The following is a 72,089-nucleotide window of genomic DNA, read 5'->3' on the forward strand; positions in this document are numbered from 1 at the left end:
GGTCAGTCATTAAACAACACTTAGCCATTTATTTATTTTTAAGGAGACATGATATATATATTCACAATTGATAAGACTATAAGAGTATGACCAGCTTAAAAGAAGAAGAAAAGAAAAAAAATAAGATTAGTACGAACTCAACAAAAAAAAAAAAAAAGTATTGCAAATATATTTGTAAAGTCATTGGCAAAAAAAGGAATATATGTAAAAGGTTTTAAATAATAAATAAGGAGAGAGAAACAAAATTTCTATTAATTAAGTGAATGAGGTGTAAGTCAATTAGCATTTAGTGTGCATTTAGATACTGCTTATTTTGCTGAAAATTAAAAACTGAAAATTGAAAACAATAAAAAAAATAATAAAAAGTTACTATTCACTCGTAGGTTACTGTTCATTTGCCTACTTGCACTGTTCATGTCTCATGAATAGTGCAAGAGGCGCCGGTCCTTTAAAAAAAAAAAGGCCAAAAAAGCAGACGCATCTGACACAAACGCAAACCCAAACCAAACAGACACTTAATGCTATTTTTTTAACCATTAGGTCAATTACAAATCTGCAGTCTACAAATGGTGTAACTTGAACCCATTTCTATATATATATATATATATATAAAATAACAACCACATTGGTGGAGCTATTCTTTTAGTTATTTGGCATCACAAAAAGTTATTTTATCTAATTTATCTACTCACTTTACAAAAAATCTAGTATTAATGGATCTATTTTAACTTTCAACACAATAAAATAATATAAATATTATAATAAAATAATATAAACATCACAATAAAATAATGTAGATTATGAACACAACATTTTCACAAAAATTTTACAATAAAATCTATATGATAAGTTGTTAATAGTAAATAAAAAAATGATAATCTCACTAATAAGTTTAGATGAGAACTACGAATAACTTACTATCTAAATTTTTTATGAAATTGTTATGAATATATTGTGTCAATAACATATTTTTTCTTAAAAAAATAGCTCACAAATTAAAAAGTTTAAAAATATAATTAAATGTCACAATATTTTCATAACATCTTTTTTTAGTCAAGTATAATATAATATTATTTTATTTTGTTTTGACATATTTGACACCTCAACTTTACCTTCTATATTTTTTTCTGACAAAACTACATTATTGGTCCCTGAAGTTTGCCCTGTGTGGGCAATTGGTCCCTTAAGTTTAAAATGGGCACAATTAGTCCCTTAAGTTTTAAAACTGAGTTGTATTAGTCCTTTTACTAACTGCTGTTAACGGAGTTACTTATGTGGCTAACGGAATAATGACTTGGCATTTTTTTTAATGATGTGGCATGTTTTTAATTAAAAAATTAAAAAAAAAAAAAATAGGTTCCACGTTAGATGAAATTAAAATCCAACCTCCTCTAACTCCTCAATCCAAAGCCACATCAGCAACCATGGAAGCCGACCAAAGTACCACCACGAGCATCAGCACAAGCACAAGCAGCAGCGACTCTTGCCCACCCATGAATCTCTTGTTCGTGGAAATGAGTGTGGGCTACGATCAACATGGTTACGTACTCCATGCCCATTTGGTCTTTTCTCTATTAGTCTGCTAGTTTTTGATGAAGAACACCCATTTGTTAGATTTTAATATTGAATCATAGGATTGGTGAGTTTTTATGTGGAAAAATAATTATCAAGATGAATTTTGTGATGCCCTTTTGACTCTTTCTCAATTACTATCCCAGTTATTGATGAACACCCAGTTGCCAAATTTTCATATTGAATGGTAGGAGGAGTTCCGTTAGCCATGAACACCCAGTTGATTTTAAATATCAACTTTTTTTAAAAAAAATTTATGGAAAAATAAATATCGGATTTGTTTTTAATCAGGTCAATATGATTTCAATTTCATCTCACGTGGAAACTGTTTTTCTTTTTTTTTTTTTAAATTAAAAACATGCCACATGTTAAAAAAATGCCACCTCGTTAAAAAAATGCGAAGTTATTATTCCATTAGCTACATAAGTAACATCGTTAACAGCAGTTAGTAAAATTATTAATACAACTCAATTTTAAAGAACCAATTGCATACACATGACAAACTTCAAGAACCAGTAGTATAGTTTCGCCTTTTTTTTCTTCACTTTTTATCTCATCCACCCGTTTCTTCCCCATTCCCATCAAATACCTTTTCTTTTCCTCCACTCACCATCTTGTCTCTTCTTCACCTAAAAGACAGTTTTTCTTCTTTAACCCAAAAGACAAGTCGAGAGAGAGATATTACACACACACACACACACACAAAATGAGAGAAGAAGAAGAAGAAGGTCGCAGCAGTGGGTTTATGTTGGAATTGAAAATTGCACATTTGATTTAGAATTTTGCAGTCTGTTTGGTTGGTTAGAATTTGGAGGAAAGGAAAAGAAAGAAGAACCAGTATGGGATTCTTCTTTTGGGCTTCTTGCAATTGACGAAGTGGGAGCATAGAGTGTAGAGAAATTCTTCCCCAGCTCCATGACGGTTTTTTTTTTTTTTAACAGAGATCTGGTTTTAGAGTGATTTTTTTTTGGAAAGAGAAAAGGAGGGAATATTGGTGGGACCTTGATCCATCGAAATGTCTTTTTTGGTTATACCAATCTGCAACAGATGAACAATATGCGTGTATGGGCCCACAGTATGGGATTGGAAAGACAAGAGTGGGGACGGGAGTTCGCTGTGTGTGTGTGTGTGTGTGTTTCAGTTTGTGGAGTTCCTATGCGCAATGAAAATTATAGCCATAGATGAAAACAATAACATAGTATTGTGGAAAATTTACAATGGGTACCTTGTAGCAAAAAACACCAAAACCGCCTCTATATTTGCTAATCCAACATGGTAGATAACAAAACACGCTGCTACAGTGACATCTAAAGATAGACTTGTTGATTACCAAGCTCAAGATGCAAAAATAAACTTGGTTATTTTATACACTCGCTCTCTCCTCTGTGAATGACCTCTTAAGTCTCTTTTTTTTTGGGATAAAAGGTTAGAAAAGAAAAAGTTGGAACTTAACAAACAAGTTTATCTCCATGGCTTATATCGGTCTTCATCATATATAAGAGAAGCATGTATTGTACTAATATTGAAGTGATCATTTGTTTGTAGTAGCAGTAGTAGAAGTTCATAGGTATTGATGGCTTACATTCCTCCACACAAGCGTCACTCATACGAAGCTGGTAGTAGTGATAGGCATAATAGATCCTCACCAATCCCACAATCTCTTGTTCCACAATTCAGGAGAAATCTTAATTTGAGGTTGCCACCCAAACCCTTTTCACAAAGAAGTGGAAAGATCGTTTGTAATTATGCAGAGCAGGCTATTTACACTTGGTTTCCTGTTGGTTTAGATCACAATCACCAGTTTCCAACTTCTGTACATGTTGTCCCGGTTCCCTTGCAGCTTTTGGAGAGAACAACAGGAACAAATCCACTAGTTTTGTCCAACAACAACAACAACAATCATCCAGGTAAATGTTACTGTTTTTTGGCTCAGATATATTGTTTGTAACTAATTATTAATAATGGGTTTGCTGGTTTTGGCTAGTTGAACAAATGAGGAGTCCATGGGTGTATATAGCAGAAAATGTTGTGTCAAACTTGCTTTCTTCTTTCGAGAATGTCAGGAATGAAAAATTGGACTTGGAAGATGTCAAGCCAAAGTTGGTTGCTAGATTTGGGAAAATTCTTTTTCATGAGTAAGTCATGCTTCTATTCTACTACTCTATGAGTCATTGTTTTTGGTTAATAGTTTGTTTGTTTGTTTGTTTGTTTGGGGGACACCCTACGAAAATCTAATTCAGTATAATGAAAAAATGTGAAATTATGAGGTTGGCACGAAGAAGTGAGTGAGATAAATCCAAAAGCATGAGTATTAGGATGACACTTATTTGTTAGGTACTTTACTAACTCAAACCTAAGCAAGGTTGTCAACAGTCAATTCATCCTTTTCTTCTGACCAAGAAAATAACTTAAACTTCATTAATCCAAAACTTTAATGATACACTCAGTCATATAGAGTAACAATATGATATGAAGTCTATTGCTGGTGTTACTACTAAGCTCTAGCTAAATTAGCATCTCCTCCCCTTACTAGTTCTAGGTAAAGGGTGAGGGCATGGGTTTAAGACATACTGGATGCCTATGTAACTTTCGAATAAATAAAAAAGAAAGGTCTGTCTGGTGTCATTTATTACTAGATATTTGTCTCAACATTACTGAATCTTGTCATATAAAGTTATTACTGCAAAAGCACAAGGTCACATAGGGAAGTTGTCAATAAAACACGGGCAATTTGTTTCTAATGTAATTCTGCAGCAAACTTGCTTTTGCAAATACGTGCCCTTCACCATTATTTATCAATTATAGTCTACTCTTTCTATCTGGTTCTCTGTCTAGTGGTTGCTTCTTTTCCCTGGTGTGCTTTTTACAAACATATTTTATCCTGGGTTTCTCATATCTGATCCTAGTGGTTCAGAACTTCAGGTTAAGGCTTTTCTAAATTAAGTAGACCTAAGATTTCTGGTTTTACCTTTTTAGCCTAAATAGACATGAGATTTCTAGTCTTACCATGTCATTTAAAATGCCCTCATGTTTTAATTACAATGGGGTTATGATTGGTGTTCAGTACTAATTCTAACGTTGCATAGGCTTAAGGATTCCAATCATGAAAATCTTAAATGAAACTTAGATTCCATTAATGAAGCCAGCCTATTTTTCTCTCTTGACCTCAACAAAGAGAGAACAGATACATCTTTGTTCTATGCAATCAAATACAATTTGAAAACAATTCTTTTGAGGCCTGTTCACCACACCCACATCATGCCAAAATCTGATCCTCGAACCATCCCTTACTATAAAGGATTTATAAGCAGAAATTTCTCCTACACCCATCATGCCAAAATATGATCCTCAAAGCTTTCTAAAGATGACACATGAATCCAGAAATCCAGTCACCCTACGCAGCCCTAAAGTTTGCTCCTAGTCACCCTACGCATCCCATAATTTGCACCCATAGAAGTCTCCAAAAATGGTCATGCTTCTTACGAAGCAGTCATAGCACTTACCCCAACAGAGCTTGGTTAAATATGGTCAATTTCCTTGCTCCTAATCTACCATAATTCTGTAGGGATGCACACCAAGTTGCAATCTACCAAATGGAACTTAAATTGAACTCACCCCATATAAAGAATTACCTGGGTGTTAATTTTAGTAGCCAATGAGTAACGTACTTTAAGTAAAACAACCACCCTTTAATAAAAGAACCCCGCTTTTACTGGGTTTGAGAGGTAATTGGTAGATAGCCTTACCTCTAATTTTGGTGAGGCTAATTCCCTGATTCCAAACCTTGACACATCACTTAAACAGAGGGCACTTGCCATTGCAACCCACTGATAAATACAGATTTTTTGATCAAGTCAATTGTTTCTCATCCTTTCTAAAACAATTCCATGCTATAGTAGCTTTATGAGGACAACCCATTGGCAAAGCATGATAGTTCATAGGTAGAGTTCCCTACCTTACTAAACAACAATGTAGCCAACTCCACATCTTCAAAGACACCCACTGGGGCTAGCTTACTCTTACTCAAGTTGCACTTTAACCCCAGACTACTTTAAAACACAAAATTGTAGACGAAATATTTACAAATCAAGATAGAGCCTTCCTCAATAAATAAGAGAGATGAAATTGTTAAGAGTTTCATTAGAGCCTTCCACCACTCTAAAAGCAGTTAGAGAGAAAGTAAAGAAAAGAAAACATTCCTCCATAGTTGTCAATAGCATGTGACTAAGAACCTTTATAATTTGGTAAATAACAATGAAGAAAGTGGAACCCCTTGTCTCAACCCCCTAGATTTGTCAAAGAGGCTTGTAGGCAGCACTAAAAATCTAATAGCGGTGATACAGATAGCTATTCATTTCTTCCATTTCTCAAGATAACCAAAATGGTCCAGTATGTATAGAAGACAATTCTAATTCACATGATCGTCAGCTTTCTCAATATCAAGACATTCATTGGCTATGAGAATTGAGTCTAATCTTTATCTCCCTTCCACAAAAGCAATTTGGTACTTGGGCATTATTTTTCCTAACAATGGTTTTAATCTATTGGCTAATACCTTTGCCAAAATTTTGTAAATACTACTGATCAAATTAATTGGTTGTAAAAATCTTATACTTCTAACTCCCATTTTCTTCGGCATTAGAGTTTTAGCATTGAGAGGTTTCCCAATGCTGTTTTTACTGTATTGGCAAATACATTTGCCAAAAGTTTATATGCATGATCGAGCAAACCATTCCAATGAGAATCTCCTACACATCTAAATCCCGTTTTCTTTGGTGCTTGAGTTTTAGCATTGAAAGGTTTTTAAAATAGTAAAGAGGCATGAACTTCCTGGAAAAAATCTAAAAAATCCTTCCTTCTCCACAATTCCCCAAAATCTTGGAAATATGCCATAGTGAAGGCATCCTGGCCTAGAGTTTTATCTCTAGTGATTTGTAAATAATAGTGATAATTACAATGCTAGTGATTTGTAAATGCCATTATTTAGTAGGTGTATTTGCTAGCAGTTAGTGATAAATAGGCGTATTGACTTCCTTTATTTGTTTTTTGGTTTCATATTGGTAAGTGAACATAAGCACTTAATGGATCTTCAACCCATGAATTTGTCCCTTCACCTGATTCTTATCGCAAGAGCATCTAAGCTAGAGCTCATTGGCAACTTCTCTAATAGATTGGATGCCCTAGATTTTGGCTAAGTAGTAATTTGAGCCCTTTGGTTTCAGCCTTCTACTAGAATCCATGTGCTTGCACAAATTAATCCAATGTCACATCTGAGTGATAAATAGGCATATTGACTTCCTTTGTTTGTAGTTAGTGATAAATAGGCGTATTGACTTCCTTTATTTTTATTTTTTTGGTTTCTCATTGGTAAGTGAACATGAGCACTTAATGGATCTTGAACCCATGAGCTTGTCCCTTCTCCCGATTCTTATGGCAAGAGCATTTAAGCCAGAGCTCATTGGCAACTTCTCTAATAGATTTGATGCCCTAGAGTTTGGCAAAGTAGCAATTTGAGCCCTTTGGTTTCAGCCTTCTACTAGAATCCATGTGCTTGCACAAATTAATCCAATGTCACATATGAGTGGAATTTTTTTTTTTTTTTTTGCATTTAAAATTATTTTTGAAATATTTTAATTAGTTGTCATGTTTACTATGTAGCAAACTAGCATCTCGAAGACTCTAAAACTCAAGTTCAAAGGTTGAACTCGAGTTTCTAAGACTCAAATTGCATGTGATGACATACTGATGTGGAAAAAAATTCATGTGGAAATCGATTATTTAAAACTCGAGTTCCCCATCCGCCACATCCCACAAATAAACCTCTTTCTTCTTCTTTCCAGATCTGATTCTTCTTCTTCCTACCTGATCTGGTGTTTTGTTCTTCTTCCTCACCTCTTCTTCTTTTTCTTCTTCCTTCTAATCTGTTCCTCTGTTCTAGATCTGATCTAGTCCACCGTTCCTCTGTTCTGGATTTGATTTCTTCCTCTAAGAAATTGAGTCCTATTGACTCGGGTTTACTTTTTACAAACTTGAGTATATAAGACTCGAGATCTATGTGGCAAAAAACCCCCAGATCAGCAAGTGGAACTCGAGTCTTTGAGACTTGAGTTTATATTGAACTCGAGCCAATAAAACTCGAGATGCTACTTTACTGAATCGTTTCTAATGCATGCTAATTAACACTATTGTCTCCCAAATTCATGCTAGCCTGCAAATTACCTCCATCTAAGTGTCACTAGATTGACTGATGAATTGATTCATTTGTTTTGGCAACAACATCTTGATCATTTCATATCCCATTTAATAAAATGTACTAAATTCTTTAAAGTAATGAATGTATTGGTATTGATTTTTTGTAACTTCGAAGATTTCACATATCAGATTTGTAATAAGAGAACCCCTTAATATACTTGGAAGAGTTAAGTAGAATACAACTTTCTCATGTAGGAGCCCTTCAATCAGCGAAGAAACTACGAAAGTCAGTTTAGCTGCAGAAACTACATTGAATCAATTGAGGAGATCATTTTACACGAATATTCCGAATTCATATATGGAAAACATTAAGGGAGAAGTTGCCCAAAAGATTAAATTTGATTTTGAAAAGGAGAAAGATTTATACCATGTAAAGGTATTTCTTTTGCTGAATACCTCTGCTTATTATATTCACAATTATGCCTTTTGATTTAGTTGGCCACTGACTTCCTCAATTTACTTTCTCATTTTGTATAGTTGTGTGATGCCACACTACCAGATTCAAATATTTCTTGCAAATGCAGTGTGATAAAAGAAGATAAAAGGCTTCAGCTTTATAAGGCAAGTTTTCTGCTTAATATTGATGCACATTGCATTCAAATCATGCTTAGGTCTGAACTTGTTACCTGGGGTGCTGATGATTTGTTTTCTTCCTGTTTTATTAATTTCACTTGACAAATACATCAATTTAACGTGAAAAGTATAGAGTAAAAAGATGATGAGGTTCAGTATCTCCTAGTTGCTGCCTTTTTTGTTTTGGACAAATGGAATTTTTCTTACTATTTAAGGTTTGGGATTTGATTCATTATGGAGAGAGAGAGGGGGGGGGGAGNCAATGGAAGAATCAGAGGAAAAGTGTGAAGGAGATGAGGTAGAGGCAAAAGGAAAAATAGTTTCATGGAAAACTACGTCTCTAGAGACATGAATAGAATTTGACTCCAAATCTAGAACTTTGTATCCTTTAATACCATGTGGATAGCCTAGGAAAACACATTTTCGAGCTCTTGGTGCAAATTTATGTCTGTTGAGACTAAGAGTAGAAATAAAGCACAAACAGCCAAAAATTCGAATATGGCCATATGAAGGAGGTTGTTTAAAAAGTATCTCATAAGGAGTTTTGTTGTTTAAATGCTTGGAGGGTAATCTATTTATAAGATATACTGCAGTGAGAATGCAGTCACCCCACAATTTTAAAGGTAAAGAAGACTGGAACCTTAGTGCTCTTGCAACATTTAAAATGTGTTGATGCTTTCTCTCAACAATTGCATTTTGTTGAGGAGTGTCAACACAAGATAATTGATGCAAGATGCCTTTTGATTTGAAAAAATCCTTCATGATAAATTCTGTGTCATTGTCACTCCTAATACACTTAATTTTGACATTAAATTGAGTCTCAACCATGATAGAAAACTCTTGAATAAGAGCTAGTGTTTCTGACTTAGATTTAAGCAAATAAACCCAAGTGCACCTAGAATAGTCATCCACAATGGTAAGAAAGAACTTGTAACCCTCAATAGTGGGAACTGAAAAGGGGCCCCAGAGATCACAATGTACAAGATCAAACACACAATGAGATACATGATGACTAGTAGGAAAGGATAAACCCCAATATAGTTTATCTACAAAATAATATAAAAAAATAAAAAAAAAAATAAAATAATAAAAAACCTCATCAAACCCTAACCAATTTAACGTTGATGAAGACTTTTTTTTTTTTTGGCTAAAAAAAAATGGGGTCTTTGGTTTAGACTCAAATGATGAAGACTTTATTTCGCTTGAGCATCTACCCTTGCATTTGCAATGACATTAATTGGAAATAAATGGCTTTGTAAATAGTTTTCATTTCTCCAAAATATATATACAAATATATAAACAATAAAAATAGTTGGAAAATGTTATCATTTTCTGTACATCAAAGGATCATTGGCATTTACATATTGACTATTGCTTTATCATAATATGGGGTTTAATCTAGACAGATTAATATACATATGATTTTACTACTGCCTAATGTGATGATTTAATTTGCTAGACTACTGCCTAATGTGATGATTTAATTTGCTAGTAAAGACTGCCTATGCTGTGCATCTTTTTTGTCAAATTTAGGCAATCATCTACACTTCAATATTGCTTATGCTTCTGATTTTTTGTTGCTTACTACAACATATGGATCCAAATTGTGATGAGTATCTTTTTCTCTTTCCTTTGTTTCCTCATTATGTGTTATGAACTGTTTCAAGTTGCAGGAACAGGAGGTTGAGGTTAGTTTGGTTTCTGAGATGCTTAAAGACCACTTGAGATTGATATGGGATCATTTCTTATGCTGTGAACATTTTTTTGACACGAAATAGCAAAAAAGGCGGTGAAAAGATAAAAAAAGAAGGGATACCATCTGGAAAAGGGCAGTTTGAATATTTTTTATATGTTTATGGTGTATTTGCTTACATCTTATTGCAATTTCAAGGAAATGGGCATTGATTCAGGATTGTAGTTTTTATTATAAGATGATACGTCATCTTGTATGGAATTTTCGGATGAGTTATTGTACGTGTGTGTATCATATGAATCATATTGAATTGTTGTCTAAGTGTATATCGTCCAATGTATAAACATGTAAATTTACTGTGTTTGTACAAATTCAAATATATGAGATTGTGCGTGATCTTGGTGAGTGCAACAACTACCAATATAGCTTGTTAGTTGGAATTTTGCAAGATCACAATGATGATAGTAACATGAATTTGTATTTTGGAGATATTTTGTGTTTCATTTTATGCTCCCCCATTCACAACTTGCCAATGTATTTGTTTTACTTTCCTTATAAAATAAACAAATATAAAAATGAAATATAATAAAACATATGGCAAGTTGTGATTTGTGGAACACAAAGAGAAATACAAAAGGTGAGATAAGATTTGTATTAGTAGGACATGATGAATGATTATGAATGTGATGAGGAAGAATAGTATTTTAAATTATATAGTGTGCTATTACATAAGTAAAAAAAGCATTTGAAATTGATCAATTTTATGATTTAAATTAAAAATTTTACAAATCTAAAGTGCATAGTGTCCTATCATTATAAGATCTTCAATGACGCCAAATTATATTCAAAAAATAAAATCGTAACAAGTAAATTACCATTTGGTCCCTAACATTTATACTATGTCAATTTGATTTGTAACGTTTATCAGTTTAGTTATATGTCAAAACAGTCTTTGTAGTGTTGGCTGAAAAGTGCTAGTTAACAACCAAAATAAAAAATTAATAAGGATATCCGACTGTTCAAGATGGATAAATGGCAGTAAATAACCAATTAGAAGAAGGATTGGAGGCATTCACATGCACAAAGACGTGGATTGATTGGTCATTTACAAAGAGAATGTCAAGGGTGATGTCGCTAGCATTCCACAAAGTCCAGATGAGCCTCTAGAGCCAGCATTTGAGCGACAAACATTGTCAAAGCCAAGAGAAGATCTAATAGAGTCTGCCCTTTGGCCAGAAATGCGGGTCTCCAAAATAATGGCAATGGAGGGACAGTGGGAGCAGACCACATCAGTGAAATTTCTACAAAAGTTTGGGTTGCCAGCACCCGTACAATTCTATTTGACAATCACAACTTCTAGCTACAAGAGGAGAAATTTAGATATAGAACAGGAAAACAATAAAAGCCCAGATATAAATTTAACGTTTCTCCCCTTTTTCACTGTTTCCCATTATTCAAACAGAAATTGAACAAAAAACAAATATAAATTGTGGAGAGTATTAAAATAAAATATAAATTTTTTTTTTTTAAAAAAAAACAGAGAATTCACAGAGAGTAATGAATAAGAGAAGAGAGAGGACCTCGAGGATATGCTGCAGATGGATCACGTTGTCAAGGTCGATGAGAAGAAGAGAGAGAGAAACAGTCGATTGAAGAGGAAAACTATGCTTGGTGTGATAGAATTGGAGAGAAATGTTGATATAATTGTAGGAGTGGAGTGGTAGAAAGATATTATTACTATTATTTAAGCAAGGAAAAAGTTTCTCCACGATCTTAATTGGAGGAACTTCCTTCAAACTATGACGTGTTAGCACCAAAAATTAACACTTGTCCAACCCAATTAAAGCTGAAATTCAACTACTAACTTCCGTTAACTCAAAAGTTAGACCATTTTTACATATATATATATATATATTTTTTTTTTTTTTTGGTTATGATGATGAATTTCAAGATTTCTTTTTTTTTCTCGCTAAGGACGTGTGGCTGAAGCTTACAATTCTGTGAAGGAAAGCAGTTGTGAATTTCGATTATTTAGCTATTTATTCTCGTTACATGTATATAATACTGTACTGTAGGTAGGACTTAGAATCTTTGTGTGACCGTGTTAATAGCCGTGAAATTATGTCCTACATTGTGTTTTCTTATTTTTGTATTCTTAACTCTTAAGGCTCTGGTCTTTGTTATCTCCGTTTGTGTTTGTCATAATTATTTTTCAGTTTTTTTTTTTTTTTGTTTGAGGTTGAATTTGTTTTAGCAAGAACACATGTATGGATAAATTTCTTGACTTTCTAATTTTAATTTTAATTTTCTTTTCTTTTGTAACATATAGGTAGCTCTGTGGAGGGGCGGCTTAATTTATTTGGAGGCCTAAGGCAAAAATTAAAATTGAGGCATTTTATATATTTAAATATGATTTTAAAAAAATAAATAAATTCAATTATCTTATTTTAGATGCAAAATTACTATTAATTAACATGAATCATGTAGATTTTTTTTTGAAAGTTTATAAACAAAAAATTTGACAAAACTTTTCACATCTATTGACGTGGCAGATTAATAATTTGATAATGGTAAGTAAAAAAGTGATGTTAGTGGTAGACTTAGATAAAAACTAGTAAAAGTTTGTCAACTCAACTTGTGAAAAATGTTGTGATTTTCTTTTTTGTATTGCTCTTTTTTTTTTTTAGAAGCCATATTCATAATATTTTCATAACAAATCTTAGGTGTTAATTTGTTATTGGTTCTAATTTGAACTTACCATTGAAATTAATTTTTTATCATCAATAATACCGTGTAACAGCCTATCTCTTAAGATTTATTTTGAACGTGTTCTGAAAATGTTGTGAACGTAACTTTTTTTTCTTTTTTCATTTGATAAAAAAATATTATTTTATTCATTGACTAATATTTGGACTTAATTAATACTATTATAATATTTTAAAAAAACTCCTATTAATTAAAATTTGGGCCTTTTTTTTAATTGGGGCCTTAGGCGATCGCATCGGTTGCTTTATGTGGAGGGTTGCGTTTAGAGTTTAGAGAGAGAGAGAGAGATATGGAGGAGGCAGGTGCACAGGTTGATCCGCCCTTTTCATACACCACCACCAGACATTGGCGACTCGGTATTCTTGGCGAAGAAGCGTGATCTGCCTAATTATCAAGCACAACAACGATTCACACAACCACCAACTGGGCTTCAAAACACTAGGGATAGCTGGAATCCTAAGGTTTGGGATTGGGATAGTGTCGGATTCGTTGCGAAACCAGTTGATGCCGAGGAGTTATTGCGGTTGGGAACTCCTGCTGGTTTTGGTCAAATGGAGCAAAAAAGGAAAGAGGAGTCTATGGCGTTGACTGTGGATGATGAAAGGGATTTGCGTTGAAGGAGAGAGAAAGGAGAGAGTGTTTAGGTTGAGGTGATGAAGGTGAGAAATTTTTTTTAATAAAAAAAATATATGTAAAAGTGGGCTTAACTTATGAGTTAACAGGAGTTAGTCGTTGAATTTCAGTTTTAGTTGGGTTGGACAGGTGTTAATTTTTGGTGCTGACACGTCATAGTTTGGAGGAAGTTCCTCCAATTAGAGAAACTTTTTTCCTTTAAGCAAAGTTGAAACGTTTGACCCAACAAGTGGACTGGACTCCCTCTGTGTGGGTCTGATTTGTTTTGTTTTGTATTTTTTTTCACATATATATATATATATATATATTAGCTATTCTTTTATTAGACAACACAAAAATTATTTTATCTATTTTACCTATTTACTTTACAAAAATTTAGTACAAGTAGATTTATTTTAAGTTTCAATACAATAAAATAATATAAATATCATAATAAAATAATATAAACATTACAATAACATAATGTAGGTTATGAACACAACATTTTCACAAAAATTTTATAATAAAATCTATATGATAAGTAGTTAATAGTAAATAAAAATAATAACAATCTCACTAGTAAGTCTAGATGAGAACTTATTTTTGATAAACAAACACACACAAAGAAGAGAGAAATGAGTTCTAACACAAAAGCACACCACAACTCTATTCAAAAGTCATAATTAATCTTAATGAGAACTACAAATAACTTATTATCTAAATTTTATTATGAAATTGTTATGAATATATTGTATCAATAACACTTTTTTTCTTAAAAAAGAAAGCACACTAATTAAAAAGTATAAAAATATAATTAAGTGTTACAACCATATATATATATATATATAGCAGGGGCATTTTAGTAATTTTTGGGTAACCGGGTCATATCCGGGTCGGGTTTCGGGTCGAGTCCGGGTTTTATTAATAAAACCCGGACCCGCTTCGGGGTTTTTTTTTTTAAAACCCATACCCGACCCTATTCTTTATCGGGCCGGGTAAAATCCGACCCATTAGAGTCGGACCGGGCCGGATATCCGCGGGTCGGATCTAAATTGCCATCCCTAGTTTCTTTCCCATTCCCATCAAAGGATTAGGATCCGGTGCAATACAAGGTATGGCACCAGGTGCAATTCACCTTTTCCTCTCTCACAAAGTTTTTTTATTTTTACTTTTTGTCTCTTCTTCGCCTAAAAGACAGTTTTTCTTCTTTCACCTAAAAGACAAGACGAGAGAGATAAATTACACACACACACACACAAAAGAGAGAGAAGAAGAATCCACAGCAAAGAAGAAGAAGAAGCTCGCAGTAGAAGAAGAAGAAGCTCGCAGCAGTGGGTTTGTGTTGGAATTGAAAATTACACATTTGATTTAGAATTTTGCAATCTGTTTGGTTTGTTAGAATTTGGAGGAAAGGAAAAGAAAGAAGAACCAGTATAGGATTCTTCTTCTGAGCTTCTTGCAATTGACGAAGAGGGAGCATAGAGCTTAGAGAAATTCTTCCCAGCTCCAAGACGGGTTTTTTTTTTTTTTTTTTTTTTTTATAGAAAGAGGGAAGGAGGGAATATTGGTGGGACCTTGATCCACCGAATTTATTTTTTGGTTATACCCATCTGTAATAGATGAACAATATGCGTGTATGGGCCCATCGTATGGGACTGAAAAGTCAAGAGTGGGGACAGGAGTTCGGTCATGTGTATCTGTGTTTCAGTTTGTGGAGTTTCTATGCTCAATGAAAATTAGAGGGAATCAGAATAATTTTAAATGGAAGAAAACAACAACATAGTATTGTGGAAAATTTACAATGGGTAAAGTAAAATTTACCTTGTAGCAAAAAACACCAAAACTGCCTTTATATTTGCTAATCCAACATGGTAGATAACAATACACGTTGCTACAGTGACATCTAAAGATAGACTTGTTGATTACCTTTTACCTAGCTCAAGATGCAAAAATAAACTTGGTTATTTTATACACTCACTTGGTTAATGGAGAAGTTTATGTACTTTTTCATCTCTGTGAAGTTTGTACATTTTTTCTTTTCTTTTTCTTTTTTGAGAATCCTATGAAGTCTGTACTTTTTTTTTTTTTTTTTTTTTTTGAGAATCCTATGAAGTTTGTACTTTATACTTTAAACTGCATGCCAATCTTTGAATGGCTAAATTCGAGACTATAAAACAAAAAGTAACTTAAGAAACAAGTTTATAAAAAAAATGATCATAATTTTTTTTTTTGGTGATAAAAGGTTAGAAAACAAAAAGTTGGAACTTAACAAACAAGTTTATCTCCATGGCTTATATCGGTCTTCATCATATATAAGAGAAGCAAGTATTGTACTAATATTGTAGTGTTCATCAAAAAATATTGTAGTGATCATTTGTTTGTAGTAGAAGTTCATAGGTATTGATGGCTTACATTCCTCCACACAAGCGTCACTCATACGAAGCTGGTAGTAGTGATAGGCCCTCACCAATCCACAATCTCTTGTTCTCAATTCGGAGAAATCTTATTTGAGGAGGTCGCCACCCAAACCCTTTCACAAAGAAGTGGAAAGATCGTTTATAATTATGCAGAGCAGGCTATTTCCACATGGTTCCTGTTGGTTTGGATCACAATCACCAGTTTCCATCTTCTGTACATGTTGACTCAGTTCCCTTGCAGGCTTTTGAGAGAACAACAAATCCACCTAGTTTTGTTCAATAGCAACAACAATCAATCAGTAAATGTTACTGTTTTTCTGCTCAGATTTTTTTGTTTGTAACTAATTATTAATAATGGGTTTGCTGGTTTTGGCTAGTTGAGCAAATGAGGAGTCCATGGGTGTATATAGCAGAAAATGTTGTGTCAAACTTGCTTTCTTCTTTCGAGAATATCAGGAATGAAAAGTTGAACTTGGAAGATGTCAAGCCAAAGTTGGTTGCTAGATTTGGGAAATTTTTTTCATGAGTAAGTCATGCTTCTATTCTACTACTTATGAGTCATTGTTTTCGGTTAATAGTTTTTTTTTTTTTTTTTTTTTTTTTTTTTGGGACACCCTATGAAAATCTAATTCAGTATAATGAAAAAATGTAAAATTATGAGGTTGGCACGAAGAAGTGAGTGAGATAAATCCAAAAGCATGAGTATTAGGATGACACTTATTTGTTATGTACTTTACTAACTCAAACCTAAGCAAGGTTGTCAACTGTCAATTCATCCTTTTCTTCCGACCAAGAAAATAACTTAAACTTCATTAATCCAAAACTTTAATGATACACTCAGTCATAGAGAGTAACAATATGATATGAAGTCTATTGCTGGTGTTGCTACTAATCTCTAGCTCAATTAGCATCTCATTTATTACTAGATATTTGTCTCAACATTACTGAATCTTGTCATATAAAGTTATTACTGCAAAGACACAAGGTCACGCAGGGAAGTTGTCAATAAAACACGGGCAATTTGTTTCTATTGCAATTGTGCAGCAAACTTGCTTTTGCAAATATTTGCCCTCCACCATTATTTATCAATTATAGTCTACTCTTTCTATCTGGTTCTCTGTCTAGTGGTTGCTTCTTTCCCCTGGTGTGCTTTTTACAAACATACATTATCCTTGGTTTCTCATATCTGATCCTAGTGGTTCAGAACATCAGGTTAAGGCTTTTCTAAATCAAGTAGACCTAAGATTTCTGGTTTTACCTTTTTAGCCTAAATAGACAAGAGATTTCTAGTCTTACCATATCATTTAAAATGCCCTCCATGTTTGAATTACAATGGGGTTATGATCGGTGTTCAGTACTAATTCTAACATTGCATAGGCTTAAGGATTCCAATCATGAAAATCTTAAATGAAACTTAGATTCCATTAATAAGGCAGCCTATTTTTCTCTGTTGACCTCAACAAAGAGAGAACAAAATAAAATATATCTTTGTTCTATGCAACCAAATACAATTTGAAAGCAATTCTTTTGAGGCCTGTTCACGACACCCACATCATGCCAAAAGCTGATCCTCGAACCATCCATTACTATAAAGGATATATAAGCAGAAATTTCTCCTACACCCATCATGCCAAAATATGATCCTCAAAGCTTTCTAAAGACGACACATGAATCCAAAGATCCAGTCACCCTACGCAGCCCTAAAGTTTGCACCTAGTCACCCTACACATCCCATAATTTGCACCCATAAAAGTCTCCAAAAATGGTCATGCTTCTTATGAAGCAGTCATAGCACTTACCCCAACAGAGCTTGGTTAAATATGGTCAATTTCCTTGCTCCTAATTCACCATAATTCTGTAGGGATGCACACCAAGTTGTTATCTACCAAATGGAACTTAAATTGAACTCACCCCATATAAAGAATTACCTGGGTGTTCATTTCAGTAGCCATATGAGTAACGTACTTTTAAGTAAAGCAACCACCGTTTGATAAAAGAACCCCGCTTTTACTGGGTTTGAGAGGTAATTGGTAGATAGCCTTACCTCCAATTTTGGTGTGGCTAATTCCTTGATTCCAACCCTTGACACATCACTTAAACAGAGGGCACTTGCCATTGCAACCTGCTGATAAATACAGATTTTTTTATCAAGTCAATTGTTTCTCATCCTTTCTAAAATAATTCCATGCTATAGTAGCTTTATGAGGACAACCATTGGCATAGCATGATAGTTCATAAGTAGAGTTCCCTACCTTACTAAACAACAAAGTAGCCAACTCCACATCTTCAAAGAAGCTTACTCTTACTCTTACTCAGTTGCGCTTTAACCCCCAGACTACTTTAAAACACAAAATTGTAGACGAAATATTTACAAATCAAGATAGAGCCTTCCTCAACAAATAAGAGAGATGAAATTGTTAAGAGTTTCATTAGAGCCTTCCACCACTCTAAAAGCAGTCAAAGAGAAAGTAAAGAAAAGAAAACATTCCTCCATAGTTGTCAATAGCATATGACTAAGAACCTTTATAATTTGGTAAATAACAATGAAGAAAGTAGAACCCCTTGTCTCAACCCCCTAGATTTGTCAAAGAGGCTTGTAGGCAGCACTAAAAATCTAATAGTAGTGATACAGATAGCTATTCATTTCTTCCATTTCTCAAGATAACCAAAATGGTCCAGTATGTATAGAAGACAATTGTAATTCACATGATGATAGGCTTTCTCAATATCAAGACATTCGTTGGCTATGAGAATTGAGTCTAATCTTTATATCCCTTCCACAAAAGCAATTTGGTACTTGGGCATTATTTTTCCTAACAATGGTTTTAATCTATTGGCTAATACCTTTGCCAAAATTTTGTAAATACTACTGATCAAATTAATTGGTTGAAAATATCTTATACTTCTAACTCTCATATTCTTGGCATTAGAGTTTTAGCATTGAGAGGTTTCTCAATGCTGTTTTTATTGTATTGGCAAATACATTTGCCAAAAGTTTATACGCATGATCAAGCAAACCATTTCAAGGAGAATCTCTTATACATCTAAATCCCGTTTTCTTTGGTGCTTGAGTTTTAGCATTGAAAGGTTTTTCAAAACAATGAAGAGGCATGAACTTCCTGGAAAAAATATAAAAAATCCTTCCTTCTCCACAATTCCCCAAAATCTTGGAAATATGCCATAGTGAAGGCATCATGGCCTAGAGCTTTATCTCCAGTGATTTGTAAATGATAGTGATAAATGCAATGCTAGTGATTTGTAAATGCCATTATTTAGTAGGTGTATTTGCTAGCAGTTAGTGATAAATAGGCGTATTGACTTCCTTTATTTGTTTTTTGGTTTCTTATTGGTAAGTGAACATAAGCACTTAATGGATCTTCAACCCATGAACTTGTCCCTTCACCCGATTCTTATTGCAAGAGCATCTAAGCCAAAGCTCATTGGTAACTTCTCTAATAGATTTGATGCCCTAGATTTTGGCTAAGTAGCAATTTGAGCCCTTTGGTTTCAGCCTTCTACTAGAATCCATATGCTTGCACAAATTAATCCAATGTCACATCTGAGTGATAAAATAGGCATATTGACTTCCTTTATTTGTAGTTAGTGATAGATAGGCATATTGACTTCCTTTATTTGTTTTTTGGTTTCTTATTGGTAAGTGAACATGAGCACTTAATGGATCTTGAACCCATGAACTTGTCCCTTCACGCAATTGTTATGGCAAGAGCATCTAAGCCAGAGCTCATTGGCAACTTCTCTAATAGATTTGATGCCCTAGAGTTTGGCAAAGTAGCAATTTGAGCCCTTTGGTTTCAGCCTTCTACTAGAATCCATGTGCTTGCACAAATTAATCCAATGTCACATATGAGTGGAATTTTTTTTTTTTTGCATTTAAAATTATTTTTGAAATATTTTAATTAGTTGTCATGTTTACTATGTAGCAAACTAGCATCTCGAAGACTCTAAAACTCAAGTTCAAAGGTTGAACTCGAGTTTCTAAGACTCGAATTGCATGTGATGATAGTCTGATGTGGAAAAAAATTCATGTGGAAATCGAGTATTTAAAACTTGAGTTCCCCATCCTCCACATCCCACAAACAGACCTCTTTCTTCTTCTTCTTCCTACCCGATCTGGTCCTCTGTTCTTCCTTTCCTCTTCTTCTTCTTCCTTTGATCTGTTCCTCTGTTCTGGATCTTATCTGATCTGTTCCTCTATAGAAATAGAGTCCTATAGACTCAGGTTTACTTTTTACAAACTCGAGTCTATATGACTTGATATCTATGTGGAAAAATACCCCCAGATCAGCAAGTGGAACTCGAGTCTTTGAGACTCTAGTTTATATTGAACTCGAGCCAATAAAACTTGAGATGTTACTTTACTAAATCATTTCTAACACATGCTAACTAACACTATTGTCTCCCAAATGCATGCTAGCCTGCAAATTACCTCCATCTGAGTGTCACTAGATTGACTGATGAAACGATTCATTTGTTTTGGCAACAACATCCTGATCATTTCATATCCCATTTAATTAAATGTACTAAATTCTTTAAAGTATTGAATGTATTGATATTGATTTTTTGTAACTTTGAAGATTTCACATATCAGATTTGTAATAAGAGAACCCCTTAATATACTTGGAAGAGTTAAGTAGATACAACTTTCTCATGTAGGAGCCCTTCAATCAGCAAAGAAACTACGAGAGTAGGTTTGGCTACAGAAACTACATTGAGTCAATTGAGGAGATCATTTTACACGAATATTCCGAATTTATATATGGAAAACATTAAGGGAGAAGTTGCCCAAAAGATTAAATTTAATTTTGAAGAGGAGAAAGATTTATACCATGTAAAGGTATTTCTTTTGCTGAATACCTCTGCTTATTATATTCACAATTATGCCTTTTGATTTAGTTGGCCACTGACTTCCTCAATTTAATTTCTCATTTTGTATAGTTGTGTGATGCCACACTACCAGATTCAAATATTTCTTGCAAATGCAGTGTGATAAAAGAAGATAAAAGGCTTCAGCTTTATAAGGCAAGTTTTCTGCTTAATATTGATGCACATTGCATTCAAATCATGCTTAGGTTTGAACTTGTTACCTGGGGTGTTAATGATTTGTTTTCTTCCTGTTTATTAATTTTACTTGACAAATACATCAATTTAACGTGAAAAGTATAGAGTAAAAAAGATGATGAGGTTTAGTATCTCCTAGTTGCTGCCTTTTTTGTTTTGGACAAATTGAATTTTTCTTACCATTTAAGGTTTGGGATTTGATTCATTTTGGAGAGAGAGAGAGGGGAGGGGGGGGAGGGGATTTTTTTTCTCTATTTTCTAGGTATGTGACTTTCCTTCCAATTGTTTATTATGTTTGATTTGAGACTTATGTTCAAATGTCACACTATTATTGTAGATTGAACTACAACAAGTGCGTCATATGGTCGTAGACATATCGTGCCTTGATAAAAACTTAGACCTAAGGCTGATGCTATCCACCAAGAGGATCTTAACAACTCTCACGGTAAGTTTCTTGTCTATATTTGCTGTCTATAAAAGGCTTAAAACTATCATATGAGATAGCTTTAGCATGGTATTTCTTTCTCCTGAGAGTATTAAGACTTAAATTTGTGACCAAACTAATTTATGTGCTCTCCAGGATGATGAGATGCAAAGCATTAGAAGTCTTATTAATTCTGCAATTCTAGACTCTGATGTGAAGGGTGGGTTGAGATGGCCCTTGGGGAGGACATCTTCTGGAGGTAGATTTTGTGTGGTGGGGGTTTCACATGCAATAGCTAAAGATTATAAAAGTTCATCATTGAGGCTGAAAGTGAGACATGCTGACCGATATAATTTTAGAACTTCAACTGGGGAAGCTACAAGGGAGATAACTCTGAAGTTGAAAAACATTGTCTCATTATTACAGGTAAGTAACGTATATAACTGGATGCTTATTATAAGTGAATAAGGAACTCAGTCCATGTAATCTAATTGAGTAACAAATGTCTAATTATATTTGTTACATTCTTTCCTGTAAGGACCAATCCATAACATCATTAGATTATGTGTTCTATTTCATATGACTCAGACATCATTTGCTATCTAATCCATAAATTCATACATTTAATGTTTTTGTGATTTAGTTAAGTTTACTAGCATTTTATAGGAGATCCTAAGTATTTTAGGTTTTATTTTCTTTGATTCCAAGTTAGTGTTTTATTAGTTATCATCTTATTAGATTTTTAGTTTACTAGACAAACTAGGAGTCCTAATTCTATTGGTACAAGAAAGAGCCCCTTATATATATTTATGCTCAATACACTTGAAGAATACATGGAGTTGATTGGTAAAATTATCATCATCATCATCATTATTATTAAGTACTAAGGCACACTGGTTTATTGTTATTCGCCACCTCCCCCAACCCCCGTCCCCCTCTCCTTTTTTTGTTCTTCTATGTCTCGTGTTACATTCATGGATACTGTTGACACAGCAACTAGACAACATATATTTCTGTTTTTTTCCCTCTTCCTTACCCATATCAAAACCATAAACCCGAACATAGTTTATCTACAAAATAATTATAGAAAATAAAAATAATAATAATAAAAACCGTCATCAAACCTTAACCAATTTAATGTTGATGAAGACTTTATTTTGCTTGAGCATCTACCCTTGCATTTGCAATGACATTAATTGGAATTAAATGGCTTTGTAAATAGTTTTCATTTCTCCAAAATATATATACAAATATATAAACAATAAAAATATCTGGAAAATGTTATCATTTCAAAGGATTATTGGCATTTACATATTGACTATTGCTTATTGTGTCATAATATGGGGTTTAATCTGGACAGATTAATATACATATGATTTTACTACCACCTAATGTGATGATTTAATTTGCTGGTAAAGACTACCTATGCTGTGCATCTTTTTTGTTAAATTTGGGCAATCATATACACTTCAATATTGCTTGTGCTTCTGGTTTTTTGTTACTACAGCATATAGATCCAAATTGTGATGAGTATCTTTTTCTCTTTCCTTTATTTCTTCATTATGTGTTATGAACTCCTATTTCAAGTTTCAGGAACAGGAGGTTGAGATTAGTTTGGTTTCTGAGATGCTTAAAGACCACTTGAGATTGATATGGGATCATTTCTTATGCTGTGAACATTTTCTTGACATGAAATAGCAAAAAAGGCGGCGAAAAGATAAAAAAAAAAAAAGAAGGGATACCATCTGGAAAAGGGCAGTTTGAATATTTTTTATATGTTTATGGTGTATTTGCTTGCGTCTTATTGCAATTTCAAGGAAATGGGCATTGATTTAGGATTGTAGTTTTTAGTATAAGATGATATGTCATCTTGTATGGAATTTTCGGATGAATTATTGTACTTGTGTGTATCATATAAATCATATTGAATTGTTGTCTAAGTGTGTATTGTCCAAGTATAAACATGTAAATTTACTGTGTTTGTACAAATATATGAGATTGTGCATGATCTTGGTGAGTGCAACAACTACCAATATAGCCTGATATTTGGAATTTTGCAAGATCGCAATGATGATAGTAACATGGATTTGTATTTTGGAGATATTTTGTGTTTCATTTTATGCTCTATCATTCACAATTTGTCAATGTATTTGTTTTACTTTCCTTATAAAATAAACAAATTTAAAAATGAAAAATAATAAAACAGATGGCAAGTTGTGATTTATGGAACACAAAGCGAAATACAAAAGGTGAGAAAAGATTTGTGTGTGTTGGACATGATGAATGATTATAAATATGATGAGAAAGAATAGTATTTTAAATTATGATTTAGAGTTTGTTTGGATATCGCTTATTACAGAAAAATGAAAACACTGTAGCAAAATAATTTTTAAATGTGTGAATAGTGTCGTGAGATCCAGTTTTAAAGTTAGATTTGCATTTTTTCGTACTTGCGGGTCTCATGAATAGTGCTCATGGACCCACTAAAAAAAAGCACTCACTGGGAAACGTGCAAAACATACTTTCCAAACTCACACTTAGATTAAAAATTTTACAAATCTAAAGTGCATAATGTCCCATCATTATAAGATTTTCAATGACGCCGAATTATATCCAAAAAATAAAATCATAATGGGTAAATTATCATTTTGATCTCTAACACTTATATTATGTCAATTTGATTTGTAATGTTTATCATTTAAGTTCTGTCAAAACTCAAAATAGTCTTTGTAGTGTTGGATGGAAAGGGCTAGTTAACAGGCAAAATAAAAAATTAAAAAAAGAAATCTTTTTTTGCCGCCTAGGATGTTATATGGCTTTGCCTAAAAATGACCAATATCAATCCACGTACAATTGTATAAATTTACAAGTTTACTATAGTAAAGTATTTTCTCTCACTCCATATCTTTAAGAAATTAGTTGACAGCCAGTGATATGATTTTTTTGGGATGAGCTTCAAGTTGAAGCTCAGCTGTGGAGGTATGGAGACATGATTTTGTGGATGAAGTTCAAGGTGTTAGAGATGAATAACCAAGAGCTTCATGAGATAATCTAATGCAAGTGTACCATATCTGATTTCAAACTTTGAATCTTCTCTACCCTCTCTAAGAAGAAGATCTGTAGTAGGCATTATCAATGGAGGAGGAACAAAGATTCTCTCCAAACTCCTCATATATCTCTATATTGAGTATGAATTTTGAACATTTAACCATTAGATTGCATGTTCTTATTACATTTTTCATGCATGTAAAATTTCAAAAAGATCAAAGATCAATTTCTATCTTATCAAACAAATGTTAAAATTTCAAATTTTTATGATCTAAAATTATGTATAAAAAATAAGTTTATTAATCGAATAATAAATAATATTTAATTTAAACAAAATTTGATATGCATGTTAAGAACATATGGAATATGAAATTCAACAGTTAGATTTTCAAAATTCACATTAAAAAAAAGAGATATATGAGAAGTTTGAAAAATTTCTCTCCAAACCAGTTTGGAGAGAAACTTTGTTCATAGAGGAGAGCCACACATGTTAATTTTCTTCTTTGGTACTATTTTTTCTTTGGTGAATGTCTTAATCAAGTTATTCTTCTTGTGATTAATTGCTTGATCTGGTGTTTAAGAGGTTAATTGAGGCAATTGAAGATAATGAGAGATCAACTCTAGAGCTTAAACTTCCCTTTTTTCACGAACTTATTGCTTGATTTAGACATATTTCCCTATTTACATAAACGAAAATTTAAGATTGAAGGAGATAACACAGAAGACTTTGATAGATTAACAGGGTAATAACAATTTACCCACCTATGTTAGGTCTGTTATCATTTTGCCATTTGCGTTTTAAAAAATGTCACATTACCCTCCTCCTAAGGTCAACTTAGTTACAGCTTCGTTATGATTGGTCATGTGGGCATGACCGGTCATCCATTCTGTTGGCAGAGGGGCCAAGAGGTTGCGAGGTTGTGTGTTCAGAGTTAGGCGGAAGGTTATAAGATCCACTGGGGAGTTCAGCATGGTGTTGGTGGAAAGTCTGAAGAAGAGTACACTGTGCTGTACTGATATCATTGTCACAGCTTCCTCCCTCTCCATGAAGGGAAGGAGAATAAGGGAGCTTTCTAGATTGAGATATGCTGTCAAAGCTTCACAGGTTTGGCAGTGTTCCACCCTAAAAGCCTCCACTGGTTGCTCCGATGGCTTCCATGGGGATGGGCTTCTCTCTGGAGAAGTTCAACACCTTCTCAAACAGTAACCCAAAGAAAAATACCAATCCCCAAAAATGATGTTGTTTCATCCTTGCACATTGAAGTCCCTATTAGGAAAGACCTCGGTTCCCCAAGACGTCACTGTTTCCATCCTCGTCCCCAAGCTCTCAAGTTCAACATTGAAATCCCTCTTGAATTTGCTTCAAAAACTGTGAATGAGAAAGAGACACCACATACTGATAGAGACAGATATGTGTTTATGTCACATTACTTGATAGAATCGGGATTGTAGAATTTGTGGTTGCTAATTAAGTCCCCTTGATGGACTTTTTAAATTCCCAACTAACCATTCAGCAATTCATCTAGCTTGGAAATGTCAATGATAAAAGTTGCTGCTACATACAGTAGGCACATTGATTTAAGCTATTCCACTTAACTGCATTTGAAAAATGTAGCCAGTAAGAGTATAACCCAAAGACAACCAATGAAAATTGGAAATCAAGTTCTTAACAACAGCATAAAAATTAGTTGTCTTCCTCTTTTAGTAATCAACATATTACTTCCATTTTTAAATGAACATTTCAGATTTGGTTCCAACTTCCAAGTTTGTCTAAATCAAAATAAATTGACATCTCAAGTAAAAAATCATGAGCAAACAAAGATCAGTAAGTCGCTTGAATATTCAGAAAATGTACAATATGATTACCTCTACAGCATTTTAATTTTGATATGTGATCTTCAAGGAATTTGATCAAAGAGAGAGCCCAATCTTCACAAGTTTTCAGGGGCTCAACATGCTGATTAGGAGTTATAAATGAAAAATATATATTAATCATCCTACCTGTTAATCCAAAAGGAAACTAGATTTGAACTTGAGCATTGCTGATAAAAAATAGTACTAACCTTCAGCAATTTATGCAAAAGAAGCAAATATTCACGAAGACACTTTCAAGCATAAAAATCATGGTGCTCTTTCAAAAAAAAAAAAATCATGGTGCTGGATAATCTGTTTAAGAAAAAATATTATTAGATATACATCAAGGATTACTTACTCTTAACGTACAAACAAACGACATAATATTTGACAATACAAGGCTATATCTATCTCAAAGAAATATGCATATACAACTTTTTGCTTATAAATTGGACATTCAAATCCTAAAAAATTCCTTTTTGCTAGAGAAAAAGAAACCTATATTTAAAAAAAACTACCCACCTTTTTAAAAAAAATCCCACCCACGGTTTCCTATTAAAAAAACAAAAAAAAATTGCCGCATATCACATCAAAAAAAAAAAAAAAAAACATATTTCAATGTTATTTTGTGTTCATTTTTTAGAGCTAGCCTTATTTTTTGGCCATATTAGTGGTTCTAAACCTACAATTTTTGTGGAAAAAAAGTGTAAATTTCAAATTAAAATAAGTGAAAAATTATAATACTATTCCAAAAAAAAAAAAAAAAAGAGTCTCATCGCACACGCAGAGCGCTTGTGATGAGGCTAGTTTTTCTTGAAAATCCTATTAAAATTGTTCAGACTAAAGTTAAAGACTTTTTAGAATTTAACTCTAGAAAAGGGAGTTAACATTTTAAAATTACATTTTAAAAAAATGGAAGTTAACGTGATACATATAAAATATAAAAAATAAAAAAATAAAAGAAGAAGAAGTAGAACTCAAGGTTGCTACATACCTAAATAAAAAAATAAAATAAATTTAATTAACAAACCAAAGTTAGCATGCATGTTATTAAAGATAATAGCATAAATTTGTTAGAGTTTGTGTTCAATTAAATTTTATTTATTCACTTATAAATATAATATATATATATATATATATATATATATAATCTACAAAATAGGACTACTAACAAAAAAAAAAAAAAAGTGAAAAATAAAAACTCTCCACAATCCCCACTTTCTCCTAAGAAAACCATCCCACCTTCTAAAAAAAACACCATACGGTTTTCTATTAAAAAAACACCTATCCTAAGTTCGGTAAAAAATAAAAAATAAAACTACCCACCTTCTTTAAAAAAATCCCACCACAGTTTCCTATTAAAAAAAAAAAAAAAAAAAAAACTAAAACTAAACATATTTCAATGCTATTTTGTGTTCATTTTTTAGAGCTAGCCTTATTTTTTGGCCATATTAGTGGTTCTAAATCTGCAATTTTTGTGGAAAAAAAAGTGTAAATTTCAAATTAAAATAAGTGAAAAATTATAATACTAAGGCTAGTTTTTCCTAAAAATCCTATTAAAATTGTTCAGAATAAAGATAAAGGCTTTTTAGAATTTAACTCTATCATGGACTCTTTAAAATCTTATCACCACATCATCAATTATTTAAATAAATAACTAATGGAGATCTAAACAAAAAAAAAAAAACAAAAAAAAAAAAAAGAAAAGAAAAGAAAAGGGAGTTAACGTGTCAAAATAACTAATGGAGATCTAAAAAAGAAAAAAAATGGGTAAGGGAAGCCATACTGTTTAAGTGTTCACGATTGATTTTGAATGCTTCTTTTGTAGCATAAAGCAGCCCTGTTTTTGAATCACAATACCTACAACATGAAATTACAATTCATTAAGAAGTACAGTGGCAAAGTATATGATGGAACCATTCATTTCAAAATTACATATAAAAAAAAAAGAAGAAAAAGAAGAAGAAAGAGTTAACCTGATACATATAAAAAAGAAAAAAAAGTATAACTCAAAGAAAGTCAAAGAGAGTTAACATGATACATTAAAAAAAAAAAAAAAAAGTCAATCATAAACAAAAGATAAGAAAGACAAAGAGGAATTTGAAAAAGATAGAACCTGAAAATTTGTTAGAAACTCTGACAATAAATGTCTTTAATCTGAAAAAAAAAAAAATGATGTAAAACTAAACTAAATGTCTTCAATCTAAAGAAAAATGAGAGATAGAAAGTGAAGCAGAAATTGTAAAGCGTGCGTGAGTTTGTGGGTCTTAAAGTGTAAGAGTTTTAATTTACATATTTATCCTCGTTAATTGAAAACTTGTAAGTGAGAATGATGAAGGTATTTTAGGCATAAAAAATGAGGAATCCAAACAGGGGAAACCCCTTAAATAGTAGTATAGATAATCCATATTAATTTTTGAGAAAATATCTTGAGACTTTATGTTTAAAATTTGAGTTTAGGTAGCAAGTGATGTCGCGGAAACCTGAAGAAAAGCACACACGATACTCTCTTGATGGAACAGAAACTAAATTGTTAGTTTCTGGTAGTAAACCTTGAATCCACAAAGGGTTTTCCCTTAATCCACAAGGAGATAAAATTGGAATCCACCAAAAGAAAATTTTACAAAACGTCTGTGTTTATTGATAATAGTCTATCTTGCCTCTGACGGCTACAAAACATATGAATATTGAGAAAAAAAAATGTTTAAAACCCTAATTTGCTCTAATTAAGCGATTAGGTGACAAATTACCGAATTTTACCAAAAATGGCAAAATTGAGTTAAATGCAGAATCATAAACTGCTGACCTTAAGGGTCGTCCCAAAACAAACGGGATCTTATTCTGACTTTTAAACTAAAAGTTACCAAGGGAAGACAAATATTATTATAAATAGCAAAAACACTGTTTTTGGGGTCTTAATGAAGGAATTTGCCTAAATTTTGGCGACGTTCATGGCATTTGGCATGAATCTGGATCAGAACACCATTTCCTTCAACCTTCCAAATTTCATGCAATTCCGACACGGTTACCCTTGATGGCCCCTACTGGCACCCCCCCTTTGATCTTGTCTTGTGACTTCTTGCGCCCCTGCTGTTCCAGAAAGGCATGTGCTGTCTGTTCTACATCAGCAAAAAAAAGAACAAGGGCCACGGGAATGACACTGAAGACACATACTAACATGAACAGATAATGGGAAAATAAGACACAACACTAATATTAATTTGTTTCTATATGTGTGTTCTTAACACATTTTCATAATAATATTAACAAGGTACCTAAGTGTGTGCTTGCGATCAATTAAGCTAATAATTAGATTCTATTATATTATTAAATAGAGGCTGTCAAAGGCAATCAGGGATGACCTCATTGATGCTAAAATCTAAAGAAAAATTTTAACAGCATTTTAAATCATACCTTTCCTAACTGTCAAGATATGCATTGCTATGGATATGAAACTGCATCATCTTTTAAAGCAATTACCTGACTTCATTATCACCAGCAGTGGCCCTAGGCTGGATGTAGGAAAAGCAATTTTAAGAACTAAGAAAAAATATACTCCCTTCTTGCTGTGATAACAGTCAACATTCCCATTTTAACCCAATATATTTGTCCCTTGTCAAAGTCAAACAATATTTACTTTCATATAACCAATAACCGCCTTTTTCATCACATTAGTTACATGATATACATTTCATTTTATGCACATTTAAATGTAGAAATTGGGACAAGATTGGAGTTTATGTATGATACATAACTGGGAACACTTACTGCATTTTCCATAAACTGGATTAGACAAATTCAAAAGTTTAACTACAGAGAGAAAAGGCCATCTAAACAGCAATTTTATTATTTAAACAGACAAGTGACTCAGAAATAAGGTTTTACCTGGATCTCCAAGAGGTTAAGGCAGAACCTGCAAAAAGATCAGCTGAAGGTTTTTATATTCGGTGGACAATACTTGCACAGATCCATCATGGGCTGCAACTCATGATGAAAATCCCTTCAGTGAAAATCTTAAGAATGATTGTGCAGATTTACAAAAAATCAAACCTGACAGTGAAACCACAGTCCTTGTATGGTAAGTCTTCCCACTTGAAACTGGTGCCTAAGCTGTGCCACCCTGGCCTACTAACTCTAATAAGACATTCTGAAGTGTTATTTAACAGAGAATCATTTGGGAATGGCATAAAAAATATATATATTTATTTATATATATATATATTAAAAGGCAGTGAACCGAAAAATCATAGTCAAAATAACATGGATTGCTTGAACTGTTCAAGTAGATGCATTAGTATGTTCAATAGGGAGGGAGCATTAATACGTATAAGTACCGGATATTTTCTTTTTGCTAAGTATGTAACTGATATTTAAACTTAATCATTGGTTACAACAGGTGCAAAATAACAAAAGGAGAAAGGAAATGCCAAAGGTGACCTCTTCTTCCCAGTAATTTTTATGTATAAGACAATTAAAGACATGAATATTGTTTGAACAATATATAAAAGCATAACTATTTGCTCATAAAAATTGTTTGCTTTTTTCACTTCAAGGCATTCCAATAATAAGGTGAATTTTTAATATTGTATTTCTATAATTTAGCAACTCAAAGTGAAATTAGTATGAGGGTGGCAAAGAACTAAGAAAGATTACAATCGCCAAAATAAAATTGGAGATAATCCTATTAATTTATTCACAAAAGATATGCATGTTGGTGAAACATGAAATGGCTACAGAGATATAGTCTTCAAAGGGATAGAAGACTTGTTCATGGTTGCAGACACTGTTAGAACCTTTGTTTTTTGGTATAGAGATTCATTATAAAGTCTACAAAATAAGGACATCAAATACCAAAGAAAAGACTTACATATGTACTCAGTTACAATTAATGGAACTTATTCTTGAAAATCTGTGGCAATTTCTACTAGTGGCAGTGTCATGTTTATATTGTGAATATCCACAAAAAAATCAAAAAGGAAGTAAAAGCTCAGCTGAAACAACCAGCCATGGACATGAACCTTCTCTATTTTTTTTCAAAAGAAGCTTGGATCCCCTGTATTTCCTTCTCCTGCTCTTGCAGCTTGACTCCAACAGGATTGATTGCCAGTTTGGACATTCTCTAAAGGTCTACACATGCTTATCCTACTGCTGTCAAGGCTTTTCATTGTTTTTTGAACTGTTAGTTACCTTGCACATTGAAATCAAAATTTTAGAGTACAAGACCACATTAGTGGCCAAAAAAGGCTACTTCTTCATAGTTCTCTTGTTTCTATAAGTCCAGATAGACCATAAAATGGAGAAAAAAGACAATAAAAGCTAAATGAAACAAAGTAAGGCTGAATTAAATCAGTTCTAATGTACAGATCAAACATGTGAAATGAGCATGTTATCCTTTTTCAACCAAATGAGCCCCAAATTTGGAATGATGCTTGATAAGCTTATCATTAACACAAACGGGAATTTGTAAAATTCTCTCAGAATCAGAATGTGTTAATGATCTTATCATTAACACAAACAGTAGTTTTCAAACTAATTCAGAATTTCACATAAAAGTATCTTTGACTAGCTCATATGCCACAACATGTATAGAACCTAAGCAATTTCATTTTCATTTGAAAATGTGACAAAACTTAAATTCTAGACATAATGCATCAACAACCATAACAAGTAGAGCAAGGTTTACAAATCTAAGTAGATTACCTTCTCCAATTTTCAACATTGTCTACTCAGTTGTTTGCCTGCAATAGTCTAATTAATAAAAAGACAAACATGTGAAATGAGCACAGATGGTTTGAGGAAGTGAGAAGTATAGTTTAAAATGGAAGAAAACAACATGAGACAGAACAATAAACCAGTATGTTTGGCAGCAAAAGCTTTCTAGTTTTGATGTTTAGTTGCTATCAAGAAAATGAAAGGCAGCCCCACCAAAGGTTTAGTAACAGTTAGACCGAGCTTTTGCAAAACATGTGTCATGGTGTTGTGGACCATGTGACAATGTGGAAGGGAATACATTTGGTGAAGCAACAGATGAACAATATGCGTAGGGATACGGGGTTGGAAACGGCGTAGCGAAGATTCCAAATTCTGGACATTATATATCCACAAAGCTAAGATTTTGATCCTGCCGCCCATAGTATGGGCCCAAGTCAAGAATGCGACAAGAGTTTAGTGTGTGTGTTTTTCTGTTTGTGGAGTTTCAATGCTTAATGAAAATTAGAGGGAGTGATATAGAACAATAAACCAGTATGTTTGGCATCAAAACCAATTTTGATGTTTACTTGCTTTCAAGAAGGAGCTTTTTGTTGCAATTCTTTGTTCATCCTAGTCAAATTGCTAGGAATCTCATTGACAACTCTAATCAAACATATGGTGGGCAATCCATTAATATTTGTACATATGAAAAATATATTGTAGCAACCAACAAAACTTGAACTAACCTTCAATCACCTAGCTCTTCAGCACATTCCTTGTGCTCACTTGACTCTTCACAGTTAGAGTTACCCTGGGCCATAGATTCTGTGAGTCTTTCAATCCTCTTTGGGTGAGGTTCGTAATTAGAGCTTCCAGCCCCATCATAGTCATCACGGGTTCGCTTCTCTTTGTAACCTTCCGTTGCTGCCGCCATCGAATTGTCGAAATTATGATGGGTGATGCGGTTATTGCTTCTCTTAGCCATAGTTCTTTTGAGATCTTAGATGTCTTTCTTCTATACCATTGACAGAATCCATTTGCATTGCATTCCCACTATGATTTTTTTTTTTTTTATGTCTATCATCTCATAGAATTGAGGAAGCAAATAAAGTAGCCAAATGTGATCTGATAAAGGAACCATTTCTCTGAACCTTGGAGCTAAATTAATTTTTTTTCCGTTGACTATCAACCACAGGCAAGTGAACAGTCTTCAAGGATTTGGTGATTTGAATGAGAAGAACATACAACGCAAATAGCAATCCCCATCCACTCATTACACAAAAAAGAATAAGGTTCTTGTATACAAACTTCATCCCCAATACTTTGATGCCTAAACCACTTTGGAATTTCACTTCCAGGAAAAACAAGGCCATATCTGTTATCTAGAACAGAGGGAGAGAGAGAGACCTGAAGGGAGTTTATTATCATTGCAAAAAACATGTCAATAAAGACTTGATAATTCTCAGGCACTTTATTGCAATTTGAAAGAAAGAGGCCTTTCAATGATAGATCTAGTAGCGTTTCCAGTGAGGTGCAACCAAATCCCCATATAATACCAATATTTAATGGAAGCTTTGGCCATGACCGAAGACTCGGGCAATTGTGCACCTTCAAGTATTTCAGAATAGATAGTTGAGCGATGCTCACCGAAAGACAACCAAAATTATTTCCACTTAGATATAAATATTCTAAAGAGAATAAGCAACAAATATCATTGGGTATTGCATTGAGATTGCAATAACTTAGATTCAGACTAGTCAAACGACACAAGCTCGATAAAGAAGTCGATAACAAGCCCATGCGATTGGGACTTTCGGGCTTAAATCCACCAAAAGCTAGTTTTTTAAGAGTTTTGAAAAGAGCATTAGAATGAGGCATAAGTCTTGTAGCAGTTCCACTCACACCAACCTCCTCTACACTTTTCTCAGTCACTAAGTTTTCTAGTATTTTTGAGCATCCGAAAAGATTGAGATCTTTAAGCCATTTCATATTAAAAAAGGTACTAGGACGAGACATGAGATTTTTGCAATCTTTTGCATTCAATGAAACAAGGCTAGTCAAATTCTCAATTGATGTGGGTAATTTTGTAATAGCAGTGCCATCCAAGTAAAGCTCTAATACATTTTTCATATTTTCTCCAAATTCTGGAATTCTTTTTAAATTTGAGCAACCAGAAAAAAATAAGGATCTCAAGACACTCAATTTCAAACTTGCTTGGAAGACTTTTGAGGTTTTTGCAACCTTTTAGGTTAAGAAAAGTGAGTTTTTGATGAACTCCAATTGATGGGTGTAAGGAATGTAAATTTATACAACCCTTAAGAACCAATTTCTCAAGATTTGGGATTTTGTTAAAGTCAAGAGTTTCAATCAATTTTAGTGATTTCTTCAATTTGATGAACTTCAAACTATCAAAAGACTATAAAAATCCAAAAAAAAAAAAAATTAGCATCAGCAAAATCATACGGTCTAATGAAAACTTAAAATTAAAGTTGTATAAGGTACCTAAATTACCTTTTGTTGAAAACTTGGTGGAAAATATTTTGAAGGGTATTCACTCCGGTCAAGAAATCTCAAGGCATTAGGAAGATATTTGGGCTCGTGCAAAATGTGAACGTTATCAATTATGAGCAATTTAAGATGATGAGCCTTTGAAAAGGATTCAGGATTCCAATATGCCTCATTTTGTTTATGCCATGCCTCGTTTTGTTTATGCAACTTTAAGACTATGCCTTGCATTGCTTTTGTTCCCTAGGAATCATGAAGAGAAAAAATTAGTGAATTGCAAAATGGAAGATTACTAAAGCTACTCTAAGTTTACTCTTTTAAAGCTTAGGTGCAAATACAATACCTTAGGTGCTATTCATTAGGTTTCTCAATAAAATTCAAACTCATAGTTGAATTTAATTTAGTTATCCATAAAAATGATAACATTGTATTTTATTGGTCAATCCAAGCAAGCGAGTGAATTTCATTTGGGAAACTAATATATTGAACCTAAAATATTGTATCGAAGCTTTCGCCTTGAATAATATAATAGATACATGATCTAGTTTTCTAAATAACTGCTTACTGAATTTTTTGTCAGTACATCGTTAATGTCCTTAAATAGCCACAGTTTGCCACATTTTCCCGGCTCTTTAGGACACTCTTCATAAACTATGTTCTTGCCCATTTCTTGAAGCAAATCATGCATCCACAAGGTATGACCCCGGAATTTAACAAAAGACTTATCAAAAAGAACCCCCAATCCAACATCCAGAAAAAGGTCAAGATAATTTAGTATTTCTACTACATCTTTTTTCTCCTCATGATTAAAGAAACAAGCAATATTTAGGAATATTTCCTTCTCTATTTCATGTAGTCCATCGAAACTTATTCTAAGTACTTGGAGAATATCTTTTTCAGGAAACTGTTTTAGCCTATTTAATGTACTTTTCCATTGATGGATACTTCTACCAAACAAAAAAGAACCCAAAATCTCAATAGCTAAAGGAATGTCATTAGCATAATTTACAAAATCTCTGGACAACTCTAGATAATCTTTGGGTAGATGATCTTTTTTAAATGCTTTCAAACTCAATAGATAAAGAGATTCATCATGAGTCAATCCATTAGCCTCACGTATTTCATCTACTCCAAGGGCCTGTAGCAAATGCTTATCTCTTGTTGTTATGATAATTCTACTACCTAAACCAAACCAAATATGATTCCTCGCTAACTTGTTTAATTTTTCTAGTTGATCTACATCATCAAGAATGAGAAGAATTTTTTTATGACATAACCTGTTCTTGATCACAAAAACTCCTTCATTAACATCTTCTACACCCATATTTTCATTCAAAATTTGAAGAATGAGTTGTTGTTGTAATCGAACTAAACCATCTTTTTCACAAACTCCCTTAACATTAGCAAGAAAACAACAACCTTCAAACTTATTTGAAACCATACGAAACACAACTCTAACAAGAGTTGTTTTACCTATTCCTCCCATCCCCCAAATCCCTATCATGCGAACATTGTTTGACCCTAAATCCAAACATGACTCCAATTTCTCCGCTCGAGAAATTATTCCTACTAGATTTTCGATATATTATGAGAATGCATAACTTAATTTATGCCACAATTCTCCCACAATGTTCTGGATAATTTGTGACTCAGGCCTGCAATGAAGAAACAAAAAAATGTAGTTAGTATAAACCACAATGAATACATTAATAAAAGGTAGAAAATCCAATTTTCTATTATGCTTATTGAAAATTGATTGGCTCAAGACAAAACTTGAAAGAACTACAAACATGTATTTAGGTCTACATAAGGTTCGAAACAATGCTATATATGAGGTGGGTATTATGTGAATATTTGAAAGAAAGAAATGACAAATTGGATTACCTATCTTGCACATGCCATCCTTTGAGATTGGCTACTTCTCTCAAAGTAGTTCTCCATGCTTGCACCTTCTCTATGCAGTTCTTGAAATGTTCTTCATGTTTAGCAAAGGCTTGGGCAAAAGTACCCATTTGTTTTCGTACAGTAGATGGATCCACATCATAAAAAATTGGTAGAACCATCATTTTCATCTCTTTCATGCACCTAATGATCTTTACAACTTCATCCAAACACCATGTAGAAGATGCATAGTTTCTTGAAAGAATGACAATTGCAAACCTTGATTTTTCTATTGCTTTTAGCTCTGATGAAATAGATTTTCCTATCTCAAGTTTTTCCTCGTCTCTAAAGGTGAAAATGACCTTTTGTTTTAAGGCAACATATAGATGGTCAGTAAATCTATTGCGTGTGTCCTCACCTCTAAAGTTGAGAAAGACATCGTATTTCCATTGTAGTGTTGAAGAAGAAATTGATGACAAAGATGTGGTAGTTTGAGTGCTAATAGCAACCATTAGAAATATATTGGCAAATCTTGAACTACAATAAAGATTAAGAAAAAAGTACATTCAATTAAGTTTAAAAGAGAAATTAAAAGGAAAAAAAATGAGAAGAAGAGAACGATTTGATGTGGAGGAATACATCCTTTATTTTCAGTCAAATCAACAACTCTTTTTCTTTTTTAAACAAACTAGGCATCATTTTCATCTCTTTCATGCACCTAATGATCTTTACAACTTCATCCAAACACCATGTAGAAGATGCATAGTTTCTTGAAAGAATGACAATTGCAAACCTTGATTTTTCTATTGCTTTTAGCTCTGATGAAATAGATTTTCCTATCTCAAGTTTTTCCTCATCTCTAAAGTTGAAAATGCCCTTTTGTTTTAAGGCAACATATAGATGGTCAGTAAATCTATTGTGTGTGTCCTCACCTCTAAAACTGAGAAAGACATTGTATTTCCATTGTAGTGTTGAAGAAGAAATTGATGACGAAGATGTGGTAGTTTGAGTGCTAATAGCAACCATTAGAAATATATTGGCAAATCTTGAACTACAATAAAGATTAAGAAAAAAGTATATTCAATTAAGTTTAAAAGAGAAATTAAAAGGAAAAAAAATGAGAAGAAGAGAACGATTTGATGTGGAGGAATACATCCTTTATTTTCAGTCAAATCAACAACTCTTTTTCTTTTTTAAACAAACTAGGCATGCAAGTGCCCTTTACATCCAAGAGTCAACCTTGCAAACTTAAAATTATATAATTGTATTTATCACTACAAAATAAACTTTGTGCTTTTAATAAATTTTTTCTAAGTATCAAAACTCTTGATCTTTATATATAGGATAAGCCCTTCCCCATGTCAATGCATGCTGCATGCACTCATTGTATCCTCGTGCCATTGACCAATTAGAGCTAAAATGACGCATCCTTCTAGTTTTCCCAAAAAAGAATACTCCATTTGTTTCAAATTCTTGGCCCTCTAGTAGTCATATAAGGTTGTCCTCTATTTTAAAGTCAATAAATAAATTTCTCAACTTTCCCTTTATTTTAACTTTTTATTAAAGACAGTGCTTTATCCTCTGTAAAAACAAAAAATACGTAGCATTAAATGTTATTCCCTTAAAAGTCAGATTTCTTAATAGGACAAGCGACATAGAATGGAGGTAATAGAAATTTGATCCTTTTTACAATGATTCCCTAACATGCCAATAGTTAGATGTAACATAATAATAAAAATATTAAGAGAAAAACATTTGTAATTTAATATTTGGTATAAGAGAAGAATAAGTATGGACTCATTTTTATTGTGTTGTTTGTTACATTATAGTGGTCAAATAATAAATAATAGTCACTAGAGATTTACCGTGAATGGATGACATTATCTCTTACTACAAACATACTTTTTTATGAAAAACAAAAAAAAAGAAACCAAACCAAACGGTTTCAGAGACAGCAAGGAAGTCTTAAGTAAGGAAGCCTTAAGCTAGGAACTCATGGGTTCAGTCAGATAGAATTAGATCATTGGTCCATTAATATGAATAAACATTTTAAATATAATGATTATATATATATATATAACTGTTATTGGTCAAGTCAACAAATTTTTTTGTCAAGTCAACAAATTTTTTTGTCAAGTCAACAAATTTTTTTATATTTAAAAAGCTCTAAACTTAAAAGTAAGATTGGATGTTATCAAACTTATTTATTAAAAAAAATAAGGAAATAACAAAGACCCAAGAAATTTTTAATTTTTTTCGCAAAACAAAGTAGGCATACAAGTGGTCATCTTTTTTTTCCTGATATTTTTTATGGAGAACCACTGAAAATGAGATCTGAGAGAAAAGAAAATTCATAAAAAGCTACTTTTTGACATTAATTATACAATGTTTTTTCCAATTCAAACTAGCAACTATGCTTCTTTATCAATTATAATTTTTATAAGTTTGGAATTTTAGTGAGTCATAAAAAAAAAAAAAATAAAAAAAAAAACCTACGTCCTAAAAATTATGATTACTGCACTAAAATCAAGAAAGAAGCTACTGCTACACAAACACTATTTTATTTTAGCGAAACAAATTTTTTTTTTTTTTGACAATCTCATAACTAACATGAAAACACAAAAAACCCAGAAATAAAATTTACTTTTCTCTTCCTTTCCACAGTTTTCCCATCTCTTAAACAGAAATTGAACACAAATCAAATATAAATTTGTTCTTTTTTAGACCCTTTAAAACACAATCAGATTAACTTAGTTAATTAGTTAAGTGATTACTTAGTCAAATTATGTAGTTCTAGGTTAACACAGATAAATCATATCAATACAAAGTATGGAAAATAAAGAACACAAAGATATGATTACTCAGAAAAACCAAATCAGTAAAAAAAACCTGGGGAGGAGTTAACCTAACTATCCTCAAGGTAAAACAGCAAAACCATTATGAAAGAATTGAAGTTTGTACATAGTGACTTAGACCACTAACATCCTATTGCTACCTCGAGTAGAAAACTTACTACCACGACCCCATGATAGCTCCGAGTCCACAGACCACTTCTTTCTTTGGCTTTTGCAAAACAAAAACATCCACGTTTGTGACTTTGAGATCCCACTCAAAGGTTTAGCAATACAAACTCTCCTGTTTATGACTCAAGACCACCCTTGAGGGTTTAGATTATCAGCACTTTTGATGACTAGAGAATGCAGCAACTTCTACAACACCAGATCTTGAGATTCTTCAAGTAATAACATCGGTAGAAAATATGATAGAGCTTTTTAGGTACAAAACCAAAAATACAAAAGAGGCACACTCTTCTCTCTTTGAAAAGCCTTATAAAAATGTGCTTAGGGTTTCCCTTATATACTGGGAGAAGTAGATCTGAAACCCTAATCCTTAATGGGCTTGAACTGCTGTTTGGGCTTAATTAAAATTCTGCAGATACGACTTTTGATCGGTCGAGCCTGTTCTTCGATCGATCGAACCGGGCAAATTCTGAAATCTTCTTTCTGCAGCTTGTATGTTCTTGTGTGTTCACGATTTGTCAATTGTTCTAAACTTTTAGAACCTAACAGTCTCCCCCCTTTGGCAATTCGTGACAAAACTTTCATACAAAAGGAAATGCTCAAATACAAGAACAAACCAATACAATAAAATGCCTAATTACATCACAAATCCCAATTTAAGACTCCTAACCTAAAAGTTGCAAGAAGAGGTAGAAGGTCTTGATCAGAATGTACCTGTCTTTCCTAAAACACTCAACAAACACATCACTGCATGTGTGGAAAGAAAGCCATATAAACAATAATATGAAACAGAATATAAAAAACAAAAGTAAATTCTAACTCTCCCCCTAAGTTAGATACATCAATAAGTTTTTATATTCTCCCCCTTTAAAAAACAATTTTATCTCCCCCTAAACAAAACAAACAGGATTCCCACATATTCTCACATTTCATCTAAATCTCTCACTTTTTGTCACATATTAACAAAGACAACTCATTGTTTCCCAAATTAAAAAAACATACGTAATAAAAGTCAAGAGAAAATAGAGAATTAAGAGAACACAAAACAATTCAACTCTATAAAAAATAGAGACAACTTCTCCTATGAACAACAAAGGTTAAAAACAAGCTTCTCCCCCTATAAAAATAGGAAACACAAAACAAGTGTTAGGAAAAACAGTTTTGAGGAAAGTTTAGGAGGTGGTGATAAATAAAAAGACACAAACCAAACTCAAAAAATTAAATTGATAAGTTGAGGATACACATGAAAAAAATATTATCTCTTTCAATAAATGCAAACTTGACACTATGTGACTCATAAACAGTTGCATGAGTAAAGAAAATATTTGCACACTCATTTCCATCTTATCTCTTAAGAAAAATATTTTCTGCAGTTCACACATAAAAATAGCATATACTAAAATGTACAAAGGACTCAAAAATTAATCAATCAATTTTTAAATCAAATTGAGTGCCCAATTTAGCAAAGTGTATGCATGCTATGTGTAAAAACAATGAGAGATATGACTGTAAAACTGCAAGATAGATACAAAAACAATGCATGCATGTAAATCCTAAACATAAATGATGCATGAAAAAATATGGTCAAAAAACTTAGAAACTGCAAATTTTTCAGTTTCGATCGGTCGAGCATTGATTGAATACCAATCGAACTAGGCAGATTCAAATCAAAATCTTTATCGCAATTTCGATCGGTCGAGAAACAGCTTCGATCAATCGAAAATCTGGAAAAGTGAATTTTTGAAAAACAGAAAAAGTTAATGCAAAAACTCCTCAAAACACAATATTTTATGAATAAAATGCATGAGTATGAGATGAAAGATTTTCAAAAACACTAAAAATCAACTCAGATCTTTCAAAAACAAGATTTTCAATCAATTTGTCCTTAAATCTCAAACTTTAAACACATTTTGCATTAAAACCAAGGAACTTTTAATCTTGGATAGCCACAACAAGATCACACACAATACAATGTACCAAGTTTAGCAAAGAGTAACTTGTTAGTGTGTGCAACTAGCAATAGCTTGAGATACATGTGAGGTGATATGTAGATAGTAATCAATTACAATTTCTACAAAATTCATCACATAAGTTTGAAAGAGAAAATCACCTAAAAAGTTACATCATATAACTCTCGCATCTCCTAGAAAACAAGTTTGCAATCATGTAAGTTTCTTAATTTGCCTCATAATGTACACACCAATTTTATTTGATTAGAAACTTATTAACTTTAAGATCAAGATCAAGATCATGTGATCAAAAACTATAAACAACTCCCACATAACATGCACTACAAAACTCAAACTAGTAAATTGCAATAAATAAGTTCATCAAAGTTAAATAAGGTACATATACATGTTATGTAAAAATAATGTAGCCAACCTTGATTTCAAATCCAAGATCTATAATAGAAAACACAAAAATCTTTTTGATTTAAAAAAATTTATGACCAAGAACAAAAAGCACACATTGTGCTAAATGATTAAAAATGCAAATGCAATGCATGATAGTGCTTAACTAAGCTATAGAGGGTACATAAGTAAGAAATATCAATTCTTAATTAACCCATGAGTACATGTACAAACTAGTACATACTCATACAAAATCATAAATAGTTTAGCACTTATATAATACATACTATTCAAGTTTCTCCACAATGTCAAGTATGTTCTAAATCAAGAGAGAGATATCATAATTCATGTAATTCTCAAAACAAATAAAACAAGACACAAAATAAAATATTTTTGTCTTTTTAAAAATTTTCAATGTTTTTGGATTTTTGAATAATCAAAACAACCAAAAACAGAAACAAAACATGACCACAAATAATTGAAAGAATTAAATCAAGGATAACTAAACAACACTCACCTTTGCAAGTCTTTTCTCACCCATATAGCACGAGTCTCCAGTTTTGTAGGTGAAAATTCATGAGAATCAGAGTGTATTTGAGGGATTACACTAATCTTCTGAGAGAGACTGAAATCCAGCAAATTCCTTTCACAAGCCAACAAGCTTAAATTTTTCAAAAGAATATGAAACATTTTATATGGACTTATGACAGGAGAAATATCATCACATATCCTAGATTGAAATACAAAATTTTTAAATTTCAATTTATGACAATTAGGACGAATGTGACTGGAGACACCACAAAAGTGACAAATATGAACAAATTTAGGAATATTAGTATTCCTAATAGCAAATTTATTCTCAGATTTTGGTTTTTGCCTCAACAAAGAACAATTTGGTCTAATATGACCAACAACACCACAAAAGTGACAAGTAGGCACAAAAACAGATTTATTATGCTCTCTAACAGTAGGTTTAGACATAAGTTTAAAAACTTCAACTTCTACATCAGAACTTTTCTCTTTGTCTAACCTAACAAAATAAGCATTTTCTTTAAAAGGAGAGACATAAACTTTCTCAATTTTAGGTTTAAGAAAAACAGAAACACTTCTGTTATCAAGACCAGGCTTAGTATTAGTCAAATTTTCAATTTTAGCTTTAGATTCAACTAACTCTTATTCCAAGCTTTTCATCTTCTCATATTGAGAGGAAATTTGATTTCTCAAAAATTCATTCTTTTTATTAGATTCATCTAATCTAATAATTAATTCCCCTTTTTCAAGATTAGCCAATTTTAACTTTTTCTTGAATTTTTTAGCAATTTTCATAGATTTAGATAATTCTTTACGATGAATTTCACATGAATTAATAAGATCAACATAAACATGAGTAGAAACATGATCAAAAAGACACTTCAAATTATCCATGACAACAGGGGTCAAGAATCAGCTCTTAGATCAAATGATCTAAAACAAAAGAGCTACCTGCTCTGATACCACTTGTTTGTTTTTAAACCCCTTAAAATACAACCAGATTAGCCTGGTTAATTAGCCAAGTGATTACTTAGTCAAATTATGCAATTATAGGTTAACACAGATAAATCATATTGAAAGTTCAATATGTGTGTAAAACACCCTTGAACGTTTAGACCCCAAATTACAAAATATCAATTCAAACTTATAATCAAACAATTAATGTACGAAATATGAACATAAGCCAAACACAGAATTGATAAACAATCTAAGCCAAATATAATCACATCCACAACATAAAATAAATGGCAAAGATAAAGGAAGAGAGATGCAAACACAAGAACAATACTCGATGTGTTATCGAAGAGGAAACCGAAACCCTCAGCGTAAAACCTCTCCGCCTCCCTCCAAGTGGTAAATAATCTACTAGAAAATGTAGTTGGGATACATAAACAACAATAGACCCTCTAAGCCAAATCTACCCAGGTACCTAAACTCTCCAACCTTCTTGCTCCAATGAGGTTGTGCCGAACCTTTTTCTTTTCTAGTTTACCGGATTCTACTATAAACCATAGCATAAACTAGTAGTCATTGATCCCTTCCAAACTGTTTCCTTTAGCACTAAATGAACCTTCTCACAGACTTGAGTGTGATGAGAAAAAGATTTTGTCAAGAACCTCTCAAGGATGTATCAATAGAGAGGAAGAGAGTAGAAGAATTTGAAGAGTTTTTTAGTGAAGATTGGGGATGAGGCAATCTTGTTTTTCTCTAGGGTTTCTCTCACAAAATTCTCTCTAGAAGCTCTCTACATTTCGTGAGTATAAGGGTCTATATATAGTGGTGTGTGTTTGAAATACGAAGAGTCAATTTTTGCCAAACAAGACTGGTTGGCAGCTTGGCCTCGCGGCTTGTCTAAGTCCCGAGTTAAAGTCACGAGGTAACAACCTAGCTAGCCTAGGACTTTTGTCCTGTAGTGTGACAACTGGCGTGACCCTTCACCTTCCCGCATGCTTCTCATGTGCACAGCATTTGGCGGCTTACAAGCTGCGAGTCAGTCGTGAGTCCTAGTCACGAGTCTCTGCTTCTTTGCACAAAGATGAGCAATTCTTTACACTCTCTTCACACAGTACCCTTACATGAATCCCACCTAAATACAAGGTTACTAAGTGTTAAATTACAAGCAAATTGGCACGGAATAAAGACAACAAGATGGTTGATAAATTTCAACCTTACAATCTCCCCCTTTGGCTATTCCGTGACAAAACCCAAAAACAAACTCTAGACTTAACGCGTGAGTTAGGAACAGTTGGAAAACTCACTCACACCTAACTCTAGAATCTGTAAAGCTCTTGAACCATAAACCAAAACATCTCCTGAAACACAATAACACAATAAGATCATTGTATGCAGAAAACTTGTAATGCATATGGAGCAAGCACAATGCGATTAAGCACAATGAAATAAAGCAATAGACCCTGGCAAGACCAAAAACAAGCAATCACTATAACCAAGTGATCGCAATGCTTATTCACACTTGGAATGAACATCCAGATATTCAAGCTGACAGACACAAGGTAAATAACTTGAATGACCAACACTCAATCAATGCATAGTACATGAAGTATATGCATCTAGGAATAAAATCCTACAAGGGCACAAGAGTGACAGTACTTAGAAGGAAATGCATAACATTTAGTTATAAGTACTGATATAGCAAAGCACACAGGCTGCATAAAGCAAGATACAAACCATAAAACAAGATACAAACCATAAAGCCTATAAAGTGCATAGAAACAAACCTTAAAAGCATACAAAAGCAATATGAGTGCAAAACAAAAATAGAAACCTTAAAAACCTATAAAGGTACCAGGTACAAACCAAAACATATAGTAAGATATGCTGAAAACATCATAATATATACTGAATAACTACTAAAGATGTAAAACTATCCAAGAGTTAAGAGTTTTAGCCAAATAAAAATAGAAACCACAGTGTAGCAAACCTATACTAACAGCAGTTAACCAAAACACAGTATCAAAGTTATAGACATAACATTATTAAAAAATGAAAGCTCCCCCTCAAACAAGAGCTCCCCCTCAAGAGCTACCCCAAAAATTCTCCCCCTTTTGGACCGGAATGGCCAAAGGGTCACTGCTCTGGTTGGTGTGTATGCTATCAAATTTAGATAAAAGTACATCAAGCTAATCCTGCATTGCTGTCATCCTTTCAGTATGCTGATTTTGAACCTCTTTGAGTGTATCAAGCCTCTCCAGGATGATCTGAAATGCATCAGGAGGTACAATTGATGAAGTTGAGGCTCTACTCCTCTTACTTCTGCTCCTTGGTGTGACTAATGTTCTGTAGCTTTTGCTTCAGTCTCCATTAGATCCCTTTCTTCTTGGACATTCTCCTTTTCTTTACCTAAAAGACAACTTTGTATCCTTGAGAGGGTAAACTTGTTTATAACTGATAGAGGAGCCATGGGACTGATATCTTGAGGGATTGGAACACCCTTTGCTCAGAAAATCCTCATGAGAAGACTAGAAAATATTAGCTTGGGTCTTGAGGTGGTTCTAGTCTCATCCACTATAGTGTCAAAGATGTGAGAGCTGATGTCAATAAAGGTTTTCTCCTTAAGTTCCATGAGAAAGATAGCTCTGGCATTTGTCAGTGTAGTCATCTTCCTTATAGGATACAGGTTGTACATCATTATGGTGGTTAGACACCTCATGTCTTTAAGAAAATCATTAGTGTTGAGACATCTGTTTTCTTTAACCCCACCAATCCCGGTCTAGACAGTGTCTAGAGAAAGCATTATGTCCTTGTAATTAGTGAATTCATAATCTTCTAAACCCTCAAGCCCTAGAACCTTATCAATGTCATGAGCATCTAAGGTAAATTCCTTTCTTCTCACCCAACAACTCAACTCCTCCTCCCTTATCACAGCATTTGCATAGAATTCTCTGATTAGAGGCTCAAAACAGGAGGTAGGTCACTCAGCAATTTTTCCCAACCTCTACCCTCAAAACAACTTGGAATAAAGGTGTCCTTCAAATCCCTTAAATTAACAAATCTTTCCTGAATAATGGTTCCTTTTGAGAAAGAATCCCTATATCTCTCAAAGTGTTGAATCGACCTAAATAGGTTAGGGTCCATTTTTAGTCTTTTGTCAGATTTCTTAGCAACAGTCTTCTTTTTTGTAGGAGATGCAGCCATCTGTAAACAAGCAGAAAAGGCCACAAGAACACAGCACAATAGATATATACTTAACATTAGCAACAGTTAAGAAAGTGGTTGTTTGAAATCACCATTCAGACTAAGCACAGATGATAACCACAAGATGGGTATCACAAATCAAAACAACAACAGATCAAACAAGTTTAATTTGTATAGATACAGACAGGAGTAAGCATTAAATAACTAGAAAATGACAGTGTAGCACACAAAAAGACAAATGGATGCATATGTCAATGAAAAATGACATAATGAGTACGAAAAAAAAAATGAAAGACCTCAATGCATAAGCACCCATAAGATATGGTGGTAAAAAATCAAAACAATGCTATCCACAAACTCCAAAACTCATACATTCTGATAAGCCCCAAAACCCATAAGCCCAAAGAGTAAAAACTTTATCAAATAACAATGTTCAGAACAAAGACTAGCAACCTGACGCAAAAACATGACACTAAACACATTCAGCAACAAGAAAAATCAACCATAAACAATCAAACCCAACATTTTAGGCAAACCTATGTTTGAGCACAAAATCTCGCAGAACACAGTTGCAGCACGCAAAACATAAAAAACAATTCAAATCAATAAGAATGAAGTGAGGGAAGGAAAACCCATACCTTTTTCTTGGTATTTGATAAAGACATGATGCAAAAATGGAAGTTTTTTCAGAAAGACACGAAGTGTTTGATAGAGAGAAACGGGGAAGAAAATGAACAATCACTGATATTCGAGGGAAAACTAAAAAATAATTTTAAAAATTGTTTTTAAAACGCAAAATACACGTTTTTCGCGACTGAATTAAGTCACCAGTAAGTTGCCAAGGTAAGCTACGAAATACTGTGAAAACAAGATTTTCAAAAAATCTTACAAGTGTTTTTCGTGACTGGAAGGTCTACCTGCGATGTACTCGGGTTATGAGTCGCGAAAATCTCTATGTACCCATCGCGACTGGACCTTCCACCCGTGAACAAGTCGCCACACTGAGCCGCGAAAACTATAAAAACTTAAATTTTGAAAAATTTTCTAAGTACTTTTCGTGACTGCAAACTTGACTCACTAGTAAATTGCAAAAAGTCTCGGAGTGAGCTCGCGACTAGAGCATGCGACTGGTTCTACTCGTGATTGAGTCACCAAAACAGGGTAACGCTGTTTTTGAAATTTTTGACATTTTTGTAAAAACAAAACACTTTCCAAAAACAAGCTAAAACACTCAAAAATCTTTACAAGGCTATATTGTTTTTGAAAATTTTGACATTTTTGTAAAAATAAAACACTTTCCAAAAACAAACTAAAACACTTAAAAATATTTTTGTGTTTGTTCAACAAAGATTGAGCTTATGAAAACACATTTAAACAAGTACAATCACACCAATGAATATGACATTTATTGAACATAGACTTGTATGATGTGTGTGGGTATCAAAAGTGAGATAGTCCTTAGTCTAATGTGAAGCTTCAATAATCAATTCAATCAAGGCATACACAGCTAGCATTAGATAATGTGACCCATCTCAATTATAGAAGTATGCATATATGACCTCCTATGTAAACTTGAGTACATTACTTTGAAACTTTTTATTTGACTCTATTTTCAACATATCATATGATCTTTTTAAATAAACATATCTCATTGTGAGATCAATGCCTGAAATTTTGAATATTTCAATTTGATAAGATAGCCTTTGGCTTTTTGGGCATTATACATTTTATTTTGGTCGCTTTCCCTTTTTCCTAGTCAAATACTAATATGTGCGACAGGCTTTTGCAGCTCAATATCTCTTTTCATTTGGAGATTTACATTTGGTGAGCTCTTTGAGTAAAAAAAAAATAAAAAATAAAAGTGGGAAGATATACAGGCACAAGTCTATGCATGTTTCAAGATCAACAAAACCATTCACTAATCATTCATGACAAGGTTAAAGATTTATTTACAACAGTTACATAGATTTAAGAATTTCTTCCACAATGATATGAGTGCATAAGAGACAAGCTAAGCTCATTAAATGCATAAAGCCATTAGTACAAAGGTACAAGGCAAAACATGATTTGAGACAAAGCTCAACAGAGTTGATCAAACTTTTTGGATTTACTACTTTTTATGTGTTTTTGAATTTTTGACATAAAAGTAATAACAAATTGATAAAAAACAATGTAAAAATACTTTATAAACAAAAAACAAATAACCAAACAACAATTCAAACAAACAGAAGCAAAAATCATACAAGCGAACATAATTACAAAGCATAGGAAGAATTGATGCATGAACATGTTATGATGCTTATGCATGAGTACCCTTCATCACCCACACGTCATGTGCGTTTGGGGTGATATCCTTGATGGATTGGGTAGGAAAGTTAGGACTGTCAAACCTCTTTGTGAAGCTTTCCAAGCAATTTGTGAAGGCACTAATCATCTTCATCATGTCCATCATTCCAAGATCACGATTTTGACTTCTTGATTGTTCACCACCCCAAGACCTATTGTCATTTCTTCTTCTCGTGACCGAGGAGCGCTTGCATTGTTCAACGCTCTCAGCTTATGACAGTTTAGGCCGGTATGTCCTTGCAATCCGCAATAGTGACAAATGTGATTTGTTCTAGGACCTTGTTGAAATCTTGGAAGTGATCTTCCTCTAACTTCCTGTCTTGCCCTTGAAGGATTACAGACTGTATTGAACACCTGTTGATCAACCATATTCTTCTTCTTTTTAGTCTAAACCTTATCAGGAATAGACTTTTCCACAATTGGCTCTTTGGCCTTCACAAACCTCACTTCTTTGGTAACATTGGCTGATGAGCTACTCCCTCCGATATATCCCACTCTAGACTTGTCTGAGACAGATTTTTGATATGCAAGCATTTCATTGAATTTCTTGGATGAGACACGATCAACCTTAGCATTTTCTTGAAGCACTTCATGCTCAAGAAATCTAATCTTTGAATAAGCTTCCAGCAGCTCTCCATTCATTTTCTCCACTTCATATTTGGCCTCTTTGTATTGCACTAGAAGAGTTTTGTAATCTTCCTCGGCCCTCTTCATCTTCTTAATGGCTGCATTAGCCACTTTAGCATATTCACCGGTCTTTTCAAGGAGTGAGTTGTAAGTCTCTTGCAATCCCACTGCTTCTCCAACTTCCTCATCTTCAAACTCCTCAATTATTCCAATAGACTCCAAATCAAAATGCACACCAAGCTCCTTCACAAGAGTACCCAAATCATCTAAGGACTCCACATGTGCAATTGTCATGAATGCAGAGTAGTTTCTTTCTCCATCACAACTCTCTTCAGAATCAGAACTTGAAGAATCCGAATCACTCAGTGTTGTGGCATACGCCTTGCCTTTCCCTCTTAAGAAATTGGGACACTCCTTCTTGAGATATTCATGGCCATTGCATTCATAACACACAATGTCCGAGGAGATTGAGAATCCTTTCCTCCTTTCGTCTTAAACTCTTTCCTATCACTTCTTGAAGATGAAAACTTCCCTCTGTTGAATGGTTTCCCACTGTTCTTCATCTTCAAAAATTTGCTGAAGTTTTTTGCAAGATATGCTACTTCCTTCTCCACTCCATCTTCTTTGGAGGAATCATCCATTCTTTCGGTGATGGTTTTAAGAGCAAGTGATTTACTCGTCTTGTAGGAAGGAAGTCCCAGTTCATATGTTTAGAGAGACCCAATTAACTCTTAAATTTTGATCTCATCCAAGTCTTTACTCTCTTCTATGGCTGTGACTTTTGCTCTAAAGCTTTCAGGCAAGGACCTCAAGATTTTTCACACCACCTTAGTATCTTCAATCTTCTCACCAAGATTGAGCTTAGCGATGACAATTTCGTTGAGCTTCCCATAGAACGAATCAAAAAATTCATCTTTACCCATCTTGAACTCTTCAAATTTGGTGGTAAGCATTTGGAGTTTTGTGTCCTTCACCTTCTTAGTCCCCTTATTCGTTGTCTCCAAAATGTCCCAAGCTTCCTTGGTAACTTTCATGTGAGATATCCAGCGGAATTCATTTGGAGACACACCACAGAATATAGCATTTAAAGCTTTACTATTAGCATTGGCTGCCGCAAGAGCTGCCTTATCCCAAGTAGATTTAGCAGCCTCTGGCCTAGTCCAACCTACTTTAACCACATCCCAAACGGTATCATCAATAGAGCATAGAAATGCCCTCATTCTGACTTTCTAGAAAGCATAATTGTTACCATCAAAAAATGGTAGAACATTTAAAGATTGAGACCTATCCGTCTCAAAAAGGGTCAAGGATCACACTCAGGTATTTAAACAACAGTAAGTGTACCTGTTCTGATACCAATTAAGAGTTCAATATGTGTGTAAAACACACTTGAACGTTTAGACCCTAAATTACAAAATATCAATTCAAGCTTATAATCAAACAATTAATGTACGGAACATGAACATAAGCCAAACACAGAATTGATGAACAATCTAAGCAAAATATAATCACATCCACAACATAAAATAAATAGCAAAGATAAAGGAAGAGAGATGCAAACACAAGGACAACACTCGATGTGTTATCGAAGAGGAAACTGAAGCTCTCGGCATAAAACCTCTCCGCTGCTCTCCAAGTGGTAAATAATCCACTAGAAAATGTAGTTGGAATACATGAACAACAATAGAGCCTCCAAGCTGAATCTACCTAGGTACCTAAGCTCTCTAAGCTTCCTGCTCCAACGAGGTTGCGCCAAACCTTTTTCTTTTCTAACTTACCGGATTCCACTATAAACCATAGCATCAACCAATAGTCATTGATCCCTTCCAAACTACTTTCTTTAGCACCAAATGAACCTTTTCACAGACGTGGGTGTGATGAGAAAATGATTTAGTCAAGAACCTCTCAAGAATGTATCAATGGAGAGGAATAGAGTAGAGGAATTTGAAGAGTCACTTAATGAAGATTGGGGATGAGGCAATCTTGTTTTTCTCTAGGGTTTCTCTCACAAAATTCTCTCTAGAAACTCTCTACATTTCGTGGGTATAAGAGTCTATATATAGTGGTGTGTGTTTGGAATACGAAGAGTCAGTTTTTGCCAAATAGGGCTGGTTGGCTGCTTGGCCTTACGGCTTGTCCAAGTCGCGAGTTCAAGTCGCGAGATAACGGTCTGGCCAGTCTGGAGCTTTTTTCTTGTAGTGCGGCAGCTGGCGTGACCCTTCACCTTCCCGCATGCTTCTTACGTGCACAGCATTTGGCAGCTTGCAAGCCGCAAGTCAGTCGCGAGTCAGTCACGAGTCTCTGCTTCTTTGCACAAAGATGAGCAATTCTTCACACTCTTTTCACACACTACCCTTACATGAATCTCACCTAAATACAGGATTACTAAGTGCTAAATTACAAGTAAATTGGCACGGAATAAAGCCAACAAGATGGTTGATAAATTTCAACCTTACACATATCAATGTAAAATGCAGAAAATAAAGAACACAAAGATATGATGACTCAGGAAAACCAAATCGGTAAAAAAAAACCTGGGGAGGATTTAACCTAGCTATCTTCAAGGTAAAACAGCAAAACCACTATAAAAGAATTAAAGTTTGTACACTAGCGACTTAGACCACTTATATCCTATTACTACCTTGAGTATAAAACTTGCTACTACGACCCCATGATAGCTCCGAGTCTATAGACTACTTCTTTCTTTGGCTTTTGCAAAACACAAACACCCATGTTTGTGACTTTGAGATCCCACTTAAAGGTTTAGTAACATAAACTCTCTTGTTTGTGACTCAAAGACTTCCCTTGAAGGTTTAGATCATCAGCACCTTTGATGACTAGAGAAGGCAGCAACTTCTACTACACCAGATCTTGAGATTCTTCAAGTAATAACACCAGTAGAAAATATGAGAAAGCTTTTTAGGTGCAAAACCCTAAATACAAAAGAGGCACACTCTTCTCTCTTTGAAAAGTCTTATAAAAACGTACTTAGGGTTTCCTTTATATATTGGAAGAAGTAGATCTAAAACCCTAATTTTTAATGAGCTTGAACTACTGTTTGAGCTTAATTAAAATTCTGCAGATATGACTTTCAATTGGTCGAGCTTGTTCTTCGATCGATCGAACCAGGCAAATTATGAAATCTTCATTCTGCAGCTTGTATGTTCTTGTGTGTTCACGATTTGCCAGTTGTTCTAAACTTTTAGAACTTAACAAAATTTAAAATAAAATAAAATAAAATAAATGGGAGAATTTGCAAAGTAATGAATAAGAGGAGCGTGGATCTTGAGGATGAAGAGAGAGAGACAGTCGATTGAAGAGGAAAACAGAGAACAGTAGAGAAATTGTGGAGAGTATAAAATGTTGATATAATTGTAGGAGTGCAGTATTAGGTAGAAAGATATTATTATGTAAGCAAAGCTGTGAACATGGCAATTACCCAACAAGTGGACTAATAGGTGGTCCAATTACGAAACTTCTTCTTATCTTAATTATTGAAGCAAAGCAAAACTAAACTCCAAGATGGAAATTTGATAATTACCCAACAAGTGGACTATCATGTTTGGGCTTTTGTGAAGGCTAAATTCCAAGATGGAAATTTCTTTGTAATGAAAAGTCTTGTTGCAAGTATTTGTTTAAGAACTTTTATTTGTAATTGAGGATGAAGACAAAAATTTGTTGTTCACTCAACTTCCCTCTACACATTTACAAATTTTGGTCAAATGCACTTACGATCAGTCGAGCAAATATAAGAAAAAATTTACAAGTTTGGACAAAACTCAATATTTAGTCGAGGAACAAAGTCATCAATAAGCTCACGTTGAAATTAGCTAACATTTTTGCATTAAACCTCAAACCTAATACGAACTAGACTCAATGCCATAATTCATTAAAAACTAATAATCTAACATGCGATCAAAACTAAAAAATAAAAAAATCTAACAAGAAAGATTGGATAAGCAAATTTGAGAAAGCTACTGGGGTCATGCAACACTTAACTTCTCCATCAATGAGCCTATAGAATTGAAGTCCCCCCTATATTGGCAAGAATTTATGTTTTCTAGTGCTAGCAACTCCCTAGACACGTCGGATTGCTTGCCAGACCAATTACCCTATTGGGAATTCTCTATTTCTAACCAAATGATTCTAGCTCTCGACCATCTTTCAAGATGTCTAGCATACTCTTGAGCCCCACATGTACCTTCTCACTAGGCCTAAAGTAAAAATGATAACATGGTTCGGACATCTACATTGATATGGTTTTGTTCCATGTAAAAACGTTTGTACCAAAATATTTAATAATATTAATATGATATAGCTAACTTGAAAAGCTTAAGTGAATTAAGTGGAAAATCTCACTTGTTGGGGGTTCTTTATGCCACCAACGACAATTTAGTTAACTATAACTTTACATGACTTTTACTAACCATGTTTGAGCTGATACTATTGTAACTGTTCTATTATTTTGCTTTGGCCTTACAAGATTTTGTATTCGCATAAGCTCTAGTGTTACTTCTTTCATGGTCAGCCTCTCATTTCCCTTATTCTTGACACATCTCAACGCAAGCTCTGAGAATGCTTGAATATCTTCATTGCTTCCTTGGGTTAGCACCACGTCATCAATAATTTGCAATACACAGTTCTCTTCCATTAATGAAACAAAGTCATCAACCAAATTCATATGCCTTGTTAACATTTTTGAGGGATTTTGACCAGTAAAGACTTCCACAAGTACAACTCCAAAATTATAAACATCACATTTTTTGGTAACACGCAATGTCTCTTGATATTCAGGGTCAACATATCCAAAGGTTCCCTCAACTGAATTACCTTGAAATTCTGTAGGTGCAATTGAAACCGCAAAACCAAAATTAGATAGTTTGGCAGTGAAAGACTCATCCAAAAAATATACCTGAAGATTTGATATCCAAATGTACTATTGGTCTTGACCTACCACAATGCATGTAACAAATAGCATAGGATGTCTCCATGGCAATTCTCACACGGTCAAGCCATGAGATCATGCAAGGAACCCATTTGCCTTTACCATGGAGATTATCAAAAAGAGTGCTGTTGGAGATGAGCTCAAACACCAGCATGGGAATTTCAGCTTCCAGCCAGCAACCATAGAGTCTCAAAACATTCTTGTGGCTGAACAATTGTTTTATTGCGACTTGATCTAAGAAGAAATTTATTGTCTTCTCAAAGGACCAAGGGCTAAGAGGGCCTTTAACTTTAATAGCAACTTGCCTATCATCTAGTTTTCCTTTGTAGAGCTGCAATTTCAGTACCAAGTATTAAATCAGGATCATAGTTATTGTAGCTTGTAGGTTGTCCGTGGTAGAGAAAACCCTGATCGTCTCTACATCTCTACCTTGGTTGCAGGAGATTTGCTTCTCTAGTAAGAATGCTCCACTGCGGATGAAATGCTCTTCTTTGGCCTCACATACCTACATTGCTTTCTCCATCTTGATTCTCTTCTCTGTCAATAGAGTCATTGAACAAGTTGCTATCACTTCATATATTCCATCTCAGATTTCTTCTATTACAAATCCAAGAGTTCATAATCTCCCAAAAAAAAAAAAAAAAAAAAAAGGGGGGGGGGGGGGTGGTATTTCAAGTACCTTCAGTGAAAAGCCACGAAAGTTGAACCAAAGACTCATCAGGGTGCAATCTCAATCTTAACAATTGCCTAAGATTCATAATTGATGCTATTAGAAGTTTTGTTGTAGATTGTACCAGAAAGCAACGTTACAATTATGGTTATACTCTGCATATAGTATTGGTCATAGCTTGATACTTAATGACAAAACCCCTTCAACAATACAACAATGTTTGACAAGGTCATTATAATAATCAAATGTGCTGTGCAAGCACACACATACAAACAACTAGAAAATATAGCAAGCATAAGAGAATTTAGGTGTTAGAAGAGATTGTCTATGAAGATTCATTGTGCAAGGAAGATCAAATATTACTATTGAAATTTGAAATAGGATGGTTAAAGCAAAGAAGTAAACACAGTTACATATTGAAATAGGATGGTTAAAGCAAAGATAGTAAACACAGTTACACAAGAGACACATAGATATAATTGTACTAAAGGTTCAACAGAATAGTCCATGTCTACTGCGCAAGAGACATTAAATTTTACTATATCTAACTCTCAATCTCACTCTTCTCTCGTCTGCTGGCGTGTGTTCCAAATACTTGGCCTTTTTAAATTCCTACATTGATTAGGATGGTGCTCCTATTTGAGTTAATTGGCTATCATGAAACTTCCTTTGTATCTTTAGATATGGGACCCAACTTGGGCTTGGACCTTATTTAAATCACCTCCAACACAGTACATAACATTTTATAAAACTATTAATGTGTATTATTTAAAAAAATCACATAAATTATTTAAAAAGTTATAAGACTATAAATATACGTGAATTGTCTTTTTAATAGTCACAAAGTGGGTTAAAAGAAATTTCCTCTGAAGATAAATTTTTCCATTATTTTAATTTGTTTTTACCAAGTCAGTAGCTTACTTAACACACCACTAGACCAACATAACTCTTCAACTTTATCTCTCTCGACTAGTCCCATTTAAATTTAGCGCCTCTCACACATAGATTGCTCATCTCTCGCTCTCTCGAATAAGAACAAATTAGTTGATTATCTATATTAAAAGAAAAGACTCTTATAGAAAGTTGGTCTTGTATCTTGGTGTGTGGATCTACATCTAACATAATGGTGAGATTGTTCATAAACTTTTGGTTTAAGCATCCGTTTGGGATGAGCTGAATAATTCAGTTTATCTACACTTTCAGCTTATTTTTGTTACTATTTATAGGTCTTTCTGTACTATTCAGCTTATTTTCTAACCTATTTTTTACACTTTCAGCAAAAAATTTTAAATTTCAATTAAATAAGCTATTCCCAAATGGACAAGTGTGTGTTTGGGAACATCTTATTTAGTTAAAACCGAAAACTTTTTGCTAAAAGTGTAGAAAATAAATTAAAAAAATATGTTGAATAATACAGTGAGACTCATGAATAGTATTAAAAAGTGCAATAGAATCCATAAACAATAGCAAAAATAAGCTAAAATTGCAAATAAGCTGAAAATATCAGCCCATCCCAAACAATCTTTAAGTGTGTGCTTAGCTCCAAATTAAAAAGACAGTTTATTTTATTATTCAACTTATTTTTGCTACTATTTATGAGCTCTACTGCACTCTTTAATACTATTCATGAGTCTCACTGTACTATTTTAATTAATTTTTAACTTTATCTACAGTATTTTCAGCAAAAAATTTTCAATTTCAGCAAAATAAACATATCCTAAACATACCCAAGTTTCTCCTCTTGTTGATTTTTCGATTAATCTTGTTTCTTTGCCAAGATTTTGTGCATTCTCAAAAAATATTCCCGACACCCTCAACAAAATTAGCCCAATGGCTGGTGGACCATGGACTCAGGCCATTCCAACAATGGCCCCTTTGCACTACTTAAGAAGCCCAGCCCCCAAGTACAATATATCTCACAACAAAATGCCTAAAACCAAACATAAATATAGGTGAGTGAATATGCTGAACCAATTGATTCTCCCCACTATTTACTTCTAATAATTTGTTAGAGCCACACTAACATATGCTGAACCAATTGATACTTTCTTCTCCTAATAAAGATTAATAAACTAGCAGTTCTGAACTACTCAAACCAATGGCTTCACTGGTATTAAAACATGCACTCAGTTTATCATCCAAGTTAATTTAACCACACATTCATGATCACACTCCGTGATAGGTTAAACTATGGTCTTTATTTATCTCTCTCTCTCTCTCTCTCTCTCACACACACACATATAGAAGAGTCATTCCCTAAAATCAAGAAAACCCATAACTTAAGAGACGTAGCAGATGTCAAAAAAATAAAATAAAAGAACACTGCAAGCATTCAGGTTTGGTTTGATTCATTTCGGCAAGAACCCGATGAAACAGATGGCCAGGCATGGCAATTGCATGCATGCATATAATCTTATGGATGGTTTTGTCTCAGTCAGAAATGAGATTTTTTCACGAGAAAGACAAAAAGATAAAAGAAGAAAAAGGCTGTACAGTATACCTGGTTAATTTGGTTTCCTTCAAGCTGTGTCACAGCGTAGACTATCTTTCAAAATCACTTCTTTTTTTCTTTTTTTTTGGTCATTGTAAAGTGTAAATTGAGAAAGGTAAAAAAGAATGAGTGCGAGAGAAGGAAAGAGTTGTTAAGAGGTGGAAACTGGTGAAGAAAGTAACTGTTGAATTTTCACTAAAAAATTTGTATAATATGATCGACTACTGCTTTGTATATTCTTTCACACTGTTTTCTTTTTCTTTCTTTTTTTTTCCTTTTTCCTTTTTTTTTTCGGTGGAATGGAGATTTAAATATAGCCTATGCTATGTTATGTGTGTAACAATATATATTTATATATATTTATATTTATATACAAGATAAAAATTCACACCATGGGTGTGCGGTAGCCTATGTGCGTAACAACTAACAACCAATGTATCAAATAAATTTTAGGGATAATTATAAATTGCCAACCTGTGGTTTGGCCCGATTTCTATGTGCCAACCTGTGGTTCAAAGTTTGACACTTTGCCCACCTGTGCTTGTCACCGTTACCGAGCCGTAACCCACCTCTCCACTCTCCGTTACTCTAACACAAAAATAAGCAAAAAACTCACTCCCACTCAGATCAAACACTCTCAAAACTCACTCTCACTCCCAAAACTCCATTCGACTTGCTCACCAAAACTCTCACACTATCACTCCCAAAAATCAGTCACTCACTCACTCCCATTGTGCATGCAAACCGAGCCGAGGAAGACAGCTCCTCTGTTCAGCTGTGGCAACAAGACTCATTTACTCCCATTGTGCAATGTGCTTCGCTGCACTTGAGGTTACTGGGATTTGATCGTGCATGCAAGCCGAGCCGAGCCGAGGAAGATCAAGATTATTGCTTCTCTCTTCAGCCATTGCAGGTAGATCAAAACCCTTTTTGCTTTTTTAATATTTGCAATCTAGGGTTCTAAATTGGGTTTTAAAATTTCTTCTTCCAAAGTGGGTTTAATTTAAAATTCTTTCTTCCAAATTCGGTTCCTGCTTAACCATGGAACTGGTTAAGCAACAACCCAAATTTTTTTTTGTTTACAGAGTCGAAGAAATTTCCGAGCAAAAACCCAATTTTTTTTCTACAATTACTCCTCATTTTTACAGTTGAAGAAACTTTGTTTTTGGACTCTGTTAATATGACACTTGATTTATTTATTTTTTTGATAAGTGACACTTGATATATTGCTTGAGGCCAAGTTGGCACATAGAATTGAAGATTCTGAAATGGCCAGCTGTATGTGTGTTTTTTTGATTTTGGTATGTGTTTTGAAGGACTTTAGATAATATGGCTTGAAATTAAATTGTGAGCACTAAATTAGATTGTGAGCACTGAATTAGATTTTGGTATGTGTTTTGAAGGACTTTAGATAATATTTAGGTAGAATTAGATTGTGAGCACTTGGCTGCACATATTAGTTTGATTGCATATTAGGTAGATTGGCTGCATATTAGGTAGATTGGCTGCACATATTAGTTTGAAGTACTGATGCACTAATGCAAACTGATATATTTGCATCAGTGCATCAGTACTTGGCTCCACATATTAGTTTGAAGTACTGATGCACTGATGCAAACTGATATATTTGCATCAATGCATCAGTACTTGGCTGCACATATTAGTTTCAAGTACTGATGCACTGATGCAAACTGATATATTTGCATCAGTGCATCAGTACTTGGCTGCATATGTTAGTTTCAAGTACTGATGCACTGATGCAAACTGATATATGCTATATGCATCAGTGCATCAGTACTTGGCTCCACATATTAGTTTGAAGTATTAATGCACTGATGCAAACTGATATATTTGCATCAATGCATCAATACTTGGCTGCACATATTAGTTTCAAGTACTGATGCACTGATGCAAACTGATATATTTGCATCAGTGCATCAGTACTTGGCTGCATATGTTAGTTTCAAGTACTGATGCACTGATGCAAACTGATATATGCTATATGCATCAGTGCATCAGTACTTGGCTCCACATATTAGTTTGAAGTAGCAAAACATATGGTGTATCAAGGCCGACAAAGTTTCAACCAGTTGGTGGAAAGAGCAAGAAGGCAGCTGGCAATGGCACTAAAAGCATTAAATGATGGAAGATGTTAAAGTGGCAGACCACTTGTTTTGTTGTAGTTCCCACTTGTTTTGTTGTAGTTCCCACTTGTTTTGATGTAGTCCCCACACTTAATGTATGTCTGATGTGTAAAGTCAAAAACAATATTGGCAATTTTGGTGAAATGTGTATGTCTGATACAATAGTGGACTAGTAGTTGGGTTTTGGTTGGAAAATGGGTAAAGTCACAGGTTGTGCCAAAAACAATATTGGCAATTTTGAATGCATGTGACATAAAGTCACAATGACTGTTCACTTTATTAAAAGTAGTTAATATGCATTGGTTGGATAAAGTATTTTGTTGTGTTGTGCTTGTCTTTGCTGTTGGTGGATTTAAACAGGACTGTGTTTTGCTTTTGATGAATTTACACAGGTGTGCATTGACATAATAAAGGAAATTATGTCTTTATTGATTTACACAGGTGTCTTGCTTTTGATGGATTTACACAGGTGTCTTGCTTTTGATGGATTTACAGCAAAATTATGTCCACAATCTTTATATGCAAAATTATATGCACAATATTTATGTGCACAATTATGTGCACAGTCTTTGAGCTTTGTCTTTGAGCTTAACATGAGTGATTTTTATGTGCACAATCTTTATATGACATAGCAAAATTATGTGCACAATTTTTATGACACAGGTATATGACACAGCAGAGTTATTTATATAGGCCAAAACAAAGGGATTCTCAACTCCTTTTATATTATTGCACAATCTTTCTAACACAAAGTAAAATGTGAATTGACAAACCAAATGAGAATGCTTTATGGTAGGTTATTAATCATTGGCAAGTTCCAAGTTCCATTCCCATTATTAACATTTCCACATAACACTTTGTGCCAATATATATCAATCACAAAATGAAGTAAACAAAAAAATTATACTAAATAATATTTGCACAAAAACAACACTTTCCATTTCAGGTGATAGATACAATAACATTTTAACATCCCAATCACATTTTAACATCCCCATTTCAAGGGATAGATACAATAACAATTCAATTACCTAATCATGGTAGATTAAGGTTCCTCACCCTTACATTGTTGTTCATTGAGGCAAAACACAACAACAACATTACAAAAAGGAAAAATAACCATGACAAAACTAGTGCAACCTTGTACAATCTCTCACTCTCTTTAACTCTCTTAAGTTTCTCCCTGGCTTCTACATAAAGCTCATGAGTTTCTCTTTCCATTCGGTTAGATCTTTCTTCCATTTGCCTAGTTGTCATTTCTCTCTGATTTGCAAGCTGCAGTTCATTCTCAAGCATATTTATCCTTTCACGGTCACTCTTACAAGTTTCGTTATCCACCCACTGAAAGAAGCCACATTTGGGACCAACCTAATCATTACAATTATAACAATTAATTCCACAGTTCACAAAAAATCACAATTAATAATTCAATTCAATTCAAATACAACAATGTAATTGTTTCTTACATTAAATTGACTACAACCGAGGAATCTTCTTCCATAGTTACCAGCTTTTCGACTTGTTCGTAGGGCACAATGTTCAATGGTACATAAATGACCATCTTCAGCACGGTAGAAACCACTAGTTGTAGAGCCATTGCCAGTTGATGAAGACATAGCAAAAATTTGTTACAAGCTTATAGACTAACGAATCTGTTACAAGCATTAGATATATTAGATATATGGCTGTACATGCATATGCAATAAGCATTAGATATATGGCTGGCAGCCAAGAAAGTGTATTAGAAAATTTGAAAGTAGTTGACATGTGAAGGAAAGCAATTAGCATGAGAGAGATGTATCGATAAATTAACTTAACAAAACCATACATAGATTAAATGGGTCCCTCACATTTGCATTGTGGTCCGTGGTCCCTCACATTTGCATTGTTCTCCACACACATACAGAGGTTGTATATAAACAACAAAAATCAAACAAGTTATAAAAATATAATCAAAGAAAGTGGCTTTATATAAACAACAACTCAACAACTTCATATTGGCTGTATATAAACAACAACTCAACAACTTCATATTGTGATTAAATTAGCAACTAGTTACACAACTACTATTATAATCTTTCATGAAACAAAAGTAAGGAGAAAAAAACTCAATTCGAAGAAACATGGAATCAAGAATAGTTTAAGAAACTCAAATTCAAAGAAAGAATAAAAACTTGAAAAAGCATTAAAAAACCCAATTTAGAACCCTAGTTTGCAAAAATTAAAAAACAAAAGGGTTTTGATCTACCTGCTGATGCTGAAGAGAGAAGCAATAATCTTAATCTTCCCGGCTCGGCCGCTTGCATGCACGATCAAACCCACCCCAATCAAACCCATTCCATGGAAAGTTTGCGTCGAAGCCCATTGCTGAACAGAGGAGGGCAACTGTAGCAACTTCTTCCTCGGCTGGTCTGAAATGAGTCAAATGAGTGACTGATCGTGGAGTGATAGTGTGAGAGTTTTGGTGAGCAGGTCGAATGGAGTTTTGGGAGTGAGAGTGAGTTTTGAGAGTGTTTGATCTGAGTGGGAGTGAGTTTTTTGCTTATTTTTGTGTTAGAGTAACGGAGAGTGAAGAGGTGGGTTACGGCTGGGTAACGGTGACAAGCACAGGTGGGCAAAGTGTCAAACTTTGAACCACAGGTGGCACATAGAAATCGGGCCAAACCACATGTGGGCAATTTTAATTATCCCTAAATTTTATCTTTCAGTGTATAGCCTAAAAATTTATATATATATATATATATATATATAATATTNCTGATGCACTGATGCAAACTAATATATTTGCATCAATGCATCAGTACTTGGCTGCACATATTAGTTTCAAGTACTGATGCACTGATGCAAACTGATATATTTGCATCAGTGCATCAGTACTTGGCTGCATATGTTAGTTTCAAGTACTGATGCATTGATGCAAACTGATATATTTGCATCAGTGCATCAGTACTTGGCTGCACATATTAGTTTCAAGTACTGATGCACTGATGCAAACTGATATATTTGCATCAGTGATATAAGCTTGAAACTAACTGAAATTGCATTTAAGCTTGAAATTGTTTGTATTGTGAGCACTTTTATGGAACTAACTGATGCATTAGTTTGTATAGGGCCATTCTGGAACTAATTGATATATGCAGCTAAACTCTAATGCATTGATGCATTAAGCTTGAAACTAACTGATATAAGCTTGAAACTAATTGAAATTGGACAACATGATAGAATTAGATAATTGATCCTTTCATATAAATACATGTTGCAAGCCCATCTCATACTTTATTCTATTGTGTTTTATATGCAGATGGCTGACTTGGCATTCAATTTTGAGATTCATCATGGTGGGGAATTTGTGTGGAACCCGGATTTGGTATATTTAGGAGGTAGTACTTCATTGGTTGATAATGTTGACCCAGATAGACTTAGTTATTTTGAAATACAAGGTATTTGTTCTGATGTGGGGCAATTAGTACAAGTAGTATCATTATCTTATTCCTGGAGGTAATTTGGAGCAAGGGTTAAGGCTTATAAATGGAGATGATGATGTAGTTTACATGTGTGAGATTCATGCTGCGTGGCCTACAAATAAGATAACATTATATGTTGAGGGTGGTGAGGAGCCACTTGCAGTTGAACAACCATTTGGTAATGAGGAAGTAGCAAATGATGATGATGTGCATGAGGTGGGTCAGAATGATGATGATGATGTGGTGGTGTTGCATGAGGGAGGTAATGTGGATGCTGAAGGAAGTCAGAGTGATGATGATTGGTTAGAGGAAGGTTTGAGGGGCCAGATTTTGATGATGATGTATTTGGGAATGTAGATGATGGGCCATCTACACATGCAGCCCCACATAGGCCCTCTGAAGGAGATGATGGGTCATCTACCCATGCAGCCCAAGAAGGAGATGATGGGCCATCTACACATGCAGCCCACATAGGCTACTGCAGCTGACAATGACCCACCTCTTGAAGAGGGTGAATGGATTGACCCACCTCTTGAAGATGACATGGAAAGTATAGTGGGGTTGATGATGATCAGCCAGCAACAGCTACTGCTGCAAAAGGACCTGAGTTTAATGTCCAAACTGACATGAGAAAACCAGAGTTAAAGAAAGGAATGAAGTTTCCAAACTCTAAGGTCTTTAGGGAGGCATTGAGGGAATATGCTATAAAGAAGCCAGTAGATATCAAGTTCAAGCTGAATGAGAAGAAGAAGATTTCAGTTTTTGCATAAATGAATGTGGATGGAGGTGTTATGCATCTCAACTACCTGAGGAGTTGACATTCCAAATAAAAACATTCAATCCAGAGTGCACCTGCCCTAGATCCTTCAAACACAGCCAAGTGACTTCAAGTTATGTTGCAAAGAAGTTTATGCAGAGTTTGACAAAAACCCCAATTGGAAAGTGGCTGCTGTTCAACATCATGTGAAGCAAGCACTTGAAATTGACATATCTGACAGTCAAGTGTATAGGGCAAAAAGGAAAGCTACTGACTTGCTTACTGGGGATGAACAATTGCAATATGGGAAGCTTAGGGATTATGCAGAGATGATAAGATTGACTGATAAAGGAAGTAGGGTTATTTTGAAACTGAAATGGAAGATGAAAATGCACAGCCCAAATTTAAGAGAATATATATCAGGTATAATGCACAAAAACTTGGGTTTTTGGGAGGTTGTAGACCAATCATTGTTTAGATGGGTGCCACCTGAAAGGGAGATTTGGGGGGCAAATACTTTCTGCCATAGCTAGAGATGCAAATGATAATATTTTCCAGTTGCATTTGCTGTTGTTGAGCAAGAGAACAAAGATTCATGGGTATGGTTTCTACAGCAATTTTCAGATGACATTGGGAATCCAGAGCAACTTAATCTGGTCTTCATCACTGATAGGCAGAAGGTATGACCTACAATTGTACTAACATATTTAACCCACATATTTAAAGTTCAATAATACATGCTTCAGTTTACTTCAACATGTTTAACCAACATATTTACTTGATTTGTTTTGTATATGAATTAGGCCTTATACTTGCAATTGAGATGTTGTTCCCAACTTGTGAGCATAGGTATTGTGTGAAGCATATCTATAATAATTTCAAAATAGATCATAAGGGCTTGGAGTTGAAGGATGTACTGTGGAGATGTGCTGGAGCCACAACAATTAGGGAGTTTGAGAGAATAATGCAGGAAATGAAGGATTTGGATATCAAGGCATGGGAGTATCTTGCTGACATCAACCTCACAATGGTCTAAGTCTCACTTTAGTAGTAGAGCTTTGTGTGACTGTTTAGCTAATAACTTAGTGAGTCTTTTAATGCCATGATCTTAGAAGCTAGGGATAAGCCAATTTTAGCAATGTTGGAGTGGATCAGAGTTAGGCTCATGACCAAACAATACAAAAAGATGAAAGGTATAGCAAAATACACTGGAAAGGTTTGTCCTAATATTCAAGACAAATTAGAGAAGTTAAAACATGAATCCATACCTTTCAGTGCTACTCCAGCTGGCAGCTTCATGTATGAGGTTGATAATGGTCATGAGAGACATGTGGTTGATTTGGCTAAGAAAGCATGCAGCTGTAGGATTTGGGATTTGACAGGACTTCCTTGCAAACATGGGATCTCTGCTATTGTTAAGAACTGGAGAGAGTGGAGGACTATGTGCATCCTTGTTACTTGAAAGAGACATTTGCTAAATTTACAAAGAGATAATACAGCCAATGCCTGGCCAATCTGAGTGGGTTGAGACTAACCTACCTGCTCCTGTTGCTCCTCATGTGTATAAACCACCTGGCAGACCACCAAAGCAAAGAAAAAGAGATCCTGAAGAGCCAAGGAACCCTTATAGAGTTTCTAGGCTGAACAAGACAATCAAGTGTGGAAGTGCAAGAAAGAAGGACATAATGCAAGAGGGTGCAAGGCAGGCATCACTGGTGAAACTCCATGGCAGAAAGAGATAGACTTGCTAAATCACATGCTGTAAGTATTTCCATGCTTTGAAATATATTCATTTCCTCCTATGTGTATTTCATGTATATTTAACTTTTACAACCCTCTTTGTAGGCACAAAGCAGTAAATCTACAAAAACAAAGCAAACTGCATCTCAACCACAAGTACTAGCTCCCAGCCTGCATATACAGCTTTTGGTCAAACTGCATCTCAACCTGCACCAAACAATAGATCTGAGGCAACAACTCAACCTCCAACAACTAGATCTAGAGCCAAGTGGTTTCTTCATCCTCACAGCCGAGCTTCCATACCCCTAAGAGACATGGGATTCTTTACCATCTCAGGCATCTTGCTTTCTTCTATTTTGTTTATTTTTTTCCTCTTGCTATTGTTGGACCATCTTACTAATTGCTGGATTTTGGTTATGCAGCCAAGTGCATCTGTGAGCACTAGTGGTGTACCAAGTCAAGGAAGTGGTGCTGCTGCTGCTAGGGGGTTTAAAGGCAAAACATATGGTGTATCAAGGCCGACAAAGTTTCAACCAGTTGGTGGAAAGAGCAAGAAGGCAGCTGGCAATGGCACTAAAAGCATTAAATGATGGAAGATGTTAAAGTGGCAGACCACTTGTTTTGTTGTAGTTCCCACTTGTTTTGTTGTAGTTCCCACTTGTTTTGATGTAGTCCCCACACTTAATGTATGTCTGATGTGTAAAGTCAAAAACAATATTGGCAATTTTGGTGAAATGTGTATGTCTGATACAATAGTGGACTAGTAGTTGGGTTTTGGTTGGAAAATGGGTAAAGTCACAGGTTGTGCCAAAAACAATATTGGCAATTTTGAATGCATGTGTATATATATATATATATATATAATATTTATTCATTATAAATTCAACTAACTAATTGATCATCATTTATGTAATAATATTTAATAATCTAACTAAATAAATCAAATTAACATGTGTTTATATGATCCAAATTCAAATTGGTTAAATCAAAAGATGTAAGTCATGTAACTATGTACAAATGAGCCAATATAATAGTAACTTACAAAATTATGTATTCATTGACATGTTCTTCCTCATCATCAACATTTGTTATCCCTTCTTCTTCTTCTTCTTTTTTTTCTTTTTTTTTTACCAATTTTTTATATATTTCCTTTTAGCATTCTCGCTTCTTAAACTTTTAACAATAATAAGTTAAACATGGCTCTTATTTTGGAAGTTTTATTGAATTCAAGGTGAGTTATTCTCTTTTTTGTTGCGAACTTGATGTTGTACCAATCATCTACTTGCCGTTTTTTACTCGTAACTTCATCTCTTTTGCATGCCATAGACTATAGAGTTTGTGTGGGTAGTTTTAAGTCTGTATTTCATTTCCCGAATAATATCCCCAACAGAACTTTTTCTTCTGAGTTTCGGTAAGATTTTAAATCCATCCTTTAAATTTATTTCTTTTCCAACTTTTTTTTGTTCATTACTTTTGTTCATTATTATTATTTTGTTCAATCATAGACGACTTTCGAGACTTAAAAAAGCATCGAGTTCCATTTTAATAAATGTGTTGAAATGTTTAAAAAACACTTATTTTATATGTTATACTTTGTAGACATTTTTATAATATTAAATGTTTAAGAAACACTTATTTTATATGTAGTATTTTGTTGACTATGAAATAGGTGTTAGTTTTTATTTTCAAAAAAAAAAAAAAATTGTTTTAAGCTTTGCCCCCCCGCCCCCCAGGTTCAAATCCTGGTTCCGTCCTTGGCTGGTTGATACCTTATTAATTCATAGTATAAAAATAATTTTGTATATATGTAAGTGAAGTGTCAAGTGTGTAGTCCAAATTTTGTATTAAAAAAAAAAAAAAAAAACTCATGACTGTGTTATTTATGGCTTAATCAAGTTGCCCAATAATTTTATGTTAAAAACAAGTCAATAACTTGTTGGACTTAAATTAAATACAATTCATGAGCACCTTTGATTCTGCATATGTATGATAGAATACACTTTTCACTCAATATGCTATGTATAGTATGATACTAACAACTATGAACCATGATCGACACAATAATTTTGATGTATATAAAGGCGCATCACCTCAAAACATTGGGGGAGTGATGTACTACCATAAATTAAACCACTATTTGATTGAGACATATAAACCAAGTTAGACTTGAGATTTGACAATTATATCTATAATGGTTCCCCCCACCTCATACTCAAGCTAACAACTAATTGAGTCAGTCTTTGAGGTTTTTCTTCAAGGAGAAATTATTTGTCTAATTTCCTTAATTCATGTAGAAAATAGATTATGGCTAGCAAGTTTGGTTGATTTAGCAGGTGTTTTACTGTGTGAATTAACATGAATGATATTTAAGAAAGATGATTAAATTTGTGGAGTTTGAGAAAAGATTATACTTGGTAAAATTTATAATTAGTTTTATTGAAGTGCACGAGAGTATGGCCTTAACGGTGGAAACATTGATTATCATATTTAAGGAAAGTTTGTTTTCATTTAAGGTGGAATTATCACAAGAAATGAAAGAAAAATACTTGATGGAATTTGAGTCAAGGTGGATACTTTTTTAAAAATTGCCTCAAATTCTTATTATGAATTGGTTAACTATTTGGGGTTTTCTTAATAAAGAAGTAAAATTAATTTTGTTAATTTTGGGTTTTCTTGGTATGGAAGAAGAGTAATAATATTCTGTATTATGAATTGGTTAACTATTTGGGGTTTTCTTAATAAAGAAGTAAAATTAATTTTGTTAATATTGGGCTTTCTTGGTATAGAAGAAGAGTAATAATATTCTTTAGTGTGGAAGGAAACTATATTTCTTTAAAAAAAAAAAAAATTTAATATCCCTCATTTTGTCAAAAAAAGTAATGCACTTGTTATCCACCAAAGTTTAGGAATTGAAGTCTTATAATTAGGTAGATAACAGATAAGTCTACAAAGGATTTGATAGCTTTTTCTAAAGGGTCATCCCTTATAGAAAGGGGATAAGAATCATAATATTGAGCATGGCAATTCAGAAAAATAAAAACCCTAATATACGCTTTGGGTTGCCTACTTTTTTAGATAAGTTTTTTCACATGTACAAAAATGTGCAAAATGTGACATCAACAAAGATCATTCCCTTACAAATGTGATAAGAGAATGAATCATAATTGTCATTAAAAACTTTCAACTAGCTCATCCCAAGTGTTCAAGAAGCATTTCCTTCCCACAGTTCAAATTTTGCCATTGGAAATGGAAATTCCATAGAAAATTTTCATTTAAAATGACATTCTGTTTTGGATGCACGTCTTAGGGAAAATTTTTTTTATCCAAAATATTAAAAAACTGAGGAAAAAAAAAAAAGACAGAAAGAAAAAGGATGTGGCAATTCCACCAACCTATTCAACAAAAACACTATTGTCACTATCTAAGGGGCGGTACCGACCTAATTTTTCTTATTGGGTTCATATGAAAATTGACTTTATTATTATTATTATTATTATTTTTTTTTTTTGGTTGATAATTCAATGACTTTATTGGTTGCTTGGATTTTGCAAAATGATTTTGTTTTCTTAAGCCACATTCACCCGCCATATTTGGCCTTTTCAAGAACTTAATCATTCTAGAATATGTAGGATTGATTGATTTGCAAGAATGACCATATTTCTTATTAGATAAGATTGATCTTGTAACAAAATTAAATAAAAAAAAATTATAGCAAGGTCAAACAAATGTCTTTATCTTCATTCTCCAAAAAAAAAAAAGGTCCTTATCTTCATTCAATCGTGGATTCCCTTACTACCCTTGTTTTCAATACTTTATTGCTTCTCTTTGAAAGTAAGTTATTTTATAATTCAATTATTAAAGAAAAAAGTATTTTTTATAATTTTCTCTGATTCTGTGGTTGATAAATGCTTAGGTGTTTTAAGAAAATGTACTCGTAGATTGCGGCCAATGAGAACGGAAGATGAAATGGATACACGGACATTGTTCCACCTATAGTTAAAGTAGTTTTTTTTTTTTTTTTTTTGATTGGTTAGTTAAAGTAGTTTTAGTACTTTATAAAATGTCATAATTTTTACCATAATTATTTTACGTGTCAAATTGTGATTGAATATATGTCTTTTACTTTCACATGGATTTACCACTTTTTTTTTACTATTCATAATTTCCCATGTGAACAATTGTAGTATAAGTTGTGTCAATTTATATGATCTTATATTTTTTCATAGTTTAACACGTCTTTGTGGTATTTGGTGTCTAGAATGTGAATCTCGCGTATTTTTACTCCTATTTGCCAAAGGGAAAAAATTTTAAAAACTTACAACTTTTCAAAAACATAGTATAATTTTACATAGAGATTTTAATTTTTCTTTTCACTTGTCATAATTTTATCTCTTTATTGTGGTTAATTATCAACATTCAATGAATCAAGTCTATCTTAAAGATTTCTTTTTCAGGATCCTATTTATTTGCTTTGAAATGGTGACAATTTAATGAACTTAGAGTTACATTATGTCAAACAATTTAAAATCTCATTCCATTTTATTTAATGAGTTTGGTTTACCTCCAATATTTTTTATTTATTGAACATCTCCTTTTGTTTTAAATAACAATGACAAGACGTAATGAATTTTAATCTTCACATTTTATTTAGTTAGTGAGCGATGCGATAGTTTCTTATTAAAATAAAAAGAGATTCTAGTTAAAAAAGTACTTGAGATAAGTCAAAGCCTTATTTAATAACTGATTTTGAATGGATTAATATCATTTTCACTTTTAAATTATTGAGATATTAAACATTCACCTTCAAATAAATCCTCTCCTATTTTAAAACTAAAGAAAAGTAATACGTCCACAATATTTTTATAATATTTTCACAACAAATTATAGATGGTTAGTTGTTATTGGTTTTAATTTGATCCTCTCACTGAAATTACTTTTTTGCCCCACCAATTACAACCTATTACATAGAATTTATCATAAAAGTATTGTGAAAATGTTATGGACATAAAATTTCAAAACTTTTTCTTTGGAAAAAAAAAAGGGTTGGGTTATTCTTGCAATCATGGTGATGTTGCCTATTACAAACCTTCTCTCTCTTTTGTTTTTTTTTTTTTTTTGGGGGGGGGGGGGGGGTTAGAAACATATGAACAGAAACAGAGAACTAGTCTCATCTGCTTCCCAAGCATATCCAAAACAGATCTTGGAAAAATAAAGAGATGGGGATTGTTCCCATAACTTTACAAATAACCATGTTTCTTATTATAGAATTTTAGTCTCAAATAAAACTAATAGTAAATTAGAAGGTTATCACTCTGTCAAGAAAAATATTGATGACTCTATCCAATAGAATAATTAGAGGCAAAGCAGATGGTTCTTGTTCAGCCATGTGTATGGTGTGGCTGAGGGTTCATTATATTTTATTAATGAATCTCACAGTTTAAAGTAAGCTTGCTTTGTGGGTTAGCACTTGTTAACATTGCAAGCTATTTGCATCACTTTCTTGGCAACATTTATTACATGATTTCCAGATGGCCATATCTCATATAAAATGAACAATGAGAATCTTCCTTAAAAAAAGATGAATAATGAGGAAAAATAATGTACTATATGTACTGAGAGATTATCCTATGCCTCACAGCAATTAAATGCCACGTGGCATCCTATCATCACTTAATAAATAGTTAGTAATCAATGGATACAAAATTTACCTAATTAGGGATTGGAATTCGAATTTTTAAGTGGGTTGGTGTTGGGTAGATTTTCTAACTCAATATACTCTAATAGAACCGATTTGAGTAATGCTAGATATATAATATTTTTTTTATTTATTTTTTTCTCACAATTGTTGATATAGTCTATTATGATTTGAGCAATATTACTTTCGTTTTAATTTGTTATTAATACTAATTTCACTATGCAATAATTGCAATAAATTTGTAATATTGTGTACCTAAATTTATTATTTTGAAATTGTAAAAATAATTTGGACAAGTATATACTTTAATTTAAAAGCATACATTATACTTTAGCTATAAAAAGTTAATTCAATAACACTAAATGTAATAAAAATTTCCAAAAGTCTTGGGAGGACCCCTTTTTCTATAGTAATCACGGCGACAAACACTAGCAGGCATTAAAATTAGTTTCCTCCTTTAAGGGGATGGCTGCCTGAAGTTATCAATTGAGTTAAAAAGCTAGATCAGTACTCACAGATTTGATGAATTTAGAAAATGTTTTTAAAATCAAAATAGAAGGATGGAATATATATACATACCAACCTCTGAATATGCACTGCCCGTGTGTTCAAGGATCATTTTTTTAATTAAAATTTGTTATTTCTTTAATACATCGACTGTTCTTTCTTTATATTTCTATGTACAAAAGGACAATTTGAAATATACCACAATTTAGTGTAGAAGAGTGTTTCAAGTTTGAACACCAAAAGAAAGTTAAAGAAAATCTTTTCAAAATTATAATCTTG

General features: G+C 33.5%; 3 protein-coding genes and 2 long non-coding RNA genes across 9 annotated transcripts; 1 reads left to right on the forward strand and 4 right to left on the reverse strand.

The window, feature by feature from the left end:
• Positions 1-2,164: 2,164 nt before the first annotated feature.
• LOC112035781 (uncharacterized) lies at positions 2,165-23,491 on the forward strand. Of its 4 annotated transcripts, none has more exons than XM_065773989.1 (7): positions 2,170-3,479; positions 3,557-3,707; positions 20,560-20,740; positions 20,842-20,925; positions 21,302-21,409; positions 21,545-21,814; positions 22,976-23,491. In XM_065773989.1, the coding sequence occupies exons 1-7, from the start codon at positions 3,146-3,148 to the stop codon at positions 23,084-23,086; spliced, it is 1,239 nt and encodes a 412-aa protein (XP_065630061.1). In that variant the 5' UTR covers positions 2,170-3,145; the 3' UTR covers positions 23,087-23,491. The 4 variants fall into 4 exon arrangements, with proteins under 4 accessions (XP_065630064.1, XP_065630061.1, XP_065630063.1 ...); XM_065773991.1 differs by having other exon boundaries at positions 22,988-23,491; XM_065773990.1 differs by having other exon boundaries at positions 2,176-3,479; positions 22,982-23,491.
• A 1,607-nt stretch (positions 23,492-25,098) lies between these two features.
• On the reverse strand, positions 25,099-26,872 carry LOC136067767 (uncharacterized). The gene is made up of 3 exons (XR_010629183.1): positions 26,500-26,872; positions 26,303-26,393; positions 25,099-26,032 (listed from the first exon to the last, which is right to left on the reverse strand). It is a non-coding gene; the product is annotated as an uncharacterized LOC136067767 (long non-coding RNA).
• A 2,239-nt stretch (positions 26,873-29,111) lies between these two features.
• Positions 29,112-33,926, reverse strand: LOC136067750 (uncharacterized). 2 transcript variants are annotated; one of them, XR_010629175.1, is made up of 3 exons: positions 32,728-33,926; positions 31,991-32,038; positions 29,112-31,477 (listed from the first exon to the last, which is right to left on the reverse strand). It is a non-coding gene; the product is annotated as an uncharacterized LOC136067750 (long non-coding RNA). The 2 variants fall into 2 exon arrangements; XR_010629174.1 differs by lacking the exon at positions 31,991-32,038.
• Positions 33,927-35,027: 1,101 nt separating this feature from the next.
• On the reverse strand, positions 35,028-35,990 carry LOC112035762 (disease resistance protein RUN1-like). Its single transcript, XM_024068594.2, has one exon. The coding sequence runs from the start codon at positions 35,988-35,990 to the stop codon at positions 35,028-35,030; it is 963 nt and encodes a 320-aa protein (XP_023924362.2).
• An 81-nt stretch (positions 35,991-36,071) lies between these two features.
• LOC136067760 (TMV resistance protein N-like) lies at positions 36,072-36,879 on the reverse strand. The gene is made up of 2 exons (XM_065774008.1): positions 36,371-36,879; positions 36,072-36,141 (listed from the first exon to the last, which is right to left on the reverse strand). Exons 1-2 carry the CDS (start codon positions 36,877-36,879, stop codon positions 36,072-36,074), a joined length of 579 nt encoding a protein of 192 aa, XP_065630080.1.
• Between the last annotated feature and the right edge of the window lie 35,210 nt (positions 36,880-72,089).

This window comes from Quercus suber, unplaced genomic scaffold (assembly GCF_002906115.3).
Source record: "Quercus suber isolate HL8 unplaced genomic scaffold, Cork oak 2.0 scaffold_84, whole genome shotgun sequence".
NCBI lineage: Eukaryota > Viridiplantae > Streptophyta > Magnoliopsida > Fagales > Fagaceae > Quercus > Quercus suber.

Coding starts and splice junctions, on each gene's coding strand:
- LOC112035781 (XM_065773989.1), top strand. CDS start 3,146: ATGGCTTACATTCCTCCACACAAGCGTCACTCATACGAAGCTGGTAGT. Junction 3,708..20,559: donor GGGAAAATTCTTTTTCATGA/GTAAGTCATGCT, acceptor TTTCTCATGTAG/GAGCCCTTCAATCAGCAAAG. Junction 21,815..22,975: donor ACATTGTCTCATTATTACAG/GTAAGTAACGTA, acceptor TCCTATTTCAAG/TTTCAGGAACAGGAGGTTGA.
- LOC112035762 (XM_024068594.2), bottom strand. CDS start 35,990: ATGATAGGGATTTGGGGGATGGGAGGAATAGGTAAAACAACTCTTGTT.
- LOC136067760 (XM_065774008.1), bottom strand. CDS start 36,879: ATGGTTGCTATTAGCACTCAAACTACCACATCTTTGTCATCAATTTCT. Junction 36,142..36,370: donor GGATGGCATGTGCAAGATAG/GTAATCCAATTT, acceptor TCTTCATTGCAG/GCCTGAGTCACAAATTATCC.